The 72089-nt window shown below is 39.1% G+C and overlaps 4 protein-coding genes and 1 non-coding gene across 5 annotated transcripts; 1 reads left to right on the top strand and 4 right to left on the bottom strand.

Moving 5' to 3' along the window:
- Positions 1-6833: 6833 nt before the first annotated feature.
- LOC141685230 (uncharacterized) lies at positions 6834-8000 on the bottom strand. Its single transcript, XM_074490343.1, has one exon. The coding sequence runs from the start codon at positions 7998-8000 to the stop codon at positions 6834-6836; it is 1167 nt and encodes a 388-aa protein (XP_074346444.1).
- A 6573-nt stretch (positions 8001-14573) lies between these two features.
- On the top strand, positions 14574-16639 carry LOC141682738 (protein EMBRYO DEFECTIVE 514-like). Its single transcript, XM_074487434.1, has 2 exons — positions 14574-14927; positions 16153-16639. Exons 1-2 carry the CDS (start codon positions 14637-14639, stop codon positions 16477-16479), a joined length of 618 nt encoding a protein of 205 aa, XP_074343535.1. The 5' UTR covers positions 14574-14636; the 3' UTR covers positions 16480-16639.
- A 5367-nt stretch (positions 16640-22006) lies between these two features.
- LOC141685229 (uncharacterized) lies at positions 22007-22804 on the bottom strand. The gene is made up of 2 exons (XM_074490342.1): positions 22722-22804; positions 22007-22484 (listed from the first exon to the last, which is right to left on the bottom strand). The coding sequence occupies exons 1-2, from the start codon at positions 22802-22804 to the stop codon at positions 22007-22009; spliced, it is 561 nt and encodes a 186-aa protein (XP_074346443.1).
- Positions 22805-22925: 121 nt separating this feature from the next.
- LOC141685228 (uncharacterized) lies at positions 22926-23819 on the bottom strand. Its single transcript, XM_074490340.1, has one exon. It carries the CDS (start codon positions 23817-23819, stop codon positions 22926-22928), a length of 894 nt encoding a protein of 297 aa, XP_074346441.1.
- A 12505-nt stretch (positions 23820-36324) lies between these two features.
- LOC141688114 (small nucleolar RNA R71) lies at positions 36325-36431 on the bottom strand. The gene has a single exon (XR_012561578.1). It is a non-coding gene; the product is annotated as a small nucleolar RNA R71 (small nucleolar RNA).
- Between the last annotated feature and the right edge of the window lie 35658 nt (positions 36432-72089).

Below are 72089 nucleotides of genomic sequence, written 5' to 3'. Positions count from 1 at the left end.
CCTAGACTCAGAGTCCACGGACAGCGACCTGGGAAGTGCATACTACGACACCAAGAAGAAAGGAAAGGAGCCCGTAGCTGCTGAATATCCCATCTTAGGACTCGAGGGTGAAGAAGACGGCTCGCATTGGTCCTACGACCCTCCTCAGAGCGAGAAGGTGGTAGATGTTACAAGTCAATACAAGATTTGTAACTATAACTACATCCTCACGGCCTCTCCTGAGCCTTATGTGCCTCCTGCCCAGCCCGAGCTTGAGGGTGAAGTTATTTTCAAGAGGTAGATCATTCCTGATGGGGAGGAGAGCTCAACTGCAAACGAGGAGGTTAAGGTGCTCACTTGTCGTGATCTTCCCACTTCACTTACTCAGAAACACCTGGCCGAGCACATCGAACAATTCCAGCTCGAGGGCCATGTTGTCTTACCCCTGCCTCACATGAGATGCTACAGATTTAACCATCCGGAGAATGGAGGCAGGGTGCCCTGCATGGTCTTATCAACCTTTCTTTTAAGGTTAAGAATCTCCTCTCCTCTCCATCCTTTCATCAAGGATGTCTGCGAGTACTACCAGCTCGCACCTTTGCAGATCAACCCGAATGGATACCGGGCCGCCCTCGCACTATACATCATGTACAACAAATGTGGGTTTCCCCCTCTCACAGCGAGGCAACTCGGCTGCTTTCTTAACCCGAAGCATTCCCCCAATGACTTCGGATACTTCTATTTTTCTGTCTGGCCGTGCTTCAACAAAAAGAACCTCATCCACAACGGGCCGAGCAACTCAGGGAAGTGGAAGAGCCCTTATTTCTATATCCACGAGGTGTCTCGAGTCCAGGCTCATTTTTATTATAACCCATGTAAGTCTTCCCTGGCCGCTCTCATCTTTTCTACCATAATTCTTTCCTTTAACAAGAAATATTTTTTCTTTTATCTCCAGCCACCCCGCCTCGCACTGTCCTTGTGGGACAAGAAAAAATAAATGTAGACAGCCTTCTAGGTCTTCCTAAGGTGGACAGGGATATTCGAAAACTCATAACGACCTCGAACCTGGTCGCGTGTGGGTTTTTGAAAGAAGGAGTGAGGATGACTCCTCAAAAGAAGAAGTCTAAGAAGAGAGCCAAAAAGGGTAAGAATATCGGGCCCGCATGTGCGGGCCTGTCTGCTCGCATTCGCGAGCTTGTGTGCTCGCGTGTTTACATTTCCTGCATGCATCTCACTTCAAGTTGCACTTTAATTTTCCGCATTTTTCATCTGCTCGCATTACTTCTTTCTATTGCATCTCGCTGTGACTAATCTATCACTTCATTATTTTCTTTTTCAAAAATGGCCATCTCCCATATCCCCTTAATGGAAGAGGCCGAGCAGGCTGCGGCCTCGGGCCTAGTTCAGCCCGTGGCTGCGATCACAAGGGCTCGCTCTCAGGCCAATCCTCCATCCCGCATGACTATTCTCTCCGAGCATCTCAAGGATTCAGGGCCTTCTCCTCGGCGGAAAAGGCATAGAGGCCATAAGGAGGGAAAAACTGGCGAGCCTGAGCCAAAGAAGGTCGCTCCATCTGATGCCCCTCTTCCAACTTCTTCTTCAGTCAACACGGTCGCGGCCACATTTGGCCGGCTCGCTCAAGCTAACATCCGCGACCAGGATGTGAAGAATTGGTCCTCTTCTTCTCTCGAGGCCAACTAGGACGCACTGACCCGGGCCGCGGCTAAGGTGTATTACCATCAGCTTTCTAAGGCTCGAGAAATGCGAGCCCTCAGCCAGACCAATATAAAGCTCGACTCTAAGGTCAAATCTCTTCAAAGCAAGGTAGCCGAGCACGGGCAGGAGAAAATTACGCTGGTGAATAATTGTAATCAAAAGATGCTCGACTTGAATGCTGCTCATGAGAAGGTTTTAAGGGAGCAGAAGGAGGCTCATGATCTGGCCGCGGAAGCGTGGAAGAAGGAGAAGGATGACCTCGAGGAGAGGGTGCTCGAGCTGGAGGGGTTGGTTTCTGCCTTGACCGCGAGCCGCGAGGCCGCCCTCGCTGATGCTAGGAACCTGGGGGCCAGGAACTTCATGAAAATCTTCATCAGTAAGGTTCCTGACTTTGATTGGGCGGCTCTGGGCGTGGGCATAGCTAGGCATACTGAGAAGCTAAAGCTGGAGATGGAACGGGATGCTCAGACTGCTGATGAGGCCCGACTCGCAGCTGAGCAGGCCCGGGTCATGGCAGATGAGGCTCGCAAGGAGACGGAGGCTGATAACCCTTAGATTAATTTTATTTAGGAACTAGACTTTTAACTGGGTAAGCGGGCACCCTTCTCGCCTCGCGCTTGTATTTGAAATATTCTGCCTTGGGGCATAACTTATTTACAACTTGCTTATATAAAATGTCGAGTCTTTTATGTCCACGTATGTCTTTACTGTGCTAGCTGGTTTTCTTTACTTTGTGTAAACTTACCATGCCCCTACTGACCAAAAGCTATCATAGCCCTGGCCGCGTATAGCGGGTATTACACCCTCAAAGCGAGCCGAGCTCGTCAGCTCGCATCCATGTTTAATTAAGTAAAAATCAATGACAATTTAAGTAGAGCGGGCTCACTTCATTACTAACTCACAAGCATTGTAGGTGTGCTCGCATTAGCAGGCCAGGCCTAGGAGCTCATATCTTGTTCATGTGTCCTCTCCTCGCATCATGCGCTCCTTGGCCCGCATCTATCATCCTGCGAGCCCAAGGATTTGGGCTCGTATCGCGGTCGTCTCTAACTTTTATAGTTTGTGGGCGCTTCTCACTATTTTCATAATTTTATCTTCGCTTTGTGCTCATATCTCTTTCAAGCGGGCCGTGGCCCAGCTCGTTTCCTATACTTGTCGTCAAGCGGGCCGGGGCCCGGCCTGATTTGTGATTTTAACATGTTAATAAAATGACCATTCTGTCCTCGCATGGGTTCCCAAGGATGGGCTCCCCAGCTGGGTATTTAATCTATTAACAGAAGTTAAAATATCAAGTGCACAAATAGATATCAATCATTTATTCATAGATAATGGAAAGTGAAAGGAGTACATGCTTGTGGTCTCAAGGAGGCACCTATATGGCACTACCCCCCGAGACTTAAGAATATTTTAAGATAATTCTAAGTCTGAAAAGAATAATATTACTGATAATACTTGCGGAGGTGTTCCGCATTCCAGGCTCTCGGGATCAACTTATCTTGCATATCATTAAGGTGGTAGGTTCCCTCCCAGAGCACTGATTTTATCTTGTAGGGACCTTCCCAATTTGCCCTAAAGACTCCGTGGCTCACAACCTTGGTGTTTGGCATGACCCGGCGCAGAACCAAGTCTCCCACCTTAAAAGTCTGGGCTCGAACCTTACTGTTGTAGTGCCTAGCTGTCCTCTGTTAATATGCTACTATCCTGATCTGAGCTTCTTCTCGAGTTTCTTCAATCATATCCAAAATAGAGCCGATGGTTGACCTCATTTGCTTCTGAGTCATAGTTGTCCCTCCGAAAAGAACCTGCCCTACATCCACGGGCACCATAGCTTCACACCCATACAACAAAGAGAAAGGGGTCTCTCCAGTTGTGGTTCGAGGAGTCGTGTTGTAATACCACAGGACCTGGGCGAGCTCCTCCGGCCATATCCCTTTCTTCTCTTCAAGCTTTGCCTTCAAGGTGTGCTTAATGATTTTATTAACAGCCTCCGTCTGCCCATTGCTCTGGGGGTGGCAAACTGCACTAAAACTCTTCTGAATCCCCAGCTGCTCACAAAATTCTCGCATTTCCTTGCTATCGAACTGTCTCCCGTTGTCAGATATCAACTTGTAAGGGATGCCATAGCGGCACACTATAGCCCTGTATACAAACTCTCTAAGCTTTTTTGCCGTGATAGTGGCTAGAGGCTCGACCTCTGCCCACTTAGTGAAGTAGTCTACCGCAATAACCACATACTTGGCACCTTCCTTGGCCTTCGGGAGTTCCCCAATTAGATCAATTTCCCACATAGAGAAGGGCCAAGGGCTCATTGGGGATGTGAGAGAGGCCACGGGGATGTTATAATAATTGGCATATCGTTGACACTTATCACAAGCTCGGGAGAATTCGAATGCATCTTTTTTCAATGTTGTCCAGTAGTAGCCTTGACGGAGGATTTTCTGAGCTAGAGAGCTACCCCTTGAGTGATTGCCACAAATATCCTCGTGTACTTCGCTAAGGATATAGTTACATTCATCCCCATCTATGCACTTGAGGAGAGGCACATTGAACCCTCCTCTGTATAGGATCCCATCGTATATCACATAGCGGGCTGCTTTGTATTTTATCCTCCTTGCCTCATTCTTTTAATCCGGGAGTGAACCATCTTGTATGTAGGCTAAGATAGGTGCCATCCACGTGGGGCCAAGGTTTTTACTGAGGCTGCCCACTTCGTGCTCGGGCACACTAGGCTGCCTCTGTATATCAAGGGGCACAACCCCTAGTAGGGTGGCCTCGCGACGCGAGCCGAGTTTAGTTAGCTCGTCTGCGCCTTCATTCTGCCCGTGCGGGATTAGTTCCAGTCTTACCTCGTTGAACCTTGTGATTATCCTCTACGCGCACTTTAGGTAAAGCTCCGTTCTCGGCCCCTTGGCTTGATACCCCCCGTTTATCTGATAGACCACAATCATGGAGTCACTAAACATATTTAAATTATCCACCTTCATTTCCAAAGCTAGCTTGAGACCGTTGATCAGGGCCTCATACTCAGCATCGTTGTTGGTTGCATGAAAGGCCAGATGGGTCGCACGTCTGATCTTGTGCGCCTCTGGGCTGATTAGCTCAATTCCAGCTCCTGCTCCATCACCATTAGAGGCTCCATCCACAAATAGGCTCCACCATGGGGTACTATTTTGGCTCTCCAGCCCAACTTCTTCTATGCTAGGTATGATAACAAGGGATACCGGCTCCACTTCTTGATGTGGAGGGAATTCTAGCACAAAATCGGTCAGGGCTTGGCCTTTGATTGTGGTCCTTGGCTTATAATCCACCTTGAATTGGCCGAGATCAACCTTCCACTTCAACATTCGACCAGAAGACTCTGGTTTGTGCATCACTTGTCTGAGGGGGTAGGAGGTTCGCACTTCTATCTTGTGCGTCTGAAAATAGGGCCTGAGCTTTCGGGAAGCCAGGATCAGAGCATATGTTAACTTCTCGAGGCTTGTGTACCAAGTCTCGGCGTCGGCTAACCTTTTACTCACATAATATACCGGGAACTGGATACCATCCTCCTCTCGGACTAATACTGCACTTACTGCAAAGTCAGAGATGACCAAATATAGGACCAGAGTCTCTCCTGCCTTTGGGTTGAACAATATTAGAGGGCTGCTGAGATGCTTCTTTATGTTCTGAAAGGCTTCCTCACATTCTTTTGTCCATTCAAAATGCCTCCCCACTCCTTTAATCACCTTGAAGAACTTCTGACATTTGTCGGAAGACTTTGAGACGAAGCGGTTTAAGGCAGCCACCCGGCTCGTTAAGCTTTGGACGTCCTTCACCCATCGGGGGGATTTCATCTTGAGTAGGGCTCGTATCTTGGTGGGGTTGGCCTCAATGCTCATATGGTTGACAATAAACCCCAAAAACTTCCCCGATTTGACCCCAAACACACATTTCTGGGGGTTGAGCTTCATCATGTACTCCCTTAGGATCTGGAACATTTCTGATAGGAGGCGGACGTGATCCCTTGCTTCTTCTGACTTTACAAGCATATCATCTACGTAGGCCTCCGTGGTCTTTCCCAACTGATGTTTGAACATCTTGTTCACCAGCCTTTGATACGTTGCCCCAGCGTTAAGGAGCCCGAAAGGCATCCCGATGTAATAGTAGAGGCCCCGATCAGTAGTAAATGAGGTGTGCTCCTGATCTGGCCTATACATGGGGATTTGGTTATATCCCGAATAAGCATCCATAAACTAAGCAGTGCGTGCCCAGCCGTAGAATCAACCAGCTGGTCGATTCGGAGTAGAGGAAAACTATCCTTCGGGCAAGCTTTGTTCAAGTCGGTGAAGTCCACACACGTCCTCCATTTGCCATTGGGCTTCTTTACAAGCACGGGATTGGCCAGCCACATGGGGTGGAAGGCTTCCCTCACAAGTCCTGCCTCCATCAGTCTATCCACCTCCTCTCTGAGGGCCTCTACCCTCTCTCCACTAATCGGCCGCCTCTTCTGTCTGACCCCCTTGTTTTTTGGGTCCAAATTGAGCCGATGGCACATGACATTCGGGTTAATCCCTATCATATCAGAGTGTGACCATGCAAAGACATCCAAATTTCTCCTCAGGAATTGGGCTAGATCCTCCAGAGCCTATTCTGAGTACCTTGGAGGGATCATTTGGGTCTACCAAGATTGGGATTGTATCCTCTACGGCCCCAGCCCTCTCAACCATTGGGGGAATTCTCGGGTCTAAGTTTGCTTGAGCCTCCCTAGATTCTCCTATTGCCTTGATTGTCAAACCCTCCGTATCCTCGAGCTCGGGCTGATAAACTTGGGCTGGATTTATCAAGCATTCAGAGGTCGTAGTGACAGTACAAGTGATTCCATTGGGAAGATCCATAGTTGTTGCCGTTTCTTCGCGTGCCCACTTCCCTTTCCTGAGTCTTGCAGCAATTTGTTATGGGCTCTCTTCTTCATTACTTGACTCTTCCACAATCCCTTCTTGTATCAACATGATGGGCTGAGAGGCTTCCATTAGCAAGGCCCCTGGGCGCGGTTCCACCTGAATCCCTATGTGCTCGAAATAGTTTTCGGGCAATTCCTCGATTGAAATCAGGTTACAAGTCTCGTGTCCCTCAGAACGTACTCTCTTTCGGCCCTCAGCCTATTCCATGAGGACATCATCTTCTGCCAGTTCAACCATTTCCTTTAATGTATTTCCCGACTCGGCCGCCCTGAGTGCCTTGTTGTAACAGACCCTTGATTCATATTGACAGCTCTTCAAGAAGCCTACCCCCACTGGGGTTGGGAATTTTACCGTCATATGATGGATAGATGTCACCATCCTCATTTCCCTCATAAGGGGTCTACCCACTATGATATTGTAGGCACAAGGCTGGTCTACAATCGTAAACATAGGGATTTGGGTGGCCACATATGGCTCTTCTCCTATGGTCACTGGGAGCCGAATTGTCCTTTTCACTCCGATTGAGTCCCCCGTGAACCCGTATTGGTGTCCACCTGTCGAGGTTAATTCTCTATCCAACAATCCCAGCTTCTTGTAGGTATCATAGGTCAAAACGTCAGCCGAGCTACCGGTATCCACCATTGCTCGGTGAACATTCACCGTCCCAATCTTCATCTTTATAACTAGGGCGTCTATATGAGGGTAATGCACCCACTTGGCATCGTTCTCCCTAAACACGATGTCATCAGCCTCCCTTTCAAAGAGCTCCGGGGGCCTTTGGCTTAGATGGTTGACGTTGGTGAGGGGCTTGTCCTTTGCTTCTCGGGCATACCTGTCCATCGCCTTTCGGCTGTTTCCGCCAATGTGAGACCCGCCTAGAATAATATGAATGCTTCCGGCCCGAGGTACCCTCTCTTTATCTTCTGGGGGTGGAGGAGGGACGGTATGATAATCAGCTCTGTGCCTTCGAACCTCCTTGACGACCCATTCTGTCAGCTTCCCCTGCCTTATCAGCGTCTCAATTTCATCCTTCAATTGTCTGGAATCAGCTGTATCGTGCCCCGTGGCCTCATCGTATGTGCAATACTTCGAAGTATCCCTCTTGTTATAGTCTGTGAGAGGGGTTGCCTTCCTGAATACCCCCTTCCCAGCATAGGTAGCATATATTTGGTCGATAGAGGCTACTAGAGGGGTGTGTGTCTGCCATTTGCTTATATAAGGTCTCCCCGAATCTTTGTTTATCTCTTTACCTCGGGCAGACTTTTTGGGGCTTGAGCTACGCCTATACGTCTTTCTCCTTTCATCAGAGCTTGAAGACCGGTCTCTTTTATCTCGATAATTCTCGCTGATTTTCAGCTCTCTCATCGACTTCTCTACCCTCTTAAATGGTTCAGCTTGCTCATAGAACTCAACCAAGGTTCTCGGCTCACTCGCTTGGAGGCTCTTCCAGAATTTCGACCCTTATTTCAACCCTGCTATCAAGAAATTCTTGATAGTCTCCTCACTAGCTCCCCTCACCTTGGGGACTTCGGCGTTAAACCGATGAAAGTATTCTGCTAGGGGTTCCCCCTCCCTTTGCTTGATGTTGGCTAACGTGGCCACAGGAGGTGAGTAGTGGAGGGTGGACTGAAATTGTCTGACGAACAAGTCCTCCAATTTCCGCCATGTCCTTATGCTAGCCGGTCCCAACTTGGAGAACCATTGTTGGGCACTACCTCTGAGTGATGCCGCAAAGAGTCTGCAGCGGGTCATCTCCGGCACCTGATAGACTTTCATATCAGTGTTAAATTGTATAAGGTATTCCGCCGGGTCGGTTTCGTCGTTGAATAGAAGGTTAGGGTTGTGCCTAAATACCCGAGGTAGGGGGATGATCGGATAGCAGCCGTAAATGGACAGAGGGTAGCTGAGGCCGGGGGCCCCCTCTTCTCTCTCTCCATCTTATCCAAGATCCTTCTTAGGTCTCTTACTCTAACAACTTCTCCTTCTCTGTCACCACCCGCGTTACTCGAATGGTGTGAGCTTTAAGGTCGCTCACGGCGTCCCCTACCTACAGCTCGCACCTGCGGCTCCCCTTCACGATTGTCTCTGCGCCTGCGTCGCTCCCCCCTCCTGGGCGAGGTGTGTTGACGTCTTTCCGGAGGGGTCGCCTAGCGCTCTCTTTTTGAACCTCTCTGATCTACGGGCTCCTTTTCGTCTCTCTCTTTCTTACAATTCTCTAACTTAAGCCTGAGGTCGTGCTCGCTTAGCTTTTTACCCACCCGGTCTAGTATGCTAGTCGACCTTGCCTCAGATGAAGCTGGCTTCTGCCTCAATCTCGTAGAGATCTGGCTGCCCCGCTCATTATGACCTCGGGGTATATCTTTTTTTTCACGCGATGTCTTTTTCTTCTGCTTGGTCTCAATTGTCGCATCATCAAAATCATGGATCAACCTCTTTTGAAGACCTTTGCTCTTCCAGCTACGCTAAGAGACCTTAAGGCGGCGCGCCTTACGCTTGGCGTTCTGTACCGAGTTTCTCTCTACCCTTGACATCCGGGCGGTGATTTGATTCATCTGATCGGCTAGCCCTTCGAGATACGTCATGACCGCCTGCCCGTCCACGGTTGTGATTGGTGGAGGTGGCGCCTGATTCTCTGGGGGCGTGTGCTCGACCTCGTTCCGATCCTTCTTCTTGCCTCCGCTTCCTGGTGTCGCCGCTTATTTGCTTTCTTTGGTCATCTTTTCTCCCTAAGATGAAAGTGAGGCCCCTCTTTCTAGCGCCAATTGTTATAGGGAGAATTTCGTATAACAGTGTTGTGGAGGTTGATGAGCGAAACAAGGATCAAGGACGGTGCTTGAGGGCGGAGGAAGGTTGTTTGGTGGTGGCTAAGCTTGTATGTTGACTCCTTAAGAAATAATGGGGTTTGTTATTCTCTATCAAGTGTCGACTCATGTCTCATACAAGTGCCTACGTACCCTATTTATAGGGAGCAAGCCTCACATAGTTCTTGGGGAACAAGTCACATAGGCTAGGGTTAGGACTCTCCAGCCCGTGTAGCCCAAGCCCATGATAGAGCCAGGCCTTCAGCCAATTAGTCATGTAAATCTCGACCGGCTCCACACGCTTCCTACAATCTCGCGGCATCTTCGCATTTCTTCCCGTAATTGTAGGAATAACCCGTGTCGGCCCCGAAATCTACGAGCAACTCAGTCATCTATGAGTCACTTTCCATGTTGCACATAAAGTCATTTGATGCGGGCCGGCCTGGTCACCTCGGTCCGCACCGCCTTCCTTTTCAATTAATAAATACACTGTTACCTCTATTTTTATAAGATGTGGGCTCATGGGCCCAACCCGCGTGCAGGTACCTGAGCCCAGCCTGCGTGTGGGCACCTGATCCCACCTCGCGTGAAGGCACCTGAGCCCTCCTCGCGTAGGGACAACCGAGCCCAGCTCGCATGTGTGAGCCCCGCTCGCATGCGTGAGCCCAACCCATATGTGTGAGCCCAGCTCACACGTTATGAGCCCATCAAGCATGAAGTCACCTGAGCCCACCTCGCATGTGGACACCAGATGGCAAGTGTGAGCTTTCCTTACAAGTGTAAGCCCCGCTCACATGTCACGAGCCCAGCCTGCATGTGGGCACCTGAGCCCAGCTCGCAGATGATCACTTGAGCCCAACTCGCATGTGGTCATGTGAGCGCATCTCACAAACCATGAGCCCAGCTCACACACCATGAGCCCAGCTCGCATGTGTTGGCCCAAGTCATATTAATCCATGGTTCTAGCCCACACGCGAGAGTCCAGCTATCCAATGTACCCATTATGACCTGTTTAGGGGCCATGACCGAAAGCGGGCATAACAGTATCATATTGATACTAATATTTATATTCACTATAAACATTTACGAATTAAATATTTGAAAAGATATCAACCGGAAAAATTATATGTATTAAACATGAATTTGTGCATTGTAATCATTTATGCCCCTAATTGAATAAATTATACATATTTTTGTCATATTTTAAGTAATATATTTTAATGGTACAAATTCACATAAAGATAACAAAGTAAAGAACTTTCATGTATAAAGATATAACTAGCATAATACCCGTGCGAGACACGAGTCATTTTCTAGAGTTTTTTTATGCATTATGCAATTATAATATTTGTAGAGCAACTCCAACAATATCTTTATATAGGCTCTTGAGTCAAATTTTGAAGAAATGGAGATAAAATTTCTCTCCAACAAGCTCCATGTCCCCCTCTATAACATTAAGAGATTGGAATGCTTCCTCACTTTTAGGAGTGAATATCTCCTCAACTATTATTATATTATATTTTTCTTACCCGTTATTTTATATTTAATGAATGAATATAAACAGGGTATTAAGTGTACATTTAAAACGAAACGATTAAACTTAATCTATAGAATGCCGTTAGTATGTTTACAAATAAAAAGTTACAAATTAACATATATGTTGAATACAGAGTTGACCAAAATCTTGAATTTTATTTAAAGAAACTATATGTACTGCTCTACATTATTACTGAGTTCACTACTAACTTACACTTAACTTACTCAATTTAAAAAGATAAAAAAATACATAACTGAATTTAGAATGACCTGCAATCATAATATACAATAATGTAAAATTTACATTATTGTTAATATTAAAATTGATTTTAATGAAAAATATTAGCTTTTGAAATTCAATGTATGTATGTATGGGAAAATGTTAGTTTTTTATTTACACTACTGTTAACAAAGTATAATTAAGTTATATGTATGTGTGTGTGTGTGTTAGCATGTAAATTATTGTATGTTACATTTCTTAGTAAATTATGATGGTTTCAATTATTTATATGCTAAATATCTAATTTATGTATGTTAGGTCACACACACTGTAGAAGGGGGTTGAATACAGTGTTTACTACACTCAAATCGAATATAAGAACTCAAGTAACAGAACACAGATTTTATTCAACACAATAAACTCTGTTACAATATGGAACTGTCCTCTCTCAGTGATGAACAAATTATCACGAGAGCTGTTAGGGTTATAAAGAATAATAACTTCGATTAAGATAACACTTATAGTGTAAACCCTATGCATGTGTTTATATACTACACAGTTACAAGATAATGTTCTAATTGATATGGAATATAATTCTGCTTCCTAAAATATATCAACTAGTTATCTTTTCTTCCAAGTATTCTATTCTTTATAGAATTCTTTATTCATGCATATCTCTTCTTGCGTTTGTCTTCATTGAATTACCCTGTTTGACATGACATTATCAATGGCACTATGCAACAAGTATCTTACCTTTGCATCCTTTGCAATCGATGAGATATCTTCAACAGTGTAATCACTTTTCTCCTTTGATACAGACTTTGCTGACTGACCTGCAACTTCCACAGAGAGTTTGGTTGACATATGTGGTCCTTCATTAATCCTGTCGAGATATTCTGGATCTGTAACTTCCAGAAACATAGTCATCTTCACTTTCCATATGGAGTACTCAGAAGGTTTCAACATGGGAACTCTTATAGTCTCATATCGACTATGGGTTATGGTCTTTGGAGGTTCTTCAGTTTTGGTGGGCTTGGTTGGAGTTTCTTCTTTAGACATAATTGTTTATAGATCTTAAACTGTTTGTGTGTTAACAGATTGCTCTGATACCACTTGTTAGGTCACACACACTGTAAAAGGGGGTTGAATACAGTGTTTACTACAATCAAATCGAATATAAGAACTCAAGTAACAGAAAACAGATTTTATTCAACACAATAAACTATGTTACAATATGAAACTGTCCTCTCTCAGTGATGAACAAATTATCACGAGAGCTGCTAGGGTTACAATGAATAATAACTTCGATAATGATAACACTTTTAGTGTAAACCCTATGCCTGTGTTTATAAACTACACAGTTACAAGATAATGTTCTAATTGATATGGAATATAATTCTGCTTCCTAAAATATATCAACTAGTTATCTTTTCTTCCAAATATTCTATTCTTCATAGAATTCTTTCTTCATGCATATCTCTTTTTGCGTTTGTCTTGATCTTCTTTCCTTTCAATCAGCCGCTTGCCTTATCTGAAAGTCTCCTTAAGTCCTGATATTATCTCCTGATAAATATCTTCTGATATCTTAAGTTCTGCCTTCAGTATAAGTGTTGATTTCCAGTTAAGTACTGATTTGTCCGGTTAAGTAAGATCTGAAAACTAAACACAAATCATATTACACATGAGATCACAAATATATCTAACAATGTACATGTATAATCATTATTAACATCTAGTGAGATAATTGATTACTTAAATAACATGCATTTATAATTATTCAAAAATTAGAATTATGTAATAAATAAATTGCTATAATTTATATATGGTATTCACATTATCAGTGACAAACATTCCATATCTATTTTTTACGCAACCGGTTATCAATCATGGTTGTAACATAAAAATGAATTATATATTTTTAAGACTTATTATTGATATTCATGATTTTTTCAAGAATTCCAAAGAAAAATTGTATTTATATCGTTATTTAAACCGTTTTTAAGTTTCTTTCATTATGACTCTAATATTTCTTCATATAATAATTTGATAACATTTTATACTATTCTTCTAAAATTAAAAAATTTCAGTTCGATAAAGTTTTATAAATATCAGTTGAACTAGTTAATTCTTTCAAATTATTGAACAATATATGTTTTTTCCTTAAATAATATAAAATGAATTGAATCATATGCTACAATATAGTATAGATATAACTTTTATTTGAATAATTCAAAATATTTGTATAATATTATCTTGATCAATGAATATTGCTGATCTAAAAGAATTCTTTTTAAAAAATTAGTTTTTTTAAAGTGAAAAATGCAAAATAAATCAATTTAATATATCATCGTAGTTTTAACAAATCTAGTGAGATCTCATTTCAAATTTCAAATATTTTTAAAATTGGGACAAATACCAAAAATAATAATACGTTACCAGTGAAATTAGTAATTTTATTATAATTAATCAATTGACTTGATCCTATAAAGACCTCAAACACATTAATTTATATTAACATAAGATATTAAAAAATTTCACATTATTGGTAAGATATTCTCGCCGAGCTTGTAATTTAAATTTAGTAAACGTAGAATGTGACGATGTTTTTCGGTCGGGTCATGTAGTCAAATTTCGAGTATTTTTTGAACAACATGCCAAGTTCTAAAATGCATTTACTAATTATAATTCGAACATATCTAAATATGTAATACCAATATAGATTATTTATATATAAATGATTCTATTTTCAATATTTTTTTAGAAATTATATATGTATATTTGAATTACTTTTTATAATAAAAAATATGTTAAAAATATATGAAATATATTTTCAAACTAAAAAATGATTAATAAATAAGATAATAATCCATTTATGTACTATGCCTAATTTTATATTTGGAATTCAATTCTTTAAAATTAACTGTACAAATATTCAACTAACTATCCTTTTTTTTTGGAATTCAAGTAAGTATCTTTAAAGTATTTAAAGTTAAATAAAATATTCATTTAGCACACTCACATATTATGTGTATAATAAAAAACACATATGACAATATGGTATAGTGGTAAGAAATGGTGTTGGGTTAAGGGGTCGGAAATGGTGTTAATTTAAACAAATGTATGAAATAATTGAGTTTAAAATTTTAAATATGTATTAATTTGTAATTTTTATAAATTAATCATCCCAACATACAAGTAAATAAAGTAACAACAGTCTTACAAATTACAAAATCAAATTAATTAAAAATAATTCAAAGTTCATTTGGGATTGGACCAAATTTAGAAACAAGGCCAGAGGCCCCAACTTGCGGAATCCATTTAAAAAAATCAAGAACGGGTCGGGTCGGACTGGGATGAAAATGATTCACCACGTAACCCAGGGTTTATAACTAGGGTTTAGTCCCTTGCTCATTTTTGCGTATCCCAAGCATAAATAACTGTACAATGGCGGGAGAATTAAACACCGAATCGTCGGCGCTAGACATGGAGCTAGAACCGGTGGTTCCCGTCTCCGATCAAACCGAAGGCGATGCGGCTGTGAACGGCGTCAAAAGAAAGAGAGACGACGGCGAAGAATTGGAAGGTGAGAAGGAAATTTCAGTGGAAGAGGAAAGGTTGGAAAACGGGTCGGGTCGAGTGAGTTTAGGGTTTAAGAGCTTTGCAACCTCCGTTGAGATTTTTGATTATTTTTCCACTCTCTTGAATAGTTGGTGCCCCAACATCAATGTCAATAAGGTAAATTTCATGCTTCACTTAGTTTGATTCTCTGTTTTTGAAAAATATATTTACTGTGTAATTATAAGAATTTGATTTGTCGGTTCGATTTTCGCCTGCTATTATTGCCTCATTGTTAGCTTATGAATGTATGTGTACTCTCTTTTAGTGGTGGATGTCTTGTAGTAGTTTAGAAAGCTTTTCAAGTTACAAATTTATTGATTCGAGATGCCTTTGAGGTTCGAAGTGTATTTGGTGGACAGTGAAGATGATATATCTGGCGGTATCTCTGTTAATTTGTAGGGTGTTTGGATCAGATTTGAGTTTTAAGTCTTTAATAGTCTTTGACAAGGAGAGTGTCGTAGAATAAGTGAGATCAAGTGTTTTATTTACAGTATCAGATATGAAGATCATCATCGAGATATGACTTATATCTTTATATGATGGATAAGGCAATAGTGGATAGGGTGCCGTTTTTAAAAGTTATTGAGGGAATCTGTCTCTACCAGCTATATGATTATATCCCTAGAGAGACCTCTGAATTGTAGCTTCAATTTTCTATTTTAGTAACAAGCAAAGTGTATTGTTTTGTAGTTCCTGATGCAACTTTGTGCATTTTCGGTTTAGTTTTTCTTCCTATTTGTAAGAGTGGATAAGTACTTATCTGGGTACTAATCTTCTATTATTAAAGGTAGAAAATCTAAGCCAAAGTATTCAATCTGGACACAGAGTTGTGGTGCTGAAAGACTAAGTGGTGAAACAGCATTTCCTGTTAAATTTTGGATTCTTTGGCTATAAGCATACTTTGTGGTTGAAAAATGATTTGGGCTTGGTCCTCTGCAATTTCTTTGCTCGTGTTCTTGGGGTTTCTCACGACAAATGTGATCTTTCTGATTTCTTGTGTAGTTTAACATAACATCTCTGAAAGTTGCACCAGAGTTTAGTGCGGTGAAGTGCTTAAAGCTGATTTGTAGCTTTAAATTGTGTACTCTTCCTAAGATGATCCTGCGGGTAGAGTGATGCAGTGTGTTGTAATATGTAAAATGCAAACAACTATGTGCCCATCTCTATGTCTATGGTTTAAGGATTTTAAATATTGCAGTTTTAATATAACTTTGTAGTTTCCAGTTGAAGCCTGCATATATGCGTCAAATAACCTCTAGTATACCAATGCTTGTGAATGAAATTAGATTTTTGTTGATTGCATATTTCCTGCCTACTTATTCTATTCTGTTTTGTATTGCAGTATGAGCACATGATGTTGCTTGACCTGCTGCAGAAGGGTCATCACGAGCCAGAGAAAAAGATTGGTGATGGTGTTAATGCCTTCCAAGTCCGGTTTCATCCAGAATATAAGAGTCGCTGCTTCTTCATAATAAGGAGTGATGATTCTGTTGATGATTTCAGCTTCAGGAAATGTGTGGACCACATTCTTCCTCTGCCAGAAAACATGCAGAAAAAATCTGGTGTCAACAAGGCATTAGGTGGACGTTATGGTGGAGGCGGCCGCGGAGGCGGTGGTGGAGGGTGGCTAGGTCGGGGCCGCGGGAGAGGTGGTAAGCCTAGAAACTGATATTGCAATGAACAATATCATATTTAGTACTAGGAAGATTTTCCTTACCTTATGATTCTCAACATTATGTTATCAAGTTTCGAACTGCCTTGGAACGAATGATATGTAATTTAACGTTTAACTTTTTATTAAAAAAACAAAAAGTTGTTTTGTTATTTGATTTTGAAAATCAAGTAATACCTGAGGTACCAATATTGTATATACGAATTCATAAATCACAACAGTGTAGCCCTCCTTGCTGGTAGTTGCTTTTTACAATTTTTCTCCTCCGCGCCACTTTTTATTTTTTTTACAAATATGACTTATGTATCTGTTCTCATAAATTCTCGGGGGTGAGCGAGGATCGAATCCAGGTAAACTCATAACCACTTGAGTTATCCCACGATTGTATCTTTAGGACTCTCCGTCACCACTTCCCTCCATTTATAGGAGTGAAATGTTGCAAAATAACTTTGTGCAATTTTATATCAAAGCAGAGTTATGTAGTGAAAATACCGATACTCCTCCAAGATTATGGCAATCATTAATCAAGTGCTATAAGAATTATAATTGAGTTGTGTGTCAATCATTAATCAAGTGCTATAAACATTATAATTGAGTTGTGTGTATTTTGAAGGGTGGTCTCAAAAACAATCTAGCCTTGTCGAGGAGTCTGTGTTCTGTATAGCTTTTAAGCTATCTATATATAGGCTATACAAGCCATATTGTTAGGACTTAAGAATGCTGCATATAGACCCAGGTACCTAACTAATCAACAAGAAAGCAAGTCATGCACGCATATGTATTGCAAGAAGGAAAGCATAATTGATAATTGTGCTTAATTTGGAAATTGGCGCATTTAGATACACACCAGTTGGGCCATTTGCGTGCATTGTATCCGTTTCTCATGATAACTAGCATGAATATTAATTAATTTGGTGAACAAAATTAATTGATATATAAATTAAGCGTTAGCAAATATAATAATTTACTACAATATTAAGAAAAACATCTCAAAAACTCTATGGAGCTTTCAAATCGGAAAATATAATAATGATTCCACTGATTGATAGTTAATGAAACAATCACTCCGTTAATCAGATAGTGAATGTTAATGATAGCCTATAATAATACAGGTCCAGTTATGAAAACAAAAGACCCAATAAGAAGGGCCCATGACCCGTTTAACAGTAACACTACAGGACCCCAGGACACGTGGCAATATCACCACCGTCCAGGTAACCCGGATCCAGAACGTTCCTACGGTTCGGATTTAGAAGTACACCGGCTCGTCATAGACGTCCACACGTCCTACAGTCCAAAAAACACACCTATGGTCTAGATCAAAAGGTACAAACCCCTAAACCCTAATGAGAAGCCTATAAAAGGCCGAACATAAGAATGTTAAGGGTTACTTCATCCCTCATATACATATATATACACATATATACACACATAACAATATACTCGTATAATTCCCGTTTTACCCCTTTCTCCTTCAAAACCCTTTCCTATTCTCACGCCGGAGGTGCCGCGGGGACGCCACCCCCTCCGGTTCGCTTGAAAAAAATTTGGGGATTTTCTTTGATTTGTTGCCCCTAACCCCGGGGTCTAATGGGAATAAGACTCCGGAGTTGACTTGGTTAGTCTCTTTGATTTGAAATTTGAATTTTGGATAAGGATTGGTCAATAAGGACAGACTGACATTTGATTTGACCGGACTCTAAAAAGTGGATGCTAAAAACTGGGTTGTCAGAAGACTGTAGGGATTCCAACCGGGGTCAAAGATACGTGCGTTTATATACATATATATATATATATGTATTTTTAACCTCCCCCTTTTCTCCTGAAAAGTCGTGCCATGTCATGATTGCAGTAGTAACTGTTGTGGTTACCAATATCGATGCCAATCAGGGGGTGCCATGTGGCCCTGCCATAATTTGCTTCTAAAAACTGTTCACCTTTCTGCTCTTTTCCGTTGTTCCTCTATAAATACTCCTCTCAACCTTTTATTTTTACTTTTACTCAAACACAAAGTTGAGAAAGAGAGAGAACTTGAGAATTATTCAAGATTTGTGGGGCTTTTGCGAGTTTAAGCCTTTTCCTCTTCCGTTTACTTGTAAATTCTCCATTCTCTCGCATTTCCTTTACTTTCGTGCGCAATTTTCGCCATGCATGCCATTGTTTTATGCGAGTTCTTGTTTCGACATTGTCCATTCATTGCACGAGTTTTGTAACTGTTTGTTCTTTTTGGGGTTGAACTGTGTAGTTTGATAGGTTTTGTGTGGTTTTGTAGTGTTTTAGGCATTGGTTTAATGTATGATTTGTGTAACTAGCATGGATTTGCTGTTTTTCTGTACAAAAATATGGGTTTTTGATAGTGTGAAATGTAGTTGGGCTCGTGGTTTATTCTTGATTTGTGTTTTTGGCTGTGGATGTATATGTATGCCATATATATCTTGTTTTTGATTTTCGATTCATGTATAAAATGTTTCTGAACTTGTCTTGTTTTTTGTTTTGTTTTGTGTTTGGGTTCGGGTGTGGCATTGACTCCGGGGTATGTATACATATATGCAGTATATGCAAGGTAGGAAGTTTAAGAATACTGCTAACCTCTGAACCCGGTACCTAGAGCAGTCTAGTGGTTTAGCTGAACTATTTTTGAACTTCCCCTCATCTTCTTCGTCCAGTAGCGATTCTCTAGAGATGCCTCCCCGGGTTGAACCACTTGTTCAAGTGTTGGCCCAAACCTTAGTCCTAGGCCCCTGGGGTACCCTGGCCAATCTGGATGGGTCCTGGGAGGATGTAGACCAGTACTTCGTCCAGTGCCGGAGAGACCCCAAACCCCTGAGCTTCTATTATGGGGACCTGTCCGAGGTATATGGAGGTCCGGAAGGGTTTTACGGCCGGGAGCCATATGACGAGGCCGCTATGGATGGGAAATTTTTTACCGCCCCGGGGACCAAGTATAAGTGTGGGGTGGTTCATAAGGAAATTGGAGAGAAATACACAGATGCCGAGGTAGATAGCGCACTTAGGCTCGCATTTATCCTTGAGGATGAGTTTGATTGGAGGGGGGCTATGTAGGGATATCCTTAGAACATCTTCGGGGCATGCGCCTCGGACTACACCAGTTCACCAAGTCTCTATGTCGGGACGTGTACGGGATTCCCTTCACCCAGTTGACCCCGAACTCGGTGAAGTGGATAAGTTGGTTTTTAGCTTGTTGTCACGCCAAGGACTACCTTACCACCTTCAGGCTTTGCCACCATATCTTTAAAATCAAGAAATCCACAGCCCAACCCATATATGAGTTTTTATTCCGGATTGAGGATTGTGGGTATCCGTCCGATAAGATGGTACTTCCAGTTAGTATGTTGACATCACTTAAGGGCTGGCACCGGGAGTTTATTTTTGTCCGGCGTGGGGATCTAGAGTTTATGCCGCTCCATAAACTTGAAATTAAAATAGATAAATTACCGATCCAGCGGCTCGGGCAAGCAGCTCTCGTGATGGTTTATTCCTTCTTTGAGGCACTCGGGACGCAGTAGAGCCGGGATACATTTAATAACAATGAAAATATGCATGCTGCCGGCTGTAAGTCTTTTGCCTTAGCTTTATTTTCTTGCTCTAACTTTTTATTGCTTTTCTGTATCCGGGGTTGACGTTTTTGTTGTTTCATTTTCAGGTATTCTGAAGCTAATCCCTTACCCCCAGAACATGTCTGCTCAACTCAAGGATTTGGCTGCCAAGTGCCGGAGGATCGAAGGCCTGACAAGCGTCGATCTTGGTAAAAAGAAGGTTGGGGAGGGAGATTGGGGAGGACAACCATAGTTATCAATGAGCCCCGGGATGAGTTTATTCAGGAGAAGGAGACGACGAGGGTTCCGGTACCCCGGAAGAGGAAGGGTGCCCCCGCGGAGTCCGGGGAGAAGGATGGAGAAGGGTCTGAGAGCCAAGTTTCCAAGAAGATTGCTACTGAATTGGCTTCGGACACCCCGAAAACTCTTAAGGCTTTGCTGGCCAGCTTCACTACGGAGACTCGCCGAAAAGAGCTCTTCGAGAATTATGCCTCCACTGCTGAGAGGAAGAAGTACCAGAAAGAGCCTCTGGAGGATTTCCCGATTTCACTTCAGGAGGAAATGACTGTTGTAAGCTTCTTTCTTGTAATTTTTTGTACTTGTCTATTTTCTGCATTATATCGTCTAACTTTGACATGTGATTATTTCAGGATAACTCTCAGGTTGCTAGATTGGTTTGCATAGCACGGAGCTTGAAGGCGAAGGATGATGCCGGAGATGTTGCAAAACAGAGGTAGAAAACCTGTCCCAGGAGATCAAAGAGCTGAAGGTGGCTAATGCGAAGGAGGTGACAGCCCATAAGAAGATTTTAGCTAAGATTCGAGAGAGACAGGATCGGGCCGAGGCTTCTGTTCGGGAAATGAGGGCTGAGAACAAGAAGTTGAGGGATGATTTGGCTGCCCGTCCTACTCCTGAGGAAGTCCTGGCCGGATTTCAGGGCACTCCTGCGTACTTTGAGGAGTTGAATGATAAGGCGCTGGAAAAGATCCAGATATGCTAGAGGGTAGCCTCCAAGTACCTCACCGATAACCCCCAAGGTACCATCGATGTCTTTCTTGAGAAGTACATCAAGGAGGAGACCCGAATGGAAAATAAAGCAAACGCCATCTTGGCAAGGGAGTCCGGAGACGGCCAATCGAGCAATGTTCCTCTTCTGCCCGAATCTCCTCTTGCCGAGCAGCCTCCTCTTCCTGAAGACGATCCGGAGCAGCCCCCATCCCCTCCCGCCGAGCCAGCAGCCGAAGCGTGAAGACTTGGCCACTTATTGGCTTTTAATTTCCATTTCATATTTTTAGGTATTGTCTGAACTTAGCCTTTTGGCTATTTTAATCTTGTCTGTAACTGAATTGATTGCGATTTACCCCCCGGGGTGTGTTTCCCCGGGGTAGTTTAATGTACTTGTGCTTTTCTTTTCTCTTTTCATTTCTCATTTTGATTTGCATATGAGAATTTCTAACTTTTGAGAAATTTTTCTAAAGTACACATCTTGTGTTAATCGACCCCGGGAAGGGGTAAATTTCTATCTTATAGAAATTTCTGTAAGTACACATGGGCTGTGTTTTTGCGGACCCCGGGATGGGGTAAATTTCTAACTTATAGAAATTTTTCTAAGTACACATGAGCTGTGTTTTTGCAGACCCCGTGATAGGGTAAATTTCTAACTTATAGAAATTTTTCTATGTACACATGGGCTGTGTTTTTGCAGACCCCGGGATGGGGTAAATTTCTAACTTATAGAAATTTTTCTAAGTACACATGGGCTGTTCTTTTGCAGACCCCGGGAAGGGGTAAATTTCTAACTTATAAAAAAAATTCTAAGTAATATGATGATAGTAAACAAATAACATAATGAAATTGATTTAATCTATAGGACGCTAAAAGTAGAGTTTTTCATTTAAATTGAAAGCAAAAATTATATTCTGGGGTGAATGAGAAGAGTGTTTACATCAAGATATAATAGCATAAACTTAGATATGATCCCAGAATGTGCACCTTTCCCTTGATGGTAGAACTTCCTTAACCGGGCTCCGTGCCAGGTGTTTTGGGACCTCGGTTCCGCTGAGGTAGTTTAACTTGTAAGTTCCTGGTCGGAGCCCTTCCTTGACTATGTAGGGGCCTTCCCAGTTCGGTTGTAGCTTTCCTTGGTTTGTTGGTTCTGAAGCTTCGGTATCCCGGAGTACTAGATCTCCCACCTCATATTCCCTTATCTTGGTCTTTTTTGCAATATAAAGCTTTGTCTTTTCCTTGTAGCTTTCCATTTTTTCCACAGCTCGGTCTCTTACTTCATCCAAGAGTTCCAGGTTAGTTTTGAGGCCTTTAATATTTGAGACTTCATCAAAGTTGACAACTCTGTGGGAGGGTGATCCGATTTCTATTGGTAGCCGGGCCTCGGTGCCATAAGTGAGTTTATAAGGAGTTTCTCCGGTTTCAGTCCGGGAGGTGGTCCTGTAAGACCACAAAACTTTCAGGAGCTCATCTAGCCAGTTCTTCTTAGACTCCTCCAACCTCTTCTCTAAACCTTGGAGTATTGTCCTGTTGGTGACCTCTACTTATCTGTTTCCCTAGGGGTGGGCCACATATGCTTTCTTATGCTTTATCCCGAGCTCTTTCAGATATGCTTCTAAGTCTGAACCGACAAACTGCGGCCCGTTATCCGAGATCAAAACTATCGGAATCCCGAACCTCATCACAATTGAATCCATGAATTTGATGCAGTCTTGCTGATTGATGGTTCTCATGGCCTTGGTCTCTGCCCACTTAGTCATATAGTCGATCGCCACCAACACATAACGCAAATCCCCTTTTGCCCGGGGAAAGGACCCATGATGTCGATTCCCCAAACAACAAATAGGATCGCGTAAGAACTGACCCCGGAAGGATTGGACTCTATTTCGGCACATTGCTGAACTTTTGGCATTTGCTGCAATTCTTCACATATGCAACTGCGTCTGCGTGGATAGTGGGCCAATAGTAACCTTGTCTGATGACTTTGTAGGCTAGGGCTTTGGCAGCTAAGTGATCTCCACATATTCCTTCATGCACCTCCCGGAAACAATAATCTGCCTCATCCTGATCAACACATTTGAGAGTGGGCGCAGAGAAGATTCGCATGTATAGCTGATTACTTTCCAGAAAGAATCGAGTGGCCTTATACTTGAGGTAGCGTGCCTTGTTCTGATCTTCTGGCAGGGTTCCACCTTTCAAATAGGCTATGTAGGGAGTCATCCAGTTATCCGGGCTGCTGATGCACAAGACTTCGGGCCGATCGCTGCTGGGCGCCCCGAGCTCTTCGAAGTAGACCGAACTGCTTAGGTCCGAAGTATTTTGGACGAGCTTGGATAGCTCATCTGCTTTGGAATTTTCTTCTCCGTTTATTTGCAAAATGGTGGTATCCGGGATGGTTTCTAGGATAACTCTAACCATTGCTTGATATTGAGCCAGCTTGGGATCTTTCACAATATACTCTCCATTGGTTTGTTTGACCAAAATTTGGGAATCACTATAGATGATCAAACATTTTACCCTAAGGGATTTGGCTAACTTGAGTCCGGAGAGGAGTGCTTCATATTCAGCTTGATTGTTGGTTACTTTGAAAGTGAAGGTTATAGCTTGTTGAATTGTGAGTCCGTCCGGGCTGGAGAGGATTAAGCCCGCTCCGGACCTTTCGGCTGTCACCGAGCCATCAATATACAATGTCCATGCATTATTATCGCCAATCTCCTTCTCGCCTCTGAATTGGGTTGTTGGTACCTCTGGGGCTTCGGGGAAAGTGCATTCCATGACAAACTCGGCCAACGCCTGGGCTTTTATGACCGTCTTTGGAACAAATTTGATGTTGAATTGGCTCAATTCGATTGCCCAATTTACCAGTCTCCCGGAGGCATCAGGCTTGTATGATTTTTCGAAGTGGCTGGTTAGTAATCAACTTGACTTCGCGGCCTTGGAAATATTGCCTTAGCTTCCTGCTTGAGTGTACAAGAGCTAGGGAGAATTTTTCTAAGTTTGGGTACTGGGTTTCGACGTCCTTGAGGACTTGACTTACATAGTAGACTGGGCTCTGTTCCCCGTTCTCTTCTCGTATGAGGGCTAAAGAGACCGTTCTCGCCCCAGCTGTAATGTAGAGGTAAAGAGGCTCCCGAGCTTGGGTTTTGAAAGAATAGGTAGATTCATCAGATGTTGCTTGACTTCTTTAAAAGCCGCTTGGCATTCAGAGTCCAGTCGATCAGCTTTTTGTTCCGGGCTCCTTTCAATAGCTCAAAGAAAGGCAGGAATCTTTCTGCTAGTTTTGGGATAAACCTGCGAAGGGCGGCCAAGCATCCTGCCATTTTCTGAATATCTTTTTGAGTCCGGGGAATTGCCATTTTCATAATAGCTTTGATTTTCTCCGGGTTGGCTTCTATTCCCCGCTCACTAACCAGAAAACCGAGAAATTTTCCAGAGGGCACTCCGAAAGCACATTTTTCCGGGTTCAGCTTTATGTTGTACTTCCTCAAATTGTCGAAACATTCCTTGAGGTCTTTGATATTATCCGGGATCGTGACTGACTTGGAAATTATGTCATTGACATAGGACTCCATATTCCTTCCCAGTTGGCTTTTGAAGATGGTGTTCATCATTTTCTGATATGTTGCTCCGACGTTGATTAATCCGAATGACATCATGACGAAGGCGTACATAGCCCGATGTGTAATGAACACGGTCTTTGTGATGTCTTCTGGATTCATTTTGACTTGGTTGTATCCAGAAAAAGCATCCATGAAGCTTAGCATAACATGGCCCGAAGTTGCATATATCAATTGGTCGATATTGGGTAGGGGTAGGAGTCTTTAGGGCATGCTGAATTAAGACTCGTGTAATCAACACATTCTCCACTTTCCGTTGGGCTTCTTGACTAATACAACATTTGCTAGCAAATCCGGGTACTTAATTTCGCAGATGATATCTGCCTTCAACAACTTTTCCACTTCTTGATCGATTGCTTGCTGTCTTTCTGGGGCAAAGTTTCTTCGTTTTTGCTTGATGGGTCTTTGTTTTGGATCTACGTCCAGGCTGTGCATCGCCACATATTTATCAATCCCAGGCATATCCTCCGGGGACCAAGCGAATACATCAGTATATTCTTTTAATAGATCAATAAGCTCTTTCTAGAAGGTGGTTTCCAGGCCCTTGCCGATTTTGATCTTCCGGGTGGGGTTCCCGGGTTCCAGCTCTACTTCAATTGTCTGCTGGGCAGGTTCGACTTTTGTCTTCTCCCTGGTTTCCACAAATTTCTGAATCCGGGCATTAGCATTGGTTACGCTGTATCCGGAGTCCTAGATCATATTCACGTCTAGTCTGGCCCTTTTACTGAGATGTTCACGATGCTTATTTCTGCTTTGTCCCTTAGGTAGGGACATTATCTTTTTCCTGTATCCCGGTTCTGCTTCTTCCATGACCAAGGCTTGACCATAACACCTCCCTGCCATTTCTCTGTCTCCTTTCAATTCTCCAATGCCTCCCGGGGTGGGAAATTTGAGCTTTAAGTGAATAGTTGAGGGGATTGCCCTGAGCTTGGTGATCGTGGGCCTTCCAAGGATCATGTTGTATGATGAGGTTGCACTTATTACGTAGAACTTCATTATATGAGAGACCTGCTGGGGTGCAGTCCCAAAGATAATAGGCAGATAAATGACACCCCAGATTGGAATCATTATATTTCTGAATTCATACAAGGGGTCTTCGAGACAGGGATCCATGGAGAGGTGGACGAGTTCCATCCTGTTGAGTGTGTGCTCGAACACAATATTAGCAGAGGAACCATTATCAATTAAAATTATTTTTACCTCGTTATTTTCCACATCAAGAGTTACCACCAAGGCCTGGTTGTGGTCCAGATTGAGTCCTTCAAAATCAGAATAGGAGAAGTAAATTGGTTCATCCTTAAAAGGTTGGAATCATCACATCATTATCCGGGTCCGGGCTCCGGGGTGGAGAAGCTGTGCCTCCAAAGACAACATTCACCACATTTTTGCCGTTTCCCGGGGTCCTGTCTTTGTCATTCAACCTCCTTTGAAGATACTAGTTCATGTTTCCTTTATTGATTTGATCTTCAATGAACATTTTGAGAGAGAAGCAGTTTTCTGTCATATGTCCATGATCCTCATGATATCCACAATGTTTGTCCCAGGCCCTGTTCTCATGAGGCGCAAGTAAAGGCTTCGGGGGATAATAGAATGGCTTACCTTTAACTTCGCGCAAGATATCGGCCCGGGGCCGATTGAGGGGTGTCCACTCTGGTTCCGGTTTGGGTTCTCTTTTAGCCTTGGGTTTTCTTTCATTCTTCCTTGGTTCAGTGTAAGTGTCCAGGGGTGGGGTCCCCCGAGATTGTTGGATGTAATTGGCCTGTTTATCCAGTTTGTATCTTTTATCTTTCCGGGACGACGAACAATGCTTCGAAGACTCATCATCATCATGTATTCTTCTGTTCATATTCATTGACTTGAGAATATCATTTTCTTTTATGAACTTTAATGCCAAGGCATAGGCAGATGCTAGGCTCTGGGGTTCTCTGTGAATCAAATCTTTGACATATCCTTCGCAGGATATTGGATGCAAGTTCCTCCGAAAGATGTTTATAACTTCCTTTTCTTCTAAGTTGGAGAGTTGGTTGACTGCTTCTTGGAATCATTTGATGAATTTGGGAAGGGACTCCTTACTCCTTTGATGGATTGTCTCCAAGTGGCACATTTGTAGCTCATTCATCCGGTTGGCCCTGAACTTTTTTAAGAATATCTCACGGAAATCTTTTCAGGAATCCACACTCCGGGATGGAATTCGGCTGAACCATTTTTGAGCCCCACCTTTGAACGTTGATGCGAAGAAACGACACCTTGTGAGGTCACTGTAATCATAAATGTTGGAGATTTGTTCAAAGTAATTTAGATGCTCTTCGGGGTCAGCTAACCCATCAAAGGAGTCAAATTTGAAGTGTTTGAGCCCTGATTCTCTGGGAGTAGACTCCAACTTTTTGGTAAATGAGGTCGCTGTCGCGTCAACTTCCATGTCACCCTCTACATTTCTCTTGAGATCACGAAGAGCTCGGGCCATCTGCTCTCGCTTGGACTCTTTTTCGGGCTCTGAATCCGAGGAGACATCAAGTCAGTGGGATTTCTTTTTCAACTTTTCTTCTTCATCCCGGATTCTCTTCTCAATAATTTCCTTAGCTTTGGCTTCTTCTTCTTTCCGAATCCTTTCTTGGAGGGCAACTCTTTTGATTTCATCCCAGGCATCTTCTAGAGGTCTTTTCAGGTTTTTTGCGATCCGATCCAGGACTGACCCCCGGGATTTCCCAGAGCGCTCCTCCTGATCCCCTGGGTGGGTCTCAGGTTCAGCATCATGCTTTTCCCTCCGTCGGTTCATTGCAGCTTGTATCTAATCTGGGGTCATGTCCCCCCAAGGGTTGGCCGAAGTTTCGGCATACTTGTGAGCAGCTTTCTCAATGATCAGTCTTTGATCTCCTGGCTGGAGATTTTGAGAAGGATTCTGGGTTATGGGGAGCCATTCATCCACATCCTCCATCTCTCTGTCCCTAGGTTGGGGCGGAGGCGGCAGGATAGAGGCGGAAACAACTGTCTTGCTCTTTCTTGATGTCATGGTTGTTTTAATAAAATCGCAAATTTATAGTAATAACTCGCAATTTCAAATACTAATACAGATATTTTAGATCTAAAGCATGCTGTAATCAACTACTGGGATATTTCAGAACTATTACAATGTTACGATTAGAGTGGCTAAACAAGATCTACTAACGGTACTTAAAGCAAACAAGTTCAGGGTAAAAAGTAGATCTGAGAGATTGGGAGTGACGTTCTTACTGGAGTGTAGTATTCTGAGTTCCTGGGCGGAGTAACAGCGGTGGATATGAACATCACTGGACAGTGGTTCAACCCCTCCTTCTAGCGCCAATGATAATCCCAGATCACCCTGGGGTCCTTTCCTTTTTGAACCCGGACTCAAACTCTGTTTGGGCAGAAATAGCGGCGGCGTGCGATGTAGCTGTAGGGTGGGGACCTACAAAACAGAACCGTAGGGGGGTGGCGTCCCCGCAGCATCTCTGGCGTGAGAATGATAAAAGGGTTTTGAAGGAGAAATGGGTAAAACGGGAATTATACGAGTTTATTGTCATGTGTGTGTATATGTGTATATGTATGTATATGAGAGATGAAGTAACCCCTAACATTCCTTTTGTTCGGCCTTTTATAGGCTTCCCATTAGGGTTTAGGGGTTTGTACCTTTTGATCTAGACCGTAGGTGTGTCTTTTGGACTGTAGGACGTGTGGACGCCTATGATGAGCCGGTGTACTTCTGAATCCGGACCGTAGGAACGTTCTGGATCCGGGCTACCTGGACGGTGGTGATATTGCCACGTGTCCTAGGGTCCTTTAGTGTTACTGTTAAATGGGTCATGGGCCCTTCTTATTGGGCCTTTTGTTTTCATAATTGGGCCTGTGTTATTATAGGCTATCATGTAAATGATCTATGTGCACGCATCTCAACTTTTATTTCTAAGATGATACATTATTATTACTAATATAATAACCCGTGCGAGGCACGAGTCATTTTCTAGAGTTTTTTTATGCATCATGCAATTATAATATTTGTAGAGCAACTCCAACAATATCCTTATATAGGCTCTTGAGTCAAATTTTGAAGAAATGGAGATACAATTTTTCTCCAACAAGCTCCATGTCCCCCTCTATAACATTATGAGCTTTGAATGCTTCCTCACTTTTAGGAGTGAATATCCCCTCAACTATTATTATATTATATTTCTTTACCCGTTATTTTATTTTTAATGAATGAATATAAGTAGGGTAGTAAGTGTACATTTAAAACGAAATGGTTAAACTTAATCTGTAGAATGCCGTTAATATGTTTACAAATAAAAAGTTACTAATTAACATATATGTTAGAATACAAAGTTGACCAAAATCTTGAATTTTATTTAAATAAACTATATGTACTGCTCTATATCATTACTGAGTTCACTACTAACTTACACAATTAACTTACTCAATTTAAAAAGATAAAAATTGCATAACTGAAGTCAGAATGATCTGCAATCATAATATACAATAATGTAAAATTTACATTATTGTTAATATTAAAGTTGATTTTAATGAAAAATATTAGTTTTTGAAATTCAACGTATGTATGCATGGGAAAATGTTAGTTTTTTATTTACACTACTGTTAACAAAGTAAAATTAAGTTTTATGTATGTGTGTGTTAGCATGTAAATTATTGTATGTTACATCTCTTAGTAAATTATGATGGTTTCAATTATTTATATGCTAAATATCTGATTTGTACATGTATAATCATTATTAACATCTAGTGAAAAAATTGATTACTTAAATAAAATGCATTTATAATTATTCAAAAATTCAAATTATGTAATAAATAAATTGCTATAATTTATATATGGTATTCACATTATCACTGACAAACAATCCATATCTATTTTTTACGCAACCGGGTATCAATCATGGTTGTAACATAAAAATGAATTATATATTTTTAATACTTATTATTGATATTCATGATTTTTTTCAAGAATTCAAAAGAAAAATTGTATTTATATCGTTATTTAAACCGCTTTTAAGTTTCTTTCATTACGACTCTAATATTTCTTCATATAATAATTTGATAACATTTTATACTATTCTTCTAAAATTAAAAAATTACAGTTCGATAAACTTTTATAAATAAATGTTGAACAAGTTAATTCCTTCAAATTATTGAACAATATATGTTTTTTCCTTAAATAATATAAAATGCATTGAATCAAATGCTACAGTATAGTATAGATATAACTTTTACTTGAATAATTCAAAATATTAAAATAATTCAAAATATTTGTACAATATTATCTTGATCAATGAATATTGCTGATCTAAAAGAATTCTTTTTAAAAAGTTAGTTTTTTAAAGAAAAAAATAAAAAATAAATCGATTTAATATATTATCGTAGTTTTAACAAATCTAGTGAGATCTCATTTCAAATTTTAAATATTCTTAAAATTGGGACAAATCCCAAAAATAATAATGCGTTACGAGTGAAGTTAATAATTTTATTATAAATAATCGATTGACTTGATCTTATAAATACCTCAAACACATTAATTTATATTAACATAAGATATTAAAAAATTCACATTATTGGTAAGATATTTTCGCCGAGCTTGTAATTTAAAATTTACTAAACGTAGAATGTGACGATGTTTTTCGGCCGGGTCATGTTGTCAAATTTTGAGTATTTTTTGAACAATAGACCAAGTTCTAAAATGCATTGACTCATTATAATTCGAACATATCTAAATATGTAATACAAATATAGAATATTTATATATAAGCGATTCTATTTTTAATATTTTTTTTAAATTATATATGTACATGTTAATTACTTTTTATAATAAAAAATATGTTAAAAATATATGAGATATATTTTCAAACTAAAAAATGATTAATAAATAAAATAATAATCCATTTATGTACGATGTCTAATTTTATATTTGGAATTTAATTCTTTAAATTTAACTGTATAAATATTCAATTAACTATCCTTTTTTTGGAATTCAAGTAAGTATGTTTAAAATTAAATAAAATATTCATTTAGCGCATTTGATGTCCATGATAAAAAACACTTGTGGCATAGCTATAATTCCCCCAAATCACATTTTTGACGAAAGATAATACATTATTAAGTCTCGATAAATCAGTATGCAGTATTTGTACTTACCATAATTGTTTTCGTATTCACACTCACACTCCATTTAATCCCTAATTACTCTCTCTCCCCACACTATTTTCACGATCACACATTTAGCATGTCAAGTTATAATGAAGTTATAGCTACAGTAGAGTTCACTCAAAACTTCTGCTTACCCAGAAAACTCAATGATATTCCATTAATGGACATGTTCGGAATCTATAGCGATCCTCTGTATGCCTCATTGGACATTCTACCAACTCAAAATACTCTCATCCAAGGTCACTATAGATAATTCTTTTTAATTGCTTTCATCACAGCAGTTATTTTTCCTTTTTTATGTAAAAAAAATTTGCTCATGTGATTGGTTCTTCACTCACTTGCCCACCGGATGCACGAGAATTTTCTCACATCCACGAGTGAGAGAAGATAATACAAATGCTTAAATATTTAATTAATTAATTATGCTAAAATATATCAGTTAGATTATCAAGTAATAATAATATATATTTTTAACGATAATGTACTCATAATGAGCTTATGTAGTTGATTATTTAGTTTAATTTGACTGAAACTCCTGAAAAATATACAAAAAATATATTTTTAATATATTAATGTTTGGCGAATCCCCTGCACCCAAATCCCCATATTTTTAAATTTTCCGAATTGCCGTATCCCCGTAGCACGCACCCGCACTCATGCTTCCTAGGATTGAATTAATCCTCTTGTTATAAATTGTAGGAGACTACTTGTGTAGTTATGGAAGTGGATATGAGATGATGTGGGAGTTTCATGAGTCTTCTTCAAACTATGACCTGCCTCATTCATTATTACGCAACAACAATGATAAAGATACTACCGCCACCACCTCTGTTATTACTGATGGTGATATGAATAGTCGCGGTGATAATCAGAAAGGATGACATGCAGAAGAACAAAAGTTGCAGTAGAGTGCCAAATGGTCAAAGCAACGCAAAAATGTTAACAGGGGAAGAGATTTCTAAGTACTTCTAAGTGTCGCTAAGACAGGGTGCAAAGGAGCTTAATGTTGGAATAACTCTCTTAAAGAAAAGGTGTAGGGAATTGGGTATCCAAAGGTGGCCTCATCGAAAACTCACGAGCATCAAAGCCCTTATAAATAATGTTTAGGTTATAAGAATGAATTTTTCAAATTGTGTTTGTACCACAGGCATTAATTTAGAACGTGGTTTGTACACTTATATCTGAATTAATTGCATTTATTTCGATATCTAGGAACTAGGAAAGGAAGAAATGGATGCAAAAGAGGAATTGGGAGAAGCTGTAATGATATTGGAGCAAGAGAAGAAGTCGATGGAAGAAGCTCCCAACTTACAACTCTTAGAAGATACAAATAGGCTGAGGCAAGCTTGTTTCAAAGCAAACTACAAGAGAAGGAAAAATTCTGTGATTCTGAGTCTGCAATGCTGACAATGAACACGGATAGTCCGCATCACTTTGATTGCTTGCCTGTAACCTTGCTGCAATTCCTAATCAACAGGCCGGGGATGCTTGTTCTTATTTTCGATCTCTCTGATATTATTCTTCCGATATCACTTTCAAAATATTTAAACAAGTCTGGTTAGTACGTACATCTTGTTATTATACCTTGGCTATCTCCAGATTTTAGGATAAATGTGGAATAAACAGACTGGGAATTGTTCTCCAGATGGTTAGATCCAAGTCAAGTGATAGATCATAGATGGCAGTGTATGCATCACCACTCACTAGAGTCGGTAGCAGTAAACATATACATGGGGTTAGGGCCGTCAATGGATTGGAGCTGGATCGGATCGGCCTTGATCTATGTCCTGATCCATTTAATTTTACCGGATTCGGATTCGGATCGGATTTTTGTCGGATTTTTTATAATCCCATCCATATCCAGATCCGTTAGTATCACGAATCACGGACCGGAGCTCCGATCTGTTTATACTTATTAAACAACCAAACTTGAAAGGGTATTAAAGGTATTATAAATAGGTTCCGCCCTATTGATAATCGTCCTAAGGTGGGCTAATAAATACAGAATAAAACATTCAAAAGCCAAATGCGTTTGTTCTTAGATTCCAAAAACTACTAAAGTTTCTTTTCAAGATTGATACTATTATTTATGTTCCACAGACTGATGAACAAGTTGGAAACTAGATATATACTGCTCTAGCATACTTGAACCAGTCTACAATATAACTACGGGAAACATCTTATGCGAGGACTATTCAGTACATTTCTCCTTGCGCGTTCCTGAATTTGAAATAGGCCCATACAAGATAAATATATGTTGACGGAGGAATCTGGTAACAACAAATTTTGAGATTTCTCGCCAGAATTAATATCTATGACGGTGGTTCTTCGCCGGAAAATCAAGCGGTGTGTGGTGGTTGTGTATTAATTGGTGCCTACGTACCCTTTATATAGGGATCAATCCTGACATAGTTCTTGGGGAACAAGAAATCTAATAAGTTTAGACTTCTTATTCCTAGGCTCAATAGAAACCCATCCAGAATTCATCTTCCGCTAGCTTTAGGAATGTCCAACTATGAGACCCAACCGCGAAGGCCCAAGGCTCGTCCGTAATCATAGGACTTAACAGATAATGCATCTCCCTGCGCAAGGATAACACTCCGCTACAACTATCTCCCTTGATTTACGGATGCATGTATAACCACGGTACACCCCAAATGCCGGACGCGTCCCTGTCCCCCGAATGAGGATAACCCACCAGATAACAGGACAGGTGATCCCAAGCACTTGGGTGTAAAGTGCAGGATGACTCCAAAGCTCTCCAGCGAGGACACCCGTTGAATACAAGAATAAAGTTCCCAGAGCACACACCAGAGTTAACCCCGCATCCCCAACGAGGACACCAGTTGAATACAGGAGGAGGCCTTCAATCATCAGGCATACCCCTAGAGGCCTTCAAGCTTTTCACGGACATCCCCCTCCTTGACCATCTCAAGGAGAAAATTCTTTAAAGAGTACCTGCAACAAATACGTTAGCGCAAATAATCATCCATTGCTCCTTCCATCATTGCCTTGTCCTAAGGTTGTCCTTATTTTCCTTGTCCCATGTGATGATAAGCTTATTGCGTCAACCTGAGCGAGGATAAACCCGAAGTGAGGACAACCCCTTTGCCTTGTCCTGAACGAGGACAAGCCCGGAGCGAGGACAAGCCCGGAGTGAGGACAAGCCAAAAGAGAGGACAAGCCCGAAGCGAGGACAAGCCCTTTACCTTATCCTGAGCGAGGACAAGCCCATAACGAGGACAAGCTTAGAGTGAGGACATGCCCGGAGCGAGGACATGCCCGAAGCGAGGACAAGTCCGAAGCGAGGACAAGCCCGAAGCGAGGACAAGCCCGAAGCGAGGACAAGCCCGAAGCGAGGACAAGCCCTTGGCCTTGTCCAGAGCGAGGACAAGCCCGAAAAGAGGACAAGCTGATAAGTGGCATTTTATACCACTTAGAGCGTCTTATAACGGCTTGAATTGATGTCTTGAAATCGAGTATTTTGTGTATTTGATGCGTTTTTATATTGTTTTTGCATTTCAGGGTATAATTTGCTTATATAGGGAGAATTCATTAAAATAAGCCTAGGGAAGTACTTGGAATCAGTTGCGGGGAGTTGTGCGAAGAAATCAGCAAAATCAGAAGCAAAAATATTATTTTTTCAGAAAGGTTGCAGGCGCCCGCCTGGAAGGAGCAGGCGACCGCCTCCCAGGAGGCGCCCGCGTGGAGATTTGATGTGGCCGTCTAGGTGCGGGAATTTTAATTCTGGATTTTCTAATTCGAGTTCTATCGGGCTTCTGATAGCGCAGTTTCTTGTAGACTCTTATATAAACCTATTTGGGAGACGTTTTCACAATAAGCAAGGAACAAGTAACAAGGAGAGAAGATTAAGAAGACCGTTTTAGCACGCAACAACGAAGAAGAGGAAACATATGTTTATCTTGTGATTCTTTTAATTCGTTGTAACAGTGGATGCTAGTTTTCTTTACTCTTTGAACCTTAATACTCTTGTGACGTACTCTGTTTTTTATCTAGTATTTTTATTAGTTTATATTGTTGTGTTAATATCATGTTTTCATATGAACCCATAGTGACGATGAGTTCTATCATGGGCTAATCGTGATTATGGGGTCATATTGGATTTACTATGGATTTTTTTAGTTAATTGTTTAATACCTTGGTATGTGGTGATTGTATGATATCTAGCATAGGTTGTGCTTATTCGTCTTATGTGCGTCGCGAACATCTAAGATAGTTTATTAATATCTTGTGAAACGACAGTGAATCTTGAGATTTAGAACTTGCCATGCTAGCATAGGTTCATGTATTGTATGCATGATTAATGGGTAACTCTAACCGTTTTACTTGTCCTGTTTAATCATAATGAATGATTTGCGCTTAAATCGTTATGTTGTCAAATTCTGTAGACATATAGGGTCTCAATATAATTGATGCCTATTCAACTTCTATCTTAATTGTGGATGCTTGGTAGAATGGTATTCGTACAACGAAAGTTAGCGTCTATCAGTTTCGTGTTTTTCGATTAATATCATCACCATTACATGCTAAGGGTAATAACAATAACTATTGAATGAAGTATTAATGAAGTTATGATCTCATGTGTGTTTAATATTGATAATTTAAGTGCTTAATTCTCGTAGTTAATATTAGTTAATCAACTTTAATTGTTATTGTCTTGACATTGAAGAGTAATCATACATTGGTGAGTAAGTGTTAATTAAATATAATTAATCAGAGTCTCTGTGGGAACGAACTAGAAATCATTCTATATTATTTGCGAACGCGTATACTTGTGTGATTTAATTAGTGCATACTTTGTGCCCTAACAAGTTTTTGGCGCCGCTGCCTGGGACTCGGTGTTAATTTGTTTAGTTTATGTACTTGCCATCAGTGGTCATTAGGAATCATTGATTAAGATTTGTTACTTACTGCTTTCGGTTGTGTTTCAGGTACTCTAGCGAGCGTTTATGCAAACACGTTCTCGCACCCGCAAGAGAAATCTTGATACAGATGAGGAGACAGATTCAGCTCTTGACTTTCCGGAGAAGATAGTTTTTGAAGATTCAGATACAAAGAGTGAGAAGAAAGAACCTGTAACAATGGGTGATCGTATAGTTCCAGCTGATCCAGCTCTTATGGACTTTTCTCGGCCTAAAATTGATGACATTTAGTCAAACATCATTCATCCGACTATTCAGGCCAATATTTTCGAAATCAAGCCGGGCACTATGCAGATGGTGCAGAATTCTGTTTCTTTCGGAGGTGCTACGACTGCAGATCCCAACATGCATATCAGGAATTTTATCGAGATCTGTAGTACTTTCAAATATAATGGTATCACTGATGAGGCTATCAAGCTGAGGCTTTTCCCATTCTCTCTGAGGGAAAAATCTAAGGATTGGTTACATTCTTTACCAGCTGGGTCCATCACTACGTGGGAAGATCTCGCGTAAAAGTTTTTGGTGAAGTTCTATCCAATGGCTAAGACTGCAGCTATGAGGAGTGCTCTTACTCAGTTTGCGCAGAAACAAGGAGAATCTATGTGTGAAGCTTGTGAGCGCTACAAGGAGATATTGAGAAAGTGTCCACATCATGGTATGCCTGACTGGATGGTGATCACTGGTTTTTATAATGGTTTGGGGGCCCAATCTAGGCCCATGCTCGATGCAGCTTCTGGAGGCGCTTTGTGGGCCAAAATCTATACTGAAGCCTATAATCTTATTGGAACTATGGCTGCAAACGAGTATCAAAACCCAACTCAAAGGATGATGCCTGGAAAGGTAGCATGTATTCTGGAAGTTGATACAGTTACAGCTATTGCAGCGCAGCTCTAAGCGCTGTCTATGAAGGTCGATTCTTTAGCCAACTATGGAGTCAATCAGATAGCTATTGTCTGTGAGCTTTGTGCAGGCTCTCATGCTACGGATCAGTGTTCTCTTGTTAATGAATCTGTTCAATATGTGAATAATTATCAGCGACCGCAGCAGCCTGTGCTAGCTACTTATCATCCTAATAACAGAAATCATCCCAATTTCAGTTGGAGCAATAATCAGAATGCTATTCAGCAACCATATCAGCAAGCTGCAAGTAAACAGTTTAATCCACCTGGATTCCAGCAACCTCAGGAATATGCTCAAAGGCAATCATATCCTTAACAAGGAGGTGCTGCTCCACCTTCTAGTGTTGATTTTGAGGAGTTAAAGCTGTTGTGCAAAAGTCAGGCTGTTTCTATCAAGACCTTGGAAAATCAAATCGGTCAGATAGCCATGCCTTGCTCAATCATCAACCTGGCACACTTCCCAGCGATACTGAAGTGCCAGGCATGAAAGAAGCTAAGGAGCAAGTCAAAGCTGTCACCTTAAGGTCTGGAAAAGTTGTTGATGCTGAAAAAAGCAAAAGATGAAGAAGCTGAAGTTGTAGATGAAGAAGAAAAACAAAAGGAGAAAGGGGGAACCAAGAAAGACTACTGTTGAACACACTCTTCCTGAGGGTAATACAGGGGAGAAACAACTTTATCCTCCATCACCTTTCCCTAAGAGATTGCAAAAACAAAAGCTGGATAAGCAGTTTGGTAAGTTTCTGGAGGTGTTCAAGAAACTTCACATCAACATACCTTTCGCTGAGGCTCTGGAGCAAATGCCTAGTTATGCAAAATTCATGAAAGGTATTCTTTCAAGGAAGGTGAAACTGGATGATCTTGATACCGTTGCTCTGACCTTTGCCTGTTATTATTACATCTGACCTTTCAGGTAGTGATGAGGACAAGCTCTTGAGGATTTTAAGAGAATTCAAATCGACCATCGGATGGACTATAGCAGATATTAAAGGGATCAGCCCTTCGTACTGCATGTATAAAATTCTGCTAGAGGAAGGTAGTAAGCCAACTGTGAGCAACAACGAAGGCTTAATCCTATAATGAAAGAAGTGGTGAAGAAAGAAATTCTAAAATGGCTGGATGCAGGAATCATATATCCTATTTCTGTCAGTTCTTGGGTGAGCCCCGTGCAATGTGTACCTAAGAAAGGAGGTATTACTGTGGTAGCAAATGAAAAGAACGAGCTCATCCTCACTCGAACAGTCACAGGCTGGAGGCTATCCATGGATTATAGAAAGTTGAATAAGGCCACAAGGAAGGATCACTTCCCTCTTCCATTTATTGATCAGATGCTCTACAGGTTGGTTGGTCATGAGTATTATTGCCTTCTGGATGGCTATTCAGGCTACAATCAGATTTGCATTACACTAGAAGATCAAGAGAAGACTACTTTCACTTGTCCATATGGCACATTTGCTTTCCGTAGAGTTTCTTTTGGCTTATATGGTGCACCTGCCACTTTTCAGAGATGCATGATGGCTATATTCTCTGATATGATTGGAAATTATGTCGAAGTGTTCATGGACGACTTCTCCGTCTTTGGACATTCGTATGATGAATGCTTGAATAATCTTCATTTGGTGCTCAAAAGGTGTGTGGAAACTAATTTGGTGCTCAATTGGGAAAAATGTCACTTCATGTGCAACAAGGCATCATTCTTGGGCATAAGGTCTCTAGTAAGGGTCTTGAGTTGGATAAAGCCAAGGTGGGAGTCATTGAAAATCTTCCACCGCATATTTTTGTGAAAGGAATCCGTAATTTTCTTGGTCATGCGGGTTTTTATCGGCGTTTCATCAAGGACTTCTCTAAGATTTCTAAGCCGTTCTGCAACTTGCTCGAGAAAGATGTGTCTTTCAAATTTGATGATAAATGTTTGGCGGTATTTGAGACTCTCAAGAAGAGTTTAATCACTGCACCAGTTATTACGGCACCTGATTGGAGGGAACCTTTTGAGATGATGTGTGATGCAAGTGATTATGCAGTGGGAGCGGTTCTTGGGCAGTGAAAGTCTAATATCTTTCATGTGGTCTACTAAGACACTAAATGGAGATCAACTGAACTACACCACTACTGAGAAGGAGCTCTTGGCCATAGTTTTTGGTTTTGAAAATTTTTTGATCGTATCTACTTGGGACAAAGGTGACAGTATTCACTGATCATACGGCCATCCGCTATCTGGTCTCAAAGAAGAATTCAAAGCCTAGACTTATTCGTTGGGTGCTCTTGCTACAGGAATTTGAGTTAAAGATCAAGGATCGAAAAGGTACTAAAAATCAAGTAGCTGACCATCTCTCTAGATTGGAGAATCCCGATTCTACTTCACATGATAAGACATTGATCAACAAATCTTTTCCGGATGAGCAGTTGTTCACAATTCAAGAGCAAGAGCCATGGTTTGCAGACATTGTGAACTATCTTGTTAGCTATATAATGCCTCCTAATATGAATGCGGCTCAAAAGAAGAAGTTTTTGCATGAGGTGAAGTGGTACATATGGGATGAACCATATTTGTTTAGATAGGGAGCTGACCAGATCATCAGGAGATGTATCCCATTCTGTGAGACAGAGGGGATATTACGAGACTGTCATTCCACAGTTTATGGTGGATATTATGGTGGTGAAAAGATAGCAGCTCATATTCTTCAAGCAGGTTTTTTCTGGCCTATGTTGTTTAAGGATGCACAACAGTTTGTTTTAAGGTGTGATCGATGCCAAAGAGTTGGGAATCTTACCAGAAAGGATGAGATGTCTTTGAATGTGATGCTTGAAGTTGAGGTCTTCGATGTTTGGGGAATCGATTTCATGGGACCATTTATCTCATCCTACAATAATCAGTACATCTTGCTGGCAGTCGATTATGTCTCGAAATGGGTAGAAGCCAAGACTCTGCTGACTAGTAATGTAAAGGTAGTGTTGAGTTTTCTTCATAAGCAGATATTCACAAGGCTTGGAATGCCACGAGTTATCATAAGTGATGAAGGGTCGTAATTCTGCAATCGTAAGTTCACTTCTATGATACAACGCTACAACGTGAATCATCACATTGCTACTGCGTATCATCCGCAAACTAATGGTCAAGCTGAAGTGTCTAATAGAGAGATCAAGCGCATTCTAGAGAAAGTCGTTTGTCCGTTAAGGAAAGATTGGTCTTTGAAGCTTGATAAATCTGTTTGGGCTTATAGAACAGCATACAAGACTGCACTTGGGATGTCCCCGTTTCAACTGGTATATGATAAGGGATGTCATTTACCTGCGGGGCAACAAGTTCTTCTATTCAACTCTCGTCTTCGATTTTTTCCTGGAAAGTTGAAATCAAGGTGGTCTGGACCATTTATCGTCAAAACAGTGTTTCCACATGGAGCGGTGGAGATTTTTAATAACGATCCGGGCCAAGCATTCAAAGTAAATGGTCAGAGATTGAAGAACTATTATGGGGATACGGCAAACCGGGAAGTGGTTAGTGCCATTTTATTGTCAACTTGATCGTAGTACTCTATGTCAAGCTAATGACGTAAAAGAAGCGCTTCTTGGGAGGCAACCCAAGATATGAGACCATAGGAACCCTTAGAATTTAGTACTTTATCCAAAAACCCAAAAAAATCAGAAAAATAAGGGCAGAAAAATATATTTTCCAGTGACCTTGCAGGCGGCCGCGTGCTAGCAGGCGCCCGCCTGCTGGTACCAGGCGACCGCCTGCGGACCTGAATATTGAAAAATCGAGTTTTCAGCCTATATATAAAAAAACAGAAAAACACAAAAACAAAACCACAGCACTACAAACCCCATTACCCACAATTTTCTTCCTACAAATTAGCCACAACCCCACTTCTAATCTAATTCTAACCTTAATCCTACCCTATATATACACACAACCTCCCCATATACCTCCCATACACTTTCAACTTATAAACTCTTTCCTACACACAAAACACAACTCTCAAACCCTTATTCTCAGTTTTATTGGCCCCAAATAGATCTCGAACTGTAGAGAGCAGCAGCACCATTCCGACTGCTGATTCTTTAAGGAGTATTGATGCGAGGCCCCGTTTGGTGGATAGGGCTGCTGAGGAGACGTATGCTAAGCTTCTGACTAAGCCGATTCTGAAGAAGAGGGGGTTCTTGCCATCGGAGAGGGATGGTGAGTAGTTGCCGATGATTGCAGAGAAGGGTTGGATTACTTTCTGCGAGTCACCTGAGGTTGTACCGATGAGTGTTGTTCGCAAGTTCTATGCCAACGCCAAGGCCGAAAAAAATGGGTATTCTATTATTCGTGGGCTTATTGTTGATTATCAGCCCGAGGTGATTCGCCTTGTTATTGGGCAGTGACAAAGGAAACCCCAGGAGGAGAATTGGAATAAAAAGACCCCTGAGGATTTTGACTAAGACTTAATTATTGCTACTCTCTGTCATCCGGGCACAGTGTGGAAGTTTAAGAGGGGATTCAACAATTATTGTTCTTTCCCTGTTGTCGCCATGAACAGGTATGCTCGTGCATGAAATGCATTTATTTGTGATAATATTCTTCCTTCTTCGCATGCACATGAGGTTATAGTTGAGAGAGCCAGGTTGTTGTGGGGGATTCTGAATGAGGAGTATTATGTGGACCTTGGTGAGTTTATCTACCAAGGGATTTTGAAGTTTTTGAGGGGAAAGTCGCAGTACAATATCATGTATGCCTCTATTGTCACAAAGATGTGCAAGACTGTTGGAGTCCACTGGCCTTCTTATGAGCAGCTGCAGATGTCGGCCGCTCCTATTGATTCATCGACGCTGTAACACCCCCAAATCCGGGGTCGGGGATCCGGGTTGTCACGAGTTCCATTTCCCTTAATAACACCCAATCTTAATAAACAATCAACTACTCTGTACTGTGACCCCACAATAAATACACACATCAGAAGTTATAGTCTCAGAGATGAATATCCAAAAATAACACGAGTCCTTTTATTCCCCAATTATATGCCATTACACCTTAAAAGGGTTTCTGAATAAATTTACATTTCTTTGCCATTATTACAATTCATAAAGATACATAAGTTTGGTACATCAAGAGTTGAAAGCCTAGCCTATTGGTAGTTCCTACCTCAGCTACAGCGACATCAACGCCTATAGGAAACTGCAGAACGTTTCCTATCCGCTAGCGAATTGGGAGCTTGGTCCTGTTCATCTTGTCTATCTGATGTTGCGTGATGAAAGAAGAAAGCAAGGGTGAGCAACAAGCCCACCAAAATAATATGTATAATAACTAACAATATATGAGCATTCTCATAGTACACATGAAAGTCTTGGTCAAGAAGAAATGAACCAAGCTGATATCTTAACGCGACCAAGTCACAAAATATTCAGTATATATATACATATATACTTTTCACAATCTTTGAAATCCTCTGACATGTATAATATACTACTTGAACTACCACCATTCAAGTTATAATCAGTTTCAAAAGTTCATCACCCAGATGAGATTACAAGATAAGACTTGAATATATTCAATCCTTGAAATATCATTATAAATAATGAAGTTACGAGATACTTCATTAAGTCCCGATATATATATACACCTATATATATACATTTCATACACTCCTTGAAAACCTCTGTTATGAAAATTATAAACAGAGTTGCAATATCCAATGAATTTGGAAATGAGAAAACCTTGGCATAAACCTGATATCTTGCTGATTAGGCAAAGATACCAATAAGTAACCTTTTCTACTAGTAGATGGACGAATTCCCCACCGGTCATCACCCTGGCCGTAATAGGACCTTATGCTGGACTGCCACTCAGCCACTTACGTATTTGATGGACTCCCACTGAGCCACTTACACTTTCATGGACGCCCATTGAGCCCATGTTGCTTATGCCGACTCAATAGATAGACTTACTTCCGAACGTTGGGTAAGTAATCAATTCATTTATCAACACAGCAACCTCGTTGCGAATGTAAAATACACCACTGAGCCGGATCCCTCAAGTTTTGAGCGAGTATTTAAATCCCCTTCGAAAGGAAGATCTTAACTATAAAAATGAGTTTTGGGATCCGCTCTAACTTTTAAAATCATTTCGAAGACTCGAAACATTTTTAAGAATGTTTGGAGTACTGCTGATTTATTAAAATAAATCAGTCCCAATATATTAGAAAATATCTGAATATTGTTATTTAAATAATATTTCCAAAAAGGATAATTTCTATAAAAATAATCGAAGTAGAAGTGTTAAAACTCATACCTGAAATGAATATTAAATAACCAAAGATATACTTATACGAAAGTACTATCTTTATTTGAATAATCAAAAGTAAGTTTGATTATCGAAACATTATTCTTTAACAAAATAAAGAATATTATTTAATAAAATAAGTGGAGTCATAAGCCCTCGAATGAATATTCAAAATAATATTCATTAATAAAATAAACGGAGTCATAAGCCCCCGAATGAATATTCAAAATAATATTCATTAAATAAATAAAGCTATCGAATAAACCTTATTCGATTAATAGTTTTGAACTATATCAATATATATATATATATAAATATATATATATAATATATACTCGGGAACATCGACTCCCGGTTTTAGAAAATGTTCACCTTTGGGTCCCCTATCCTAAGGGTATACGCAACTACTGCTTATCTCTAGCATAGGTATTATGCAACTTATAAGCATTTGAACCAACAGATATATATCAAGATTACGAAACAGACATGCATATATACCATATCACATGCTCCAATATATCGCAAGAATTTGCTAATAACAATCATGCATCTATCACAAGATAATGCATATACACATATACATCACAACAACAGTTATACGGGTAGAAAACTTGCCTGAGCGATTGGGGCTTACAAATGGCTTGGGACGAGTCTGGTAACCTATAAATAACATATAAGTTGGAATTAAACCAAAGTCACTTATAAATCTATACTTTAATCAATTTAGACTCTAACGCTCGCTTTGCGCTTACTGATTCTCTTAAGTCGCTCGAGTACCCCCGGCTCCACCATTTTTAATAAATTAAACATTACGAGTTTTAATGCGATTCTTTTGCGAGTATCTTACCAACTATCTGTTACACTTTACATAAATGTTTCATACTCCAATTAGTCTTTTAAGGTCTTTAACCTATGTTTCAAAGTAAGGCGAGGGGTAATGGTTCGTTCACGAAACGCCGTTACTTAAAACGGTCGTTTCTCCTAAACCGTACATCGGAATCAAACGAACCACATATCAAAACAAAGCTCGTAACATGAACTATCTAATCATGGCAATGGTTAAAACCTAGCAGTGAGTTCACGGGTCCTAATGTTAAGAGCAAAAACAGTCTAAAGTAAATCGGACATTACGACGGCTATGTTTACGCGATTACTAATTTTATTATACTCCAAACCAACCCACAATCAACCCACAATCACAACCGAATCAAAACTCCATCCATACTTCACCATAACAGCCCCAACAACTCAACATTATCAATTTATACTATTCTCAAACATGAATTTAAACTATACTTAAGTTCATTAATCAATACTCTAAGAATTACAACTCCAAAACATTACAACACCAACTATCCTCTACATTCACAACAAACAAGCCTCTCATAAACTATAACAACATAACTAAACCTAATACTCAAGTAAAGTTAGGGTTTGGAGGGGTTATACCTTCCTTGGAGAGTGGAAAATCAAGTAACTAGCTTGGAATCACCCTTAAAAGTCCTTATCCAAGCTTAATCTAAACAAAAACTCAAGAACAAAAATTTTAGTTCTTGAAAAACAATATTCACCATCTTCTTCCATGATTTTTAGGAAGAGATTGTGAATAATTTAGGAGCTCAAACTTATAGGATAGCTATATCTATGCATAAGGAGTCTTGGATAATTACCTTGCTAATTAACAAAGCTTGGAACTAAGATTTTGAATTTCTTGCTTTGAAGAAGAAGAAAAAGCCGAGAGCTTTTTGGATGAAGAAATGAAATAATTTTATGTTTTGGTGAAATGATTTGTTGGTTGGTTGATTTTGATTTGTTTTGTTTTGTTTTCTTACCTTTTACCATGGTAACTTTTGTATGGTTCTAAATCAACCAACAACACACTTGCTTTGGTCATGCTTATGTCACCATGTGATGTCACCCTCCCACCTTTGTCCTCTTCTTATTGGTTTGATGACATCATCCCCACTAATATCTTTGATTAGCTTCTAATTACTTGGCTAATGACCGCTGATCTGTTATACGGTTCGCTTAACTTTCGATTTCGTTTATCATTTGAGGGATCATACCCGGGATCTTATTACCTGGGTTCCCTTAACCTTTCTCAATACAATATATTCCTTTTATGATCCTCTCTTACAATCCTTGAATTTAAATCCTTTTTATCCTGTTACCTTATACTCAATTCTTTCGATATCTGGTGGATTTTCGGGAAAAAATCAAAGTGTTCGGATTTGGATTCTGACGATCTTTGCATACACTTATATACCATATAGAGTACTAATAATATCTTAGAAGATCAATAAAAGAACCCCTACATAGCGTGGTATGAAAAGTTTTCTTATTCAGCATACTCAGCAAAAGCACTATTCTTAAGGGTTTCAAAAATTTAAAAAATTGGGGTTATTACAATCTCCCCTCCTTAAAAGGATTCCGTCCCGGAATCAGATAGAAAATGAATAGGGATACTTTCTTAGCATTGCACTTTCTAACTCTCAAGTAAATTTTCCCACATTGTGGTTCTTCCATCAAACTCTGAATAGTTTGATAACCCTTCTCCTAAGCACTTGTTCCTTTTTTAATCTATAACCCTTCCTGGTTGCTCCATATAGGTTACTTCTGGTTGCATGTCTATGCGGTCATATGCCCTTATTTGTCTGGCATCCGGATTACACTTCCTTAACATTGATATGTGGAACACGTTTTGAACTTGCTACATGTTCTGGGGTAGGGCTAGCTCATATGCTAACTTCCCAATACGTCTTAATATATCCAAGGGTCCAACAAATTGTAGACTTAGCTTTCCTTTCTTTCCGAACCTCATCAATCCTTTCCAAGGGATACCTATAACATTACTAGGTCTCCTATTTCATACTCTTTGTCCTTTCGAGTCAAATCAACATACTTCTTATGTCCATCTTGGGTTACTACCAGCCGTCCTCTGATTAGATCTATTATATCCCTGGTCCTTTGGACTACTGCGGGTCCGAGCATCTTGCGCTCTACAACTTCATCCTAACATAAGGGAGATCGACATTGTCTTCCCTCAAAAATCTCATAAGACGACATCTCGATACCTGACATACGATCTATTATCGTGAGAAAACTCAATCCGCGTTAAGTGATCATTCCAAATTCTTTCAAGTCTATTGTACAGACTCTCATCATAGCTTCTAGCATTAGAGCTTTTGCTTCTCAATACCCATTCTTTTCCAGTTCGTAATCGCTACTACCTTCCGTTCCTAATATTAAACTGGTTATACTTTTGCTTGTTAGCGTTCTATAACCTTTTTAATAACCACATCCACCTTAGTATCATGAATGTGTTTCCATTCCGAATACCACCATAACTTTACTACTCCTTTTTCAGCTGTTTCTATTTTCCAAAATTTGATCAATCATATAGAAGTAAAGGAATTTGTTGAGAGATCACTATGATCATGAACACTTGTTCTATTGCATAGTTAGTACAGAAGGTGGCCAGCCTTTAGTACTTGACGAGCAATTAAACAACATGTGGTATCCTACTAGGCTTCTATCACACAGATAGATAGGCATTCGGCAATACCTCCCCTTCTGGAAGGGTTGTTCTTCTCAGCTTACATGAAATGAAAAGAAGAGAAAAGAATGAGCTGAAGAGAATTATATATACGTAAAAATTTATTGCCATAAAATATCTGGCTTGGAATCTACCTCTGAACTATAGAGGTTTGTCATAGGAGAACAAAACATATATGTATTTATATCAATATCAAGTATTATAGCATCGTATTTCACATGCCTAAATATTTTTGCTATTCCGTCCATCATTCTATGGACCCATGCTCCTCCTCGAGCTTATACACAATCACCTTTGAAACTCCCTCGATATCGAAAATCGAATCTGGGATCTCATTCTAGACATCATTGTTACTAGAATTCTATGCTTGCACTGCAACCTTCCTCGTATAATAATACGACTCTCTATTGATAAGAAAGAATAAATATTCAATAGGTAAATAATCGACCTAGTTTTTTTTATCAAAGATAACTTATACGTCCACGCGACCCGATTAGTGGTACTCAATCTCAACATCCATTCCAATACAACTCTCATGCTTATAATCAGCTCATTACTCGCCGAATCATTGCTGCATTACTATGGTCCACCACTGACCTACTTTCGTCATTCACTTTCCATGAAATCTTAATATCTAACCATACAGAGTCCATACATGTCGTATAGAATTCTTCTAAGGAGTTAACATAATCACCATTCATAATTCATGAAGAACACTCCAAATTCTGACGTACTTTCATGACATGAAGCAGATAAAATTGCAGAAGAGTTTCAATCAAAGCAACGATAGCAGGTTAATACCATTCTTAATCATATGCCTTAAATAGAAGACTTAACTCAAAGGTTCGTCTAGTCCTTTTTTTTTGAAACAAGGTCCTGGCTTATCTGAAGATAGTACCTTCTGAGATAGATAGCCCGCGATTACACGAATTAAACCTTTACCAACTACTATTACGGTTGGGTATTGCACAGTCATCAGAAGGAATGTCAATCTTCCAAACCGTAATACAACCTTCACAGCTTTAACCATCCTCACTGTATTTCTTTGGCACAAGCGCCTATAAATATCCTCTTACCTATAAGTGTCGGCCACCTCTTTGGCCTTTCCTGATAGTAAAATTTCCTTACAGTCAATGTCATTTTAACCACCTCCAAATAAATTTTCTACCTCATTTCAATCACTGCTTATGTGAAGATGTTTTCCTTAAAATCTGATGAGTAAAAAAAAAATCACCATTTTTCCATAAGTTATTGCCTCAGTCTTTAGAGGTTAATCACTGTCATGACTGACTCTCACTCATACTTAGAACATCTTTTATCTTAGGTCCTAATTGCCCTGAACAATTTCGACCTTTACTGGTTCGATCCATACTTTCTCGTGGTTTAACACGTGCCCCACTTGGCATCATTATAATTACATCATATTTCCTTTATCAACATTTCTATTCTTGAGAATTTTGAATATTACCTTTCTCCTTGTAAAACCTCTAAGGTTATCCTTGAATCGTTCCTCCTGTATTCCCTAGATACAAGGCATATCAAGATACCATTTATTAATACCAGAATCATTGTCTAGATACTTCTGAAAAATTTCTCCACTGATTCTTAAAGGTTGTTATTACCTTAATCCTTTCCAATTCATACTGTCGAAACTCATACTATCCCTATTAAGGGTGAAATGCCAACCTTTATGCATTCCCCTATGATTCATTTTAAGTTACTGATGTTCTATCCTTAATTCCACCTTTAAAAAGGTACATGCATCCTTCCATGGATAAATCAAGTCATAAATCCCTGATAAGGGTGTCTTATTCAATCATTCCCACCTCGATAGTATATCGTGTTCAACGTGAACTTCTTCTTAATAATTCCTTATTTACTTTTGTTGTTTATCTCAACAGTCATCTCAATGTTGGGATATCTTTCGTACATGACGTCTCCCTTTCTGAGTATCAAGCCACCGGTCTTACACTTCACATTCTTGAAGGTCACTTCCTTCATCTAATTTTCCTAATTTCTTACTTTCTTGACTCTTCAGTCCATTCGCGTTTCCTTATTAATCAATCGATCTATCTCAAAGTTTCATCGAATACTGTCAACTTCAAGGGAATTAACTATACGTATCGCTTACGCCTTCAAACCTTAAATTTATCTCATGATTAGTCACCATCGCGCTGATGATGACACGCTTCTCTATATTTATTGTAAGGGTTTCTTAGGGTTTCCCATACCTAACTCCCTTATCACTTCTCAACTCTATTTCCTTTATATCCCTTTATATTCCTACCCTTTTCAGTCTTTTATTTTCGTTTCCATTACAACCATTACATGAACCAACACAACATAAGCATTGATTTCAAACATCCCATCATTCTAGATTCGTGTCCTCAGAACGAATCTTGACAACTTTTACAACTTAAATTCATAATTCATCATACTTGTCCGCTTTTGTTCTGGCTCTAAAGTTTTTATACTACCTTCATAACCTTGGGAGTTACTTTCCCGAAAACAATTGACTGAACGTTAATCAGTTTATTCTAACCTCTGGCTCCGTGCCTTTCTTGGTCTTTCACCAGCAGGTGGCCTCTCTCTTAGGAGGGTAAGTGACAAAACAGTCTTTTTTGATTCGTTAATCATTTAGAATCTCAAATGATTCCTATATTTCCTTTAGCCAGGCTCTTGCCTCGACTGGGTTCGTTTGTTCCTTGGAACTCTGAGAGCTTAGTGACTTAAAGGTCCTGAAAGAATTTCCCACCGCACTGTCCCCTCAGGGTGGTGGTTGGGGATAATAGTCTAAGTTCTCTTTAAACAGGTCCATGAATTGCCGTATAAGAGTACATCTCGGGTCTCCTTTCCTTACTCGACTTCTATTTTCTCAGTATGAAATGTTTCATCCTTCTCCCATAATTGGGGTTATCTTATACGTTAAAATCCTTGTTTTCCACTTCATTATGTTCTGGGTTCCTTACATCTTGATTGCGACCTCCCTGATTATCACATTCAGGGTTTTCCCTTAATCTTATTCCTCGAACTATGACTTCCATCTAAGATCCCGTCCTTAAGCTCTTGAACGTTTGGAACCAAAATTCTGTAGGAATAACTCATTATTTCCTTATCATCTTTCTCAGTATTAATCTCTTCTCCAGTCATTGGCTCTCTGCCTTCATTCATCACTTTTTCTTGGCACAATATGATTTTCTTTTCCCATAATTCGGGCTGCATTACAATCTCAAACAGCCTTTCAATACCGGCTCCGGTTACCTTCACTTCTATTTCCATTTTCTCAAAATCTCTTATCCACTCTTCCGAAGACATTATCATCTTGAGTCTCTCCTTTTTACTAAGGGCATCAGCCACCACATTGGCTTTCCCCGAATGATAAAGAATCTCCCAATCATAATTCTTGATTAGCTCTAACCGCCTCCTCTGGCGTATGCTGAGCTCTTTCTACGTAAAAATGTACTAGAGCTCCTATGGTTTGTGTAAATCTCGCACTTCTCTCCATACAAGTAGTGCCTCCAATCTTTAGGGTAAAACTATTATCACGAGCCTAAGCTCATGGGCGGGGATATCGAACTTTATATTCCCTTAATTGTCTTGACGCATATGCGATTACCTTATTGTGCTGTATAAGAAGCATCCTAATTCCTTATGAGAAGCGTCACTACATATCACAAAATCTCCTTTTCCATCTGGCAACGCCATCATAGGGGCCGTCACCAATCTTTGCTTCAGTTCTTGAAAGTTGTTCTCGTATTTCTCCGTCCATTCGAACTTCTCAGTCTTACGAGTAAGCCGCGTTAAAGGGGCTACTATCTTTACGAACTTGAACGAACCTCCGGTAGTAACCGGCCAATCCAACCTCTGGTAGTTTCCCTAACCATAGTCATCAATTCCTCAGTGGTCCTTTATTCATTCTTGTCAGGATCCTCCACGGGATTCTTCTCAGCAACAATCCCTTCTAGGACAACATCCTCAACCGCTACATCCTCAATATGAACATCATCCGGTCCCTCGTTAGGATGCTCTATCGGATCCACAATCTGATCTCCAATAAGTAATAAAACATCATCACGTTGTTGCTCCTTAACCTCAAGGGTCGGAGTCCCGCTACCATATACGATAATGAACTACGCTTCTATCATGATATTTATAAGGGTTCCCATAAGGGTTTTAACTTTCAGTACTACGTTAGGTAGTCCGACTATGAACTTGGCAAGAGTTCTTATTATCTTAGTGAACTTATTATTTTAACGTCATATCATCTCTGAGGTTTATAACACTTGACTCTGATACCATTTCTGTAACACCCCCAAATCCGGGGTCGGGGATCCGGGTTGTCACGAGTTCCATTTCTCTTAATAACACCCAATCTTAATAAACAATCAACTACTCTGTACTGTGACCCCACAATAAACACACACACCACAAGTTATAGTCTCAGAGATGAATATCCAAAAATAACACGAGTCATTTTATTCCCCAATTATATGCCATTACACCTTAAAAGGGTTTCTGAATAAATTTACATTTCTTTGCCATTATTACAATTCATAAAGATACATAAGTTTGGTACATCAAGAGCTGAAAGCCTAGCCTATTGGTAGTTCCTACCTCAGCTACAGCGACATCAACGCCTATAAGAAACTGCGGAACGCCTATAGGAAACTGCGGAACGTTTCCTATCCGGAACGTTCAAGGATTGAAGTTACAAGATACTCCAATATACTTATATCCGAATACTACCTGAACTACCACCATTCAAGTTATAATCAGTTTCAAAAGTTCATCACCCAGATAAGATTACAAGATAAGACTTGAATAGATTCAATCCTTGAAATATCATTATAAATAATGAAGATACGAGATACTTCATTAAGTCCCGATATATATATACACCTATATATATATACATTTCATACACTCCTTGAAAACCTCTGTTATGAAAATTATAAACAGAGTTGCAATATCCAATGAATTTGGAAATGAGAAAACCTTGGCATAAACCTGATATCTTGCTGATCAGGCAAAGATACCAATAAGTAACCTTTTCTACTAGTAGATGGACGAATTCCCCACCGGTCATCACCCTGGCCACAATAGGACATTATGCTGGACTTCCACTCAGCCACTTACACATTTGATGGACTCCCACTGAGCCACTTACACTTTCATGGACGCCCATTGAGCCCATGTTGCTTATGCCGACTCAATAGATGGACTTACTTCCCGAACGTTGGGTAAGTAATCAATTCATTTATCAACACAGCAACCTCGTTGCGAATGTAAAATACACCACTGAGCCGGATCCCTCAAGTTTTGAGCGAGTATTTAAATCCCCTTCGAAAGGAAGATCTTAACTATAAAAATGAGTTTTGGGATCCGCTCTAACTTTTAAAATCATTTCGAAGACTCGAAACATTTTTAAGAATGTTTGGAGTACTGCTGATTTATTAAAATAAATCAGTCCCAATATATTAGAAAATATCTGAATATTATTATTTAAATAATATTCCCAAAAAGGATAATTTCTATAAAAATAATCGAAGTAGAAGTGTTAAAACTTATACTTGAAATGAATATTAAATAACCAAAGATATACTTATACGAAAGTACTATCTTTATTTGAATAATCAAAAGTAAGTTTGATTATCGAAACATTATTCTTTAACAAAATAAAGAATATTATTTAATAAAATAAGCGGAGTCATAAGCCCTCGAATGAATATTCAAAATAATATTCATTAATAAAATAAACGGAGTCATAAGCCCTCGAATGAATATTCAAAATAATATTCATTAAATAAATAAAGCTATCGAATAAACCTTATTCGATTAATAGTTTTGAACTATATCAATATATATATATATATATATATAATATACTCGGGAACATCGACTCCCGATTTTAGAAAATGTTTACCTTTGGGTCCCCTATCCTAAGGGTATACGCAACTACTGCTTATCTCTAGCATAGGTATTATGCAACTTATAAGCATTTGAACCAACAGATATATATCAAGATTACGAAACAGACATGCATATATACCATATCACATGCTCCAATATATCGCAAGAATTTGCTAATAACAATCATGCATCTATCACAAGATAATGCATATACACATATACATCACAACAACAGTTATACGGGTAGAAAACTTGCCTGAGCGACTGGGGGTTACAAATGGCTTGGGACGAGTCTGGTAACCTATAAACAACATATAAGTTGGAATTAAACCAAAGTCACTTATAAATCTATACTTTAACCAATTTAGACTCTAACGCTCGCTTTGCGCTTACTGATTCTCTTAAGTCGCTCGAGTACCCTCGGCTCTACCATTTTTAATAAATTAACCATTACGAGTTTTATTGCGATTCTTTCGCGAGTGTCTTACCAACTGCCTGTTACACTTTACATAAATGTTTCATACTCCAATTAGTCCTTTAAGGTCTTTAACCTATGTTTCAAAGTAAGGCGAGGGGTAATGGTTCGTTCGCGAAACGCCGTTACTTAAAACAGTCGTTTCTCCTAAACCGTACATCGGAATCAAATGAACCACATATCAAAACGAAGCTCGTAACATGAACTATCTAATCATTGCAATGGTCAAAACCTAGAAGTGAGTTCAAGGGTCCTAATTTTAAGAGCAAAAACAGTCTAAAATAAATCGGACATTACGACGGCTATGTTTACGCGATTACCAATTTTATTCTACTCCAAACCAACCCACAATCAACCCACAATCACATCCGAATCAAAACTCCATCCATACTTCACCATAACAGCCCCAACAACTCAACATTATCAATTTATACTATTCTCAAACATGAATTTAAACTATACTTAAGTTCATTAATCAATACTCCAAGAATTACAACTCCAAAACATTACAACACCAACTATCCTCTACATTCACAACAAACAAGCCTCTCATGAACTATAACAACATAAATAAACCTAATACTCAAGTAAAGTTAGGGTTTGGAGGGGTTATACCTTCCTTGGAGAGTGGAGAATCAAGTAACTAGCTTGGAATCACCCTTAAAAGTCCTTATCTAAGCTTAATCTAAACAAAAACTCAAGAACAAAAATTTTAGTTCTTGAAAAACACTATTCACCATCTTCTTCCATGATTTTTAGGAAGAGATTGTGAATGATTTAGGAGCTCAAATTTATAGGATAGCTATATCTATGCATAAGGAGTCTTGGATAATTACCTTGCTAATTAACGAAGCTTGGAACTAAGATTTTGAATTTCTTGCTTTGAAGAAGAAGAAAAAGCCGAGAGCTTTTTGGATGAAGAAATGAAATAATTTTATGTTTTGGTGAAATGATTTGTTGGTTGGTTGATTTTGATTTGTTTTGTTTTCTTACCTTTTACCATGGTAACTTTTGTGTGGTTCTAAATCAGCCAACAACACACTTACTTTGGTCATGCTTATGTCACCATGTGATGTCACCCTCCCACCTTTGTCCTCTTCTCACTGGTTTGATGACATCATCCCCACTAATCTCTTTGATTAGCTTCTAATTACTTGGCTAATGACCGCTGATCTGTTATACGGTTCGCTTAACTTTCGATTTCGTTTATCGTTTGAGGGATCATACCCGGGATCTTATTACTTGGGTTCCCTTAACCTTTCTCAATACATTATATTCCTTTTATGATACTCTCTTACAATCCTCTCTTACAATCCTTTTTATCCTGTTACCTTATACTCAATTCTTTCGATATCTGGTGGATTTTCGGGAAAAAATCAAAGTGTTCGGATTTGGATTATGACGATCTTTGCATACACTTATATACCACATAGAGTACTAATAATATCTCAGAAGATCAATAAAAGAACCCCTACATAGCGTGGTATGAAAAGTTTTCTTATTCAGCATACTCAGCAAAAGCACTATTCATAAGGGTTTCAAAAATTCCAAAAATTGGGGTTATTACAGACGCTGCATGCGATGTAGGAGTGGACATGTGGAGAGCCCGAGTTACATGGTTTGGGATATCACCTTCCAGGAGAACGTCCAGCAGCTGGGGCTACTATGGCTAGGCCCAGTCAGGCACAGGGGGAGGCAGGTTCTTCCAGAGGCCAGGGAGGAGATGGTTCGGGATTGGCTGATGTCCAGTACATGAGGCTTTCCAGAAGGATGGATGCGATGTATGAGTTGCATAGTAGGTTTGCGCATGAGCTCACCCTAGCGCTTGGGACTGCATTTAGAGGCCTTGGAGCTGACATCCAGTGGCCCGTTTTTGGTGAGGATTCTGCTTATCCACCTCCTGACACTCCACCCTCTGAGGGTAATGATGATTATGATTCTTCTGAGTAGGTATACCCTGTATTCCTTTCTATTACCTTCACTGGGGACAATGAAGATTTTAAGTTTGGGGGTGGTAGTTAAGAAACATATTTGTGTGTGTGTCATGTAGTTGCATTTTCATGATAGTTTAGTTCATATAGTTGCATATTTTGCCATATAGTTTTTTTTATATATAGTTTTTTTTTATTTTATAGCTTTATTTATCATGTCATATAGCTCATGCATATACCATGATCCCTTTTGTGTTGCTTTACCGATTGATATGTGATATTGATGCAAGTGTAGTGATAGCGTTAGAGTGATGTTGAATCTTGTTAGGTTGGCATGCATGCTAGAAACACTTGTAATTTCACTAAGTCTTAGAGTATGCTTAAGGACTAGATTGTTGTCATGATTTGATGGTTTTTGAGGTTAATCTATATTGCTTATGCTTAGAATGTATGATAGGCTCTTAATGATAAAAGGCATGAAAAGATAAAATTGAAGTAAAAATTGGAATTCATTGCTAGTTGTGGCTAGGCTTCAAATGGCTAGTAGCCGGCTCGTATTGTATGCGAATAGTCTAGGGTGGAGCAAGATGGAGCGAAACACACTTTCTCAGATATTTAAAAAAATATACAAGAAAAAAAATAGAAAAAGAAAAAAAAAGAGGAAAAAAATATGGTTTAATGCATAATTGATCACGAGTGAGCTCTTTGGTATTCGAGTTATTAAGTTCTTAGGGGACTTCGTGCCTAGTGACCTAAGGCTTTTATAGTCTGGGATCCACTAACCAAACGCTCGCTAAATCGATGCCATTGTATAAGTCTTTTGTGGATCCCACTCATTGCACGATCAAATAAGTATTTTTTATGTGTTGAATAAAAGCATGATTCCATAATAAACACCAATGATCTTGAAGTGTTATAAGTCATTTTGTGTCTAGAATATATTCTTCGTATAATCTTATGATTGCCTTGAGGATAATTGAGTTATGGTAAAGGATCTAGTTTTAAAACATACCTGTTAAGCATTCGCACACACCATATTTCTAGTTGTATGTTAGCTTGCGTGGTTTGATTGATCTTTAGTCACCTAATTACATTTGTTGATATGTCATGTGCTGGTTGGTTTAGTCATCGCGATGGGGATCGCTGTATTTCACGTAGTTTGCATTCATGCATGTTTCTATTCTGTTTTTGAGTCTGTGACACTTGAGGACAAGCATCGATTTAAGTTTGGGGGTGTGATAAGTGGCATTTTATACCACTTAGAGCGTCTTATAACAGCTTGAATTGATGTCTTGAAATCGATTATTTTGTGTATTTGATGCATTTTTCTAGTGTTTTTGCATTTCAGGATATAATTTGCTTATATAGGGAGAATTCATCAAAATAAGCCTAGGGAAATACTTGGAATCAGTTTAGGGGAGTTGTGCGAAGAAATCATCAAAATCCGAAGCAAAAATATTATTTTTCCAGAAAGGTTGCAGGCGCCCGCCTGGAAGGAGCAGGCGACCGCCTGCCAGGAGGCGCCCGCGTGGAGATTGGAAGCGACCGCCTGGGTACGGGAATTTTAATTCTGGATTTTCTAGATCAAGTTCTATCGGGCTTCTGACAATGATGTTTCTTGTGGACTCTTATATAAACCTATTTGGGAGACGTTTTCACAACAAGCAAGGAACAAGTAACAAGGAGAGAAGATTAAGAAGACCATTTTAGCACGCAACAACGAAGAAGAGGAATCATACGTTTATCTTGTGATTCTTTTAATTCGTTATAACAGTGGATGCGAGTTTTCTTTACTCTTTGAACCTTAATACTCTTGTGACGTACTCTATTTTTTATTAAGTATTTTTATTAGTTTATATTGTTGTGTTAATATCATGTTTTCATATGAACCCATGGTGACGATGAGTTCTATCATGGGCTAATCGTGATCATTGGGTCATAGCGGATTTACTATGGAATTCTTTAGTTAATTGTTTAATACCTTGGTATATGGTGATTGTATGATATCTAGCATAGGTTGTGCTTATTCGTCTTATGTGCATCGCGAACATATAAGATAGTTTGTTAATCTCTTGTGAAGTGATAGTGAATCTTGAGATTTAGAACTTATCATGCTGGCATAGGTTCATATATTGTATGCATGATTAGTGGGTAACTCTAACCGTTTTACTTGCCCTGTGTAATCATAATGAATGACTTGTGCTTAAATAGTTATGTTGCCAAATTCTGTAGAGATATAGGGTCTCAACATAATTTATGCCTATTCAACTTCTATCTTAATTGTGGACGCTCAGTAGAATGAAGTATTAATGAAGTTATGATCTCATGTATGTTTAATATTGATAATTTAAGTGTTTAATTCTCGTAGTTAATATTAGTTAATCAACCTTAATTGTTATTGTCTTGATATTGAAGAGTAATCATACATTGGTGAGTAAGTGTTAATCAAATATAATTAATGAGAGTCTCTGTGGGAACGAACTAGAAATCATTCTATATTACTTGCGAACGCGTATACTTGCATGATTTAATTAGTGCATGCTTTGTTCCCTAACACAAGTCCAGAGTGAGGACAAGCCCGGAGCGAGGACAAGCCCTTGTCCTTGTCCTGAGCGAGGACAAGCCCGGAACGAGGACAAGCCCGGAGTGAGGACAAGCCCAGAGCGAGGACAAGCACGGGGCGAGGACAAGCCCGAAGCGAGGACAAACCCGTTTCTTTTCCTGAGCGAGGACAAATCCGGTCATCCAAATAAGCCACGTAGTGCATTCCTCTTGACTAGGGCACACCCTACCCCTAGGACGCATCCACTTATATTGTGTTGTAGATTAAACCCAAACATAGTCCATATCTTAAATTTCATTAAATGTGGGTGCGTCCTAAGTCTAGGGCGCGTCCTCCCCTCATGTGTTGCGGCCAAATCCATATCCAAATTTTGCCTATAACAACTACCCCTGAATTTCATATGAAGTTGAAAACAAAATTAGAATTCTAATATCTAAATCCAAGCAAAAATTTGTATCATCCTTCAATCCTATGAGTGTACGTCCTCTGCATCTTCCTCTATGAAGGCACGTTCTCAACCAAGAGAGGTTTACCACTTATGCACCACATCTCTAAGGATACATGAGTTAACTCGGCATAAGAAACAAGAGATTATACAAAAGTTTGCACCTCTCACAAGGCATTTCGTACTTCAAAGTGTAATCTTACGACAATATTGAGGGGATTTTCCTCAAGTATTTCATCCCATAATAGCCTTCCTTTCCAAGAGGCGCATCTACTTTGACAAGGGCATTCATTCTTGGAGGGAGCGTCCTCTATATGGGGAGCGTCTAACTCCGACAAGGTCTCCATCCTTGGAGGGCGCGTCCTAACAAAGAGGAGCGTCTACCTCGACAAGTTCTCCACCCTTGAAGGGCGCATCCTCACAGCGAGGAGCATCCTCCTCGACAAGGTCTTCATCCTTGGAGGGCGCGTCCTCACAGTGAGGAGTGTCTTCCTCGACAAGGTCTCCATCCTTTGACGACACGTCCTCACAACGAGGAGTGTCTACCTCGACAAGGTCTCCATCCTTGGAGGGCGCGTCCTCACAACAAGGAGCGTCTTCCTCGACAAGGTCTCCATCCTTAGAGGCGCGTCCTGACAACGAGGAGCATCCTCCTTGACAAGGTCTCCATCCTTGGAGGGCACGTCCTGACAATGAGGAGCGTCCTCCTCGATAAGGTCTCCATCCTTGGAGGGCGCGTCCTCACTACGAGGAGCGTCTTCCTCGACAAGGGCTACATCCTTGGAGGGCATGTCCTTACAACGAGGAGTGTCTATCTCGATAAGGTCTCCATCCTTGGAGGGCGCGTCCTCACAACGAGGAGCGTCTACCTCGACAAAGTCTCCATCCTTGGAGGGCGCGTCCTCACAACGAGGAGCGTATACCTTAGGACAAGGCAAAGCTTCAGCCGTTGCAGAGCCTGGGGGCGTGTCCTACCTTAGATGAGCATCAACCTCAGAATAAGGAAAGGCTTCTAACATTGCACATCATGAGGGCGCGTCTCCCTTGGGGGAGCATCAACCTCAGGAGGATTTTTTCAAAATTTGAAAGAATTCACTCATTCCTTCCAACCTTTCTCTATTCACTTCTCGTTGTACCACGTCTCCTTCACGATCCACCATAGCCTCCTCAACAATGTTGATCCTTGAAATATTTTCCAACATTAAAAGTTTAATTGTGGGCTCCATTCTCTTCGCGAGTTGGTAGCATTGACTCTATTAGGACTCTGAGCATTCCGCCGATAATCTGGACTCACAGACCTGTCTCTTCTCTTAATTCGCCCCTTTGAGTTGTTGGTATTATCATTCTTTCTGGTCTCAGCAAGAGACTGCTTAATTGCTTTGAAGGACTCATTATGCACAAGTACATCAGCTAATGACACAGGGTCTTTTCCTTGCAAATGTTTTCAGAAATCTCTTCCCACGCGCAGACCAGCTACAAGAAGTATTTTCAGTGTTTCGTTGATTGCGTATCTCACCAAGGTAGACTCCGTATTGAACCTTTTGAAGTATAAGGTCAAGCTTTCCCCTTCATTCTATTTCACATTGGCCAGTGTGGTAACTTGCGGCGTAAACTTCACCGCAGCATGGAACTGAGTCAAAAACAAGTTTTTTATTTGTTCCCAATGTTGGGTTTCGAGCACATAAACGCAACGGAAACAGTAATTAAAAACACAAAAAATTAGAATTTTCGAAACCTGCCACATGATCCATGCGAAAAATAGATATTTAATTCATAGATCAGATTGTTTACCTTAAGAAGCTTTACAAATTGGTTGACTAATGGAGATCCAAAGCTTGTTCAATCACCGCGCATCCCGCTCTCGCGATCTACGCTTTATCAGTATCCACATGAATGCTTGAACTCAAGGATTGGATGTGTACTAGCATAAACTCGTTTCTTCTTGCTCTCTCCATCTTCTCCCTTGGTGGCTAGGGTTTTAGTAAAAGTTTTTTTCACAAAATCAGCCACACAAGAGATATTATATAGAGAGTAGAAAAACGAATTATAACTCTTAACTAATTAGGAGTTATTATTAATTCAAAATTCCTATTTGTATTATAATTAAGTCTCACTTAATTATATAACATTTAAATTTCATAATTAATATTAGTAAACTCGAATATCAATATTTATCTAATTAATTAAGTCATACTTAATTAATATTATAAATAATTTAAATTACTTTAATATAATTTAAATCCAATTTAAATTAAATAATCCTTCAAGCATTCTTAGTGTGTGACCCTATATGTTATTATTACGTTGGCAACGAATTTAAATCTAATTTAAAATCGTAAACAATGAGCGACATCTAGTAATACATCATTGCTACCCAAAGTAATAAAAATTAAATCGGTGATTGATTAAATCTTTTATGAATAATGTAAAATGTAATATAATTCCTTTAACCAAATATTATAGATTAAACTAGAGGCATGTAATGTGTCATCCTCATCATAGTTTAATCCAAGTTTTCTTGATCAATGAGTAGAATATCATCTCAAATTAATATTTTAGTGTGGCCACACATTTCATAGTCTAGCTCACACAAGAGGCCAATAATATCACTCCTAAAATAGGAGGGTTAAATCTCATCGAGATCATTCATATTTCTCATACGATTCATAATATACCCAATGTCCACTTTCATCATTACCCGGTCAAGGATAACTTTTAATGGAATCAAAGTATATTAATTCTCGTATAGAAATATAATGACTTCAGGTCTAAGAACCATTACATCATTATCACTGTGAGAATTACTTATGACACAACAGACATGTAGAATCTCACATTGGGTCTGTCCAACACCATGTACATATACATCTACCTGTATTTTTGACTTTAGTATCATCATACCTATGATCAATGAGATGTGATCATCAGTCAACAAACACACCAGTCTTAATGCATTATTATTGTCCCTTAATAATAATACTCGACTAGGGACCTTTAGGAATATTGTACTATTCTCATAATCTCATTTCTAAGTCACATACTTAGAGATATAGAATTGCATATCATATTCCAAGGATATTTATTAATCTAATATTTATATCGCAGTAAATTAAGAATTAATAAATTATAAAAGGAATAGTCGATAGAACATAAACATTAATAATCCTATTGTCTTAAACTAAAATATCATAGTGTTGTCTCTAGGGCACAAACACTAACAATCTCCCACTTGTACTAGAGCCAATCACCCATGTATCTAATACTCATGGAACTAGTATGACCATCATGCTTCTACTGCGATAAAACCTTAGTCAGTGGGTCTGCAACACTATCATTACTATGCACTTTACATTTATATCTCCTTGATCATTAATCTCATTAATAAGGTGATATCGCCTAAGGACATGCCTAAACAGTCTCCTTGGCTGTTTTAAAAGTATCAATATATTCGGCTTCCATTATAGAATCATCAATGTTCTTGCTGTGAACCATTCCAGCTAACATAACTTATATGTAGACAAAACACAAACCATACATAGACACATAATCATCTTTGTCTATCCATAAATTAGATTAAGAAACTAGTATAAGTGTAACCCTTTACAACCAGTTCCCTATCTTCTCCATACACCAAAAATAAATCTTTAGTCCTCTTTAAGTACTTAAGAATATTCTTGAAAACTATCAAGTGACCCTTACCTGGATTAGACTGGTATCTGATCGTCATGCTCAAAGCATACGAAACATCATGACAAATACATATCATTGTTCACAATATAGATCCAATTGCTGACGTATCTGGAACTTTCTCAAACGGCCCTTATCATCTAATGATTTAGGGGGCAATTATAGTTTGAGATTATTATCCCATAAGACATCGAAACATATCCTTTCTTAATCTCTTACATCATAAAATAATGTAATACTTTATCAATGTATGTACTCCAACTAGGTCGATTAATCTTTTCAATCTATCTCTATAGATCTTGATCCCTAATATATAGGTAGCATCGCCTAAGTCTTTCACCAAGAAACTATTTCTCAACCAAGTCTTAATAGCTTGTAGAGAAGGTATGTCATTCCTTATTTGTTATATGTCATCTACATATAATACTAGGAATGCCAAATGGCTCCCACTAACCTTCTTGCAAACACATGGTTCATCTTCGTTTTGAATAAAGCCAAACACTTTGACCATTTTATCAAAATGAATATTCATTCTCCTTGAGGCTTGCTTCAATCTATAAATAGATGGAAGCAATTACAAACTATCTTAGCAAACTTTGGATCGACAAAACCGTCAGGTTATATCATATATACATCCCCTTCAAGGCTCCCATATAAGAAAGCAGTTTTGACATCCATTTGCCAAATCTCATAGTCAAAGTAAGCAACTATTGCCAACAAAATCCAGATGGACTTGACCATAGTCACCGGTGAAAAAGTCTCATCATAGTCTATACCATGAATTTGTTTAAAACTTTTTGCCACTAGTCGCGTCTTATAGGTCTGTACTTTACCATCCATGTCAGTTTTCTTCTTGAAAACCCACTTGCACCCTATAGGTTTTACCCCTTCAAGTGGATCAACTAAAGTCAATACTTTATTTTGATACATGGATTCCATCTCGAATTTCATGGCCTCTATCCATCTCTCAGAGTCTAAAATGTTCATAACATCTTGGTAGGTGAGAAGCTTATCATTATCCGTAAGCATCACATCACCATCTTGAGTCAAAAGAAATTCATAATTTCTCCTGGGCTCATGGTGAATCCTACTAGATCTACGAATAACCTTTGTTTCTTGGACAAGATTACTTTCAACATTTTGATGTACATCCTGATCTTATTCCAACTCCGGTTCAATATTATCATGTGGTTCTCGATATTCATCGAGATGTATTATCCCCCCACTGAGTTTCTTCGAAAGTAGTTCTCCCTTTAAAAATACAGCGGCCCGAGCAACAAACACTTTATTCCCGTAGGGATTATAAAAACTGTACCTTAGTCTCACTTGGGTATCCCACAAAATAGCATCTATCTAATTTTGGTTAAAGCTTGTCAGAGGCTAAACATTTTACAAACGCTTCACGTCCCTAAATTTTCATAAATGACATGCTTTGACATTTATCACTCTATATCTCATACGGAGTATTTTGAACGGCTTTAGTCGGAACTTGGTTAAGTGTATATGCAGTCGTTTCTAGAGCATAACCCTAGAAACTGAATGGAAGATCCGCTTAACTCATCATTGATCATACTATGTCCAACAAGGTATGATTTCTCCTCTCAGAATCTCTATTCCATTGAGGGGTTCCAGAAGGAGTAAGTTATGGTACACTATCAGACTCCTTCAAGTAACTCTTGAAATTGAGGTTTAAGTATTCTCCTCCATGATCTGATCGCAAAACTTTTATACTTTTCCCTTGTTTGCTTTTCTAATTTGGCCTTATATTCTTTGAACATTTCAAAAGATTCAGATTTGTTCTTTATAAGAACCACATATCCATATCTACTAAAATCATCAGTAAATGTTAAGAATTAGTATAAGCCACCCCTTTCCATTATATCCATTCGACCACATACATCATTATGTATAAATCATAATCGTTCGGTGGCCCTTTCACCTAATCAGGTAAAAGAAGCTTTAGTCATTTGCCAATGAGACAAAGTCCGCATCTTCTGTATGATTCAAAATCAAACTTATCCAAGTATCCATCTATATGTAACTCAGAAATGCGTTTCTCATTAATATGGCTTAACGACAATGGTAGAGGTAATGTTTAATTTGAGTCATCTTAGAACATATAAATTGTTAACTAGTTGTGCAATATTATAAGCCTTATCATTAAAATAGAATAAACAACTATTGATTATTTAATTAAAATGAAAACATTTCTTGTCCTGACAAGAAATTGACTTAATGTATCCGCTAAAGCAGGCACGTAATAACAATTTATCAAGTTCTGAATCTCGCCTTATGGGCAAAATTAGGTATCGAGTTCCTTCAACTAGGGCAACAACTTTTGCTCCAATTCTAACCCTATACCTGAAGCTTGACCATTGATAGTCTTCTTCTTTAGATCTTCCAAATAAGCTCGACAGTTTAACTTCCATTCATCCGATTATTTCCACAGAAATGACAATCATCTCCTTTAGCAACACCACTATTAGGCTTCAAAATCCCTTTGAGATTGGACTTTGGTTTGGCACCGAATAAGATCAAATCTTCACCTTGCCTGTCCACTTTCCTTTCCCATTTGCATTCCATGTGTACATCATCAATATGGACGTAATTCATGCCTTTACCGTGTTATTTTCAGCAGTTCTAAACATGTTTAACAACTCAGTGAGTGTTCAGTCTATGTAACACCCCAAATCCGGGGTCAAGATTTGGTGTCACTAAACAATCCTTACATAAGATAAAGAAATAAATAAATAACCCCTTTAATCCGGATCGTTTACAGGTTATGGTATGAAACAAGAATCTAATCTTCTACAACTTACAACAACTAAAATACAATTGTAAATACCTTTGAACTAATGCTCGAATCATATTCTTCTAACTTCTTCAACCTCTCGCAGCGGAGATTTCTCGAACTTCTGCTGTCTATCTAAGCTATTCATTTTTATCCTTATCTGTTTCTGGCAGAAATAAGAATTGACAAAGCAAGAGTGAGCCAAAAATGCCCAGCAAGTATATAATTTGAGTTTCAAACATTAATATCAAAGAAAACTTCTGGACCAAATCTTTGAAATATTTTGAAGAGCGAAACACGAAAACATTTAAAGGATATACTTCATTATCTTAAAATCAATTTGATTTGCATTGCTATAAATCACATAGGAAATACTGACATTTTGTAAGAGCTTCAGAGATCACGTGTTTTCAAAATAGTTTATGGTAACACTTCATACTTGAGCAACAAATGCAATAACTATTCATTAAACGATGTTCAAGAAATTCCTAACTATTCAGTATCCATCATTATCGACTAAGTTTCCATAGACTTAGCCTGCTAAACCAGCCTGATAAGGATGGGTTGAATAATTAAGAAGATCTCAATTCATTCAAGATTCTAACTATCACTGAGCAACTAATGCTGCAGCAACAATCTGAACCTCGAATATATTTAGAAACATTGTAATTTTTCCGAAACTGAGTGCTAAGAAAGAATAACTTTAAACCATAATCACATTTTATTTCAAGAGAGAATGCCATTAATGGCGAACAACAATAAATTGGACTGAACACTAGAAACCAACATATGCACTATAACCTGCTGATCAGTCAGGAGATAGTGCAGATCTATACCCAACTGCATAGACCCAACCAACATATGGGGCACCCAGGCAACTATGGCCTAAAGGGTCCGGTCCATCTCCGGCCCATAGGATCCAGCTCATCACTGGTCCTCATAATAATCGTCCAGCCCGTAGAGTATTTTGATATCAAATCATTCTGATTTCAAAACATCCCAAATTAGGGTTCGCAATTAACCCGAACAAATGGGAATTTGTTCAAGAGAGTAATCGAATTATAGAAACAATAATGGAAAGAACTTGCATAATAAGAGTAATTGCAGCGAAATATAAAACAGTTTAACTATTCTGAACTTAGAATAGGAGCGAATAAATATTTGCAGTATTTTAGGAGAAAGGTTAGGAATACTTGCAGTATTTAAAAGAAAGTTCGGGAATACTTGCATAAACAGAATTATTTAATTCAGCGATATGTAAAACATTTATCTATTCCGAACTGAGAATAGGGAAAGCAAATACTTGCATAATAAGCTTCAAAATAAATATCACTTAAACAATAAGTGATGATAGGGATACTTGCCTCAATAAGCTTTAACCACTATTATCGGTTAACTTTGGTTCGACTTTAATCATTCGACTTTATCGTCAAATTTCTATCCTATTTTGGATACGATCCCAGCATTCAGACCCTTCGGTTGGAACTTCGTTGATCTCGACGTCTAATCATTAGATCGATCCTAGTCCGATGTCACGTCTTGGGTCTTCCGTCTAAACCTACAGGGTTGAAATACCCTAATTCAGATAACCGCTTAAGCTTAACATCAAATCGTCATCCTATTCTACCCATATGATTTCATAACCGAATTCATATTTATATGTATTATCGACATACACATAGCAATTATGGTTCCCATTTTCGAAACTCGGTTCAGTATTTAATTTCGGAAAATACGTATATTTGTCATTTTGAAAAATAGGGTAATCGATTATTCATAAAAATATCTTGTCACGTCACGTAAATAGGTTTCATAAAGTTTAATTATATCCTTGTTCGACGATTCCGATAATTACAGGTTACGTTCCCGTATTTTCGGAATTAGTTTTCCCGAAAATTGGGCAGCGTTTCCTTTATTTATCGGCCTACCCGTCGAACATCCCGACGTCAATCACAATATGTCAACAATCAATCATTCAATTCATAATCCATACGCCAATCCCAATCATCAACACAATTCAGCTATTAACTATTTTTATTCATTTTTGTTTCATAATCATTATCACGAACTAATTTATTTAATTAATGAATGTAGGGCTCAGATAAAAATCATCCTCGCCCACCGTCAGCTCGCCGAGGCTCATCGCCGACGGCGGTAAAATTTGTGGGTTCCCGTTTATAACGTATGTCCGACACGAATTTCACCGATATATCAAAATAATCCCCGCATAAAAATATATTTTATTTTCACGAACCAATCAATTAATTTCCTGCAGGAATTAAGTATAATAAAATAATTAAAAGAATCCAAATCGAACACACGCATGCAACAGGAAGCAACAGGAAAACATCCCGCCACCAACACGCGTAAACACGCGCGGGCGGCCGGAAGAACACGGAATCGATAATAAAACAGACTTCATCGCCACGCGCAACCGCGCAACAGCCGCCACACCTCGCCGGACTCCGGGAGGTGGCGACAACACAAGGCACAGACTAACACACCCACACGGCAGTATATATACAAACGTGGATATATATATATATATAATTATCAACAAGCAAATCAGTACAGGAACCCACCGGAATCACACCGGAAAAGTAGAGCGGCGGCCGGAGATTCCCGAACAGGGAGAAGAACGGGAGGAAAGAAAGAAAGAAAAAAAAACGGGAAGAAGAAGAGGGATAGAGAAGAGATGAGGGAGAGATCTAAGGGAGAGAGAAAAGAGAGAGCCGAGAGAGATTGCCGAGAGAGAGACCCGAAAAACCAAAAAGAATACCCGATTAAAAAGAAGAAAGGGGTACAATTTTGGGGGATTTTGTCGGATTTGTTGCGTTATTTCTGTTCCTGACACCGCGTTTAACGAATAAATGGGAAATTTACGAATAGAGATAGTTCCCAAAGTTTACTAAAATAACCTTAAAATCCCCGGAATAATTTTAAAGTTAATAAAATAAAATTTTTATAATTTTTGAAGCATTCTGGAATTAAATACTGATTTTACAATTAAATGAGGTCAGAAAATCATTTAAAATTAAATAATTAATAAAATATTGATTTCTAAATTTTACAAATTCCTAAAAATAATAAATAAACTTATAAAACAACAAAAATAATTTTAGGAGCAATTTTAGAATTTTTATGAATAAATATTCAATAAAATTATTTTTAAAATGAATTAAATGCATACGGCTCGATAATTAATTATAAAAGTAATCTTCACATGCAGCAAATCATATACAATTAATAATACAGTGACATATAACTGACAGAACCATCACATATTTTATTTATTTAATAATTCGATAATTGCTTTTACATATTGGATCCGAAAATAGGTTACTTAGCCGCTAAGTAACTAAAAAGACGATACGATTTTAATATCAGAATTGAATAATTATCAAAACAAAGCTCCCTATAAAATACTTTATACGAAATTAAGGTAATAATGTCTCGCCTTTTTAGAATACGGGTTCTTATCGATATATAAAATGATTTGCGTATCGAAAATTTCACACCGGGACCCCTACAGATCAAACCGTACCCCGGATCGAAAAAGTCAAAACACGAAAAATGTTCAGAATTAACAGATTAGGTTAGGAAGGAGTTTTCGGAAGAGTTTCAGGTTGTAAAAACGCAAAAGCGACTAAAGTGGGACGATTTCTGATTTTAAAAATAAATTTTATAATTATGTAAGAATAATCATTATCAATTCTATAAATTCATATAAAATCACATAATAATTATTTATTGATAAAAATAAATACATAATATTTCCGGGGCGTTACATTCTCCCCCCCTTAAAAGGATTCTGTCCTCAGAATCATGCTAAGGAACAGACCATGCTGCTTCTCAAGTATCTTTCTTATAATTTCTCAGTTCTCATCACATTAATCACAACTCAACGGCCTTTTACCGTCATCAACTCTATCAGTTGCTCATGCAACCCCTATCTCAATCTCTACTTCATACATTTGAAGCTAAATGAATTTTCGTAGTCATACACACATGAATGTCTTATAGATTCATTATACCGGTGACAACAAGACCAACTCATCCACACTCATTCTATCTATCTCATTGCCTCAAAGGACTAACTTACTTCACACTAATCTTTTTTTTTTTTTGCAATTCTAATAGTTCATGTTCATGAACTTTCTATTTTCACTGACTGTTCTATTCTGCTTTTTAAGTTTCCTTCTGTTAGGTTAGCCTGACCTATGATAGTTTCCAATCGTATTAGAGAATCCTTAATCGGTCTCTTGCATTTTCTATCCGTCTACACTCAATACCCTGAGTTCATGACGTCTGATGCTTCGAAATGTTCTACATCTATTCAAATGCTAAAAAGAAAAATCTCGGCAATTGCATTTACTCACCACTTGGTAGCATACTTCTATTTCTTTTCAATCACTATCAAGTAGATTCATTAAGCGAGAATCTGTTACTATTTGAAAGGAAATATTAATTTGGAATAGAATGAATCATAAATTTATTCAAAACCCGGTCTCTTGGTACTAATACTCATTTTGTTGTCCTATCAAATTAGATATCAATACGAACTTTGATGCTCACAACGTTTCATACCGAAGTCAACATCAATCATCTGCATTAATACCACCTTTGATATCCAACCATAAAGTAAGTATCAGCATAACCCAGAAGATGGATTAAACTTATTCTTCAATTTCTAACTTTTCCAATTCTTTTAACCAGAATTCATATCTTTGAAGCTGAGAATGCAGCTGTTATTTTCTAGTTCTTCGCAAGCATACCTTCAGGCGTTCAACTTGGTCTTCCTTAGTCCTTGAATTAGCGAGGATGTTATCAATAAATACAATCACACCATCCCAATACTCCTGGTACATTATGTTCACTTGATCTTCAAACTTACCATTTCTGATAATCGACGCGTGACTTCCATGATCGATTTTGTGCACAGCACAAAATATTCTTTACTTCATTATATTTTCATTCCACATTTCTGAAGTTTTCCTTCACTTATTATTTCATTCTGATTGAGTTGTACGATACCTGGCTTTTGACACTAGCTTGACTCTGTGCAGTGACCGACGAGAAATTCTCACTTCATTCTTTGAGGTAATCTTGGTAAATCATTCGTTCGAACTTCCGGGACTTTATTTTAATTTTTAAAGAATTTCGACATGAAATTCATTGCAACGTTCTTCTCTAGTAGTTTTCCATTAATACCATTTTTTAATCATTCCGGTTTACACGCATTCCTTGAATGAAATTCCTATCTTCAATTATCGACATTTCACCTCATTCTTCTAACAGTTCTGGCATAACGACGTTCCCAACTTGCATATCTTCTGGATTATTTTATAAAATTTCTTTATCATCCTTTTGATTCCACTTCTTGTCTTGATTAGTTCTTCATTCTCATTATTCATTATCTTTTTCATATATAATGAATTTCTTTTTCTTAGTAATATTACTCTGTTTATTATTGAATAGGTCATCTCTAAAGTTCACACTGGGATGAAGGCTTTTATTTATACTATTTATATTCTTACTAACAGAGTTATCGAATTTCCTCGGTGGCTATTTCTTTAGCCTTGCTTAACGTATCACAAATCGCGTGTTCGACTTCTCTTCATTGACTATCATCTCTTTTCCTGAGTTCACATGCGGACTTCATCAATCTCCGTCTTTCATTGGATGCTTGAATTTGCGAGCTTCCCATTATTCTACAGCAACTTCTATTCAACCGCCGTTCAAAAGAAGTGTAAATTTAAATATTTTATTAATTCGTCATTCGATATGGGTACACACCCAAGTTTTTCCTGGAACGCTATTGCAGATGATATATTCTCTTGGATTTATCTCATACCTTCAGGTCTTGAAATATTCTTCTTACTAGCATGAACCAATAACTTCCTATTCCTTTTATTCATCGAAACAGCATATTCTTCTGGATCATACCTTGCACCTGATCATGCTAATTGAGCTAAGCTTTTAATTTACGTTAATGCCATTATTTTCCAAATTTCTTATTGTTTTGATTTCGGAGCTGGAAATCATGTTAGAGCTTGACTCAATCTAATTGGAATCGATCTCCATTTAACTACCCATTAGTTGGTAAAGTTGACCAATTAACTCCTGTAACTGATCACTTAAACCAAGTACTGACTAGCTAACTGGAATCAAAGACCAATTATATAAAGTCGGTTTGGTCATAACAACTTTCTCAAGAACCAAGATCGCAATTATTTGGAGTACTGACGAGAACGATAATATACTTCTCTGTCCTTAACTATAGGGTAATTTCTGAAAATTTGGGCAGCACTTCTCCTACACCATTGACTACCAGTCGGACTTACGCCGACACCATCAATCAACCACATCCATCCATTCAACACAATTCAGATTATATCGTTTTGATCAACATATGTATTATTAATTGGCATAACATATATCGGGGAAATTGGGTCTTATACCAACAATGATTAATATACCCATACCCTTCTCAGTCCATTCAGATTATTACGAATTATTATTAATGAACTTAAGGTTTAATTTCATAATTCTTTTAATTTATTTCTGACCATCATTAATCGGTTTATCTTTTAATAACTGCGCATGGTCTTCATTATTACCGTCACAATCTGGTAGAAACTCAATCGTTAGATCATTATTTCTTGAAAAGTTTCACAATCGCGTCACCATTGCTTCATCTCCACTTATGGCTTCGTATCGAACTTTCGTCACTGACTCGGGTATGAGCATTAAATTCATAATCACTTATTTATGCAAGTTAGAGAACTTCATAATTTCTTAAAGAGCACATTCGAAGTTCGATTATATTTAAGATTTCTTTTATCTTGAATCTTTACGACAAATTTCTTCCCGCGACGAAGGAATATTTCACGTAGTAATTGCATGACTGAGTCATTATTCAGAATTTTCTTAATCTTTGATCGTCGTCCCGATACTCGTTAGCTCTGTCTGACGCACACAACTTTACTTGCTTATTCTATAATTGATCTAATTATTATGGTTCACTAATGATTCATTCCTCATCAAAATCTTCTGATTCGAAGTACATCGCGTTAACGTACTCTACTGTACTTATGAGATCCTCATGACATGAACAACTGTCAGATTTGATGTCCTTGCCGCGACCGCGTTGTCGGTGTATCCATTCTTCTTTGCTTGCAAATGTCCCCCATTTAGCGGCTTGCAATCATATTCTTCTTTGACACGTAATTCTACCTGTCGCACGGGACTATTCTATTTTTTTCGTAATTATCAGAGAATGGACTCGATGCAAGAAGAGAGTTTATGAATATGATTTTGAATAAAAAGAAGGATAGGGAATAACAAGACAACAAACAGTTGGAAGAATCTGTAAGTTAATAAATTGAAGGAATAAAATGAGTGAAGAATGAGACAACCATATTCGTACTCAAGATGGCCAGTCTTTCATACTATATGGCATACAGCACATGATTAGGTGGCGTCCCACCAGACTCTTCGTCATTTCGACAAAGCATCATACCACAACACTGTTATCTCAATCAGGAATCAAGAAATTGGAGAAGTGAAACAATTCAAAAGGAATATAAGAAATTTTCTTTCGTTTTTGCCTCATATAATTTATCAACAAAAGAAGCTCCTACGTATTCAAAAATCAATAGAAACATATACTGTCATATTAGAAGAAAGAATGTCAATGCCGATCACCTCCACGCTTCACTTACGTATGCCTTCAGGATCGTGCAGATACAGGTTCACGATTCAAGTCATATCATTGCTTCGAAATGCTTCCTGGAAATGCCTT

This window comes from Apium graveolens, chromosome 9 (assembly GCF_009905375.1).
Source record: "Apium graveolens cultivar Ventura chromosome 9, ASM990537v1, whole genome shotgun sequence".
Classification (NCBI taxonomy): Eukaryota; Viridiplantae; Streptophyta; class Magnoliopsida; order Apiales; family Apiaceae; genus Apium; species Apium graveolens.
The sequence above is the reverse complement of the archived record's forward strand: the minus strand, read 5'-3'. Positions and strand labels throughout refer to the sequence as shown.

What these genes read in the sequence shown, in the direction of transcription:
- LOC141685229 (XM_074490342.1), bottom strand. Translation starts at nt 22,804, where the DNA reads ATGACTAAGTGGGCAGAGACCAAGGCCATGAGAACCATCAATCAGCAA. An exon ending in ATGGATTCAATTGTGATGAG is followed by an intron (nt 22,485 to 22,721) that starts GTTCGGGATTCC and finishes GTGGTCTTACAG; the next exon opens with GACCACCTCCCGGACTGAAA.
- LOC141685228 (XM_074490340.1), bottom strand. Translation starts at nt 23,819, where the DNA reads ATGGAATGCACTTTCCCCGAAGCCCCAGAGGTACCAACAACCCAATTC.
- LOC141682738 (XM_074487434.1), top strand. Translation starts at nt 14,637, where the DNA reads ATGGCGGGAGAATTAAACACCGAATCGTCGGCGCTAGACATGGAGCTA. An exon ending in CCAACATCAATGTCAATAAG is followed by an intron (nt 14,928 to 16,152) that starts GTAAATTTCATG and finishes TTTGTATTGCAG; the next exon opens with TATGAGCACATGATGTTGCT.
- LOC141685230 (XM_074490343.1), bottom strand. Translation starts at nt 8,000, where the DNA reads ATGAGAGAGCTGAAAATCAGCGAGAATTATCGAGATAAAAGAGACCGG.